Source organism: Uloborus diversus, chromosome 4, assembly GCF_026930045.1.
Source record: "Uloborus diversus isolate 005 chromosome 4, Udiv.v.3.1, whole genome shotgun sequence".
Classification (NCBI taxonomy): Eukaryota; Metazoa; Arthropoda; class Arachnida; order Araneae; family Uloboridae; genus Uloborus; species Uloborus diversus.
The window spans coordinates 54955462-55027550 of record NC_072734.1 but is presented as its reverse complement, the minus strand read 5'-3'; the positions used below and the strand labels follow the sequence as shown (position 1 = coordinate 55027550).

At 32.6% G+C, this 72089-nt stretch overlaps 1 protein-coding gene across 1 annotated transcript; it reads right to left on the bottom strand.

Annotated features, from left to right (window-relative positions):
* Window positions 1–34548: 34548 nt before the first annotated feature.
* LOC129220156 (meiotic recombination protein DMC1/LIM15 homolog) lies at window positions 34549–67704 on the bottom strand. Its single transcript, XM_054854510.1, has 13 exons — window positions 67645–67704; window positions 61683–61727; window positions 61389–61439; window positions 59213–59308; window positions 55964–56046; window positions 55740–55834; window positions 45449–45521; window positions 41856–41947; window positions 40194–40267; window positions 38633–38747; window positions 38499–38559; window positions 37440–37556; window positions 34549–34634 (listed from the first exon to the last, which is right to left on the bottom strand). Exons 1-13 carry the CDS (start codon window positions 67702–67704, stop codon window positions 34565–34567), a joined length of 1032 nt encoding a protein of 343 aa, XP_054710485.1. The 3' UTR covers window positions 34549–34564.
* Between the last annotated feature and the right edge of the window lie 4385 nt (window positions 67705–72089).

Here is a 72089-nt window from a genome sequence, read left to right as displayed (position 1 = left end):
TTTTGCTTCTTGATGCTTATTGAGTGTGGATCAACACCTAGAGTTAATAAGAAACCACAATCAAGATGCAAAACACGCTACTTTACCATAGCAGACATAGGAAGAAAGCATCGTTTAATCTAAGGCCCCAATATGTAAGGGCTCTAGTTTAATCCTAAGGTGGCCGATGTGTCGCTACATTATTCTACAACTCGGGGCTTTAGTACAGATTCACTTAAAAGTTGCTTCGTTTCAATATTTAAGGTGCTTAAAACCCCTTCAATTAAGAAGATACTCTTTCAAACCTCCTTAACTTGTAGTAGCAACTGAAGTCTTGGCGTGATATTCAGGGACACTGGTTTAGTGCCTACTATTCCCATCTAATTTCAGTTAAAACCTCGGAGGGAGTTTTCCAGCGAGGGAGTTTTCCAGCCGAGATTTGCCAGCCGAAACGAAGATTATTGGTGTTTTCTCGATAACAGATGTCACGTTTACAATTTCCGTGCTGAATCGGTAATTTTGTTCGTATTGACAGTAAATTAGCGGGTTAAGTTTTTTACGTCTCTAAAATTAGATTGCGTTTTAACCAAAGTTGCCACAGACATGAAGATAACAAAGCTCATTCCTTCTTCTTTCTGTAGCGAGCTTTTGTTTTTCATGAATTTAGAACAAAACCGCAATGTTTTATATGCATCCAAGAAACTTTTCATTCCAACCGGTGCTGTTCGCAAACACTACAGCGGGGTCATTCTACGTAAAATCAACACAATTTTTGGCAAAATTTTACCTCACCCTCTCAAATTTTGAGGAAATTTGGTACATAGGTAGTGTTTATATAGACATAGGAAAATGTAATTATTTAAAAAAAAAAAAAATACGAAACGGTTTTGAAGATACAGAGCTGTAAAAGTATCAAAAATGGGTCAAAACACGTGAATGACCCAATTTTCAAAATGACCTAGAATCTTTTTTAATTCAGATAGAGAGCTGAAACAAGTGCCATTTAACAGCCTTTTTAATGACCTTTCAAATTATATACAACATATGGTTAGGTCTGAAAATAATTAATTTTAATTATATTTAAATTAAAATTTAAAATTTAAATTTCTCAAAATGCGCCGCTTTAATTTTCTTCAACATTTTTTTTTTTTTTTTTTTTGAAAAATGTTTACACATTGCTGAAATGGCTGTAGAAGTTTTAAGATGAATCACAATGGGTTCATGTTGAAATATTTCATTGAATATAGCATTGTTGGATATAAAACACTACCATCACATAATACAGCATGTTTTAAGTAGAGGAAGACATTTATCCAAGGCATGAAATTAATTATATTTGAGTCAAATAGTGTCAAGTAACTGATTGCAAGAGTGTTTCCTTGTTTTGAGTTATTCTAGGTGTTTAGGTGTTTGTGGAAGGGGTTGGGAGGAGTTTTTTATTACACTAGTAAACAAGGTTTCTGTTCCTCAATAAGTAAATGGTGACTATTATATTTTAGATGGTGTTGAAAAAGAATATAATAATAAAAATATTCCATCACCCCACATTTTTGAAAAATCCGAAATCTTTAAAATCTTAATTTAATGACATTTATTCAACACATGTACAATATTTTTGCCATTTATCATTTTATATGAACAATTACAAAGCTTAAAACCAATACAAAACACAAAAAATATAGATTGTTTAAAAAGTTGTAGAAGAATGAAAGATTTTTTAACAAAAAATGATGATATGTGTAAAAAAATTCTTAAATTTCATACTTTATGTAGCTGTATAAATGTCAACTGCGGATACTCTCCCTATAGGCCATATCACAAACTTCTCTACTAAGATTCCAACAGTAATCTCAAGCATATTAGGAGTGCTTTCCATGCTCGTCGCTCACAGCTCCCATACTTTCAGGGGGGAATTTAAGTGAGATGTCAAAAAAGAAAAAAAAATCAATGACGTTGAACATCCTAATTTTCTGTAACTTTTTAACAAGTCTTTAATTACTTTATTTCCTAAGCATTGTGTCACAGCATTTAAACAATCAGGCCTACTGTTTTTTCCTAAATCATTTTTTACTTCCTTTTACAAAAAAGGAAGTATTGTATACGCGAAAAAAATTTCACTCAAAAATCGGCCTTAATTTCCATTTTGCTCACCCCCAAATAAATGTTGAGTTTTTTTTTCGACCCGTTCACACGTACATTTGTACCTAAGAACGTATAGACGCCCAAAATATCCAGTTTGAAGTTTTCCGAGTTAATTACAACGAGTTTTCACGTGACGTCTGTATGTACGTATGTATGTGCGTATGTATGTATGTCGCATAACTCAAGAACGGTATGTCCTAGAAAGTTGAAATTTGGTACGTAGACTCCTAGTGTAGTCTAGTTGTGCACCTCCTTTTTTGGTTGCATTCGGGTGTTTCTAAAGGGGTCTTTTGCACCTTTTTTGGGGGAATTCGTTGTTAATTTCGATGCAAACTCAAGTGGCGTTATAATTTGGCGGACACTTGGCGATAAATCCAGTCTTTCGGTCACCAAGTTTTGTCGCCAACTTGGCGACAAATTTGGCGGGTTTTTTTTTTTTTTAATCTGGTTTTAATGCGACCATTGTTGGTGATATTTAGAGAGTTAGAGAGAGAATCACATTAAAATTGCAGTAATAAGGAAATAACATTAAATTGGTGTAAAAGGAAGTTATGTGATGCACACATCAGCTCATTTTAATATCAATTAGAGGAACGTTTTGATTTTTGTTTTCAAGTGCACTATATTATTTGCGCTCTCGCCAATTCTTTTTGATGTAATGTTCATGTTTTGCCCTGCTTTCCCACTTGCACAGAAAATAGCAGTATTTTGTACAATCGAGTTGCAGACTAATGAGAAGGGCAATTACTTTAAAAGTGTACATGTGTTCCAATTATGATGAGAGTAGTCGATTTCATGAAGCAATATCTTCATATTTTTGTGAGATTCTTTCAATATCCAAAAATAAGCTATGGAAACTGATGACAGGGCATTTCCACACGCCGAGACAGAATTTCAACTACCGTGATCTTGCGTGAAACTGAAATGATATGGAACGCCTAGCGTCATCGGCTCAAGGTCACAAACATAAAACTTATCAAAGTGAATTCGTTTTCTACTCTCTCGTTGGTACATATGTACTCTATTGCTGTAATGAGTAAAAAAATGAGTCTACGGATCAAATACAGCTAAAAGAAAAATGTTGTAAACTTATAACTGCTATAAGATAGCCTATATACTCCAAAAAGTATAAATTAAATTTCTTAAAATTGGAAGGTGGTAGAAAATTTTTGCAAACATGTTCTTTTTCAGCATCTTGAAATCTATAAGAAACACCCAAAGTACATTGAGGAACAGAAAATTCGTTAACATTTGTTTTTCAGTGTTATTATCATTATTATTATTATTTGTAAAAATTATTTATTTAGTTGTTTGCAAAATTTTAATAAATATTTTAAGCCTGCTGAATAGTACTGATAAATGTGGATAAAAGTTCCAAAATAGAATCACTTAATATTTTAAATTTATTTGTAATAGATTTTTAAGATGAATAACGAAATAAAACTAGTGGAACAAATATCTTATTCTATGAAATGTGTTTCTTTTGCAATTTCTTTTTATTTGATGAATTTTATGGTTTTTTAATTGATACTTACTCTAAAAGGGGAGTGGGTGGGAGCGGGGGAGGTAATTGAATAAAATTGAGTTATGTGAATGATAGTTTGCTGCATTAAAGAAATATTTTTAGTTAACTGCTTAGCAATCATTAAGACATACTCAAGACTGAAAAAGAGTAATGAAAAGTTTAATCAGATTAAAAATTTTGTTACCATATCTTGCTAAATTTTTACTAGGCATTATTAAGTAAGAGTGACTATTGTACGAATGTGGACATTTTTTGTACACGAAAAATCTTGATCAAAAAATGAGCATCTCTAAATATATTTTGTAAAGAATAAAATCTCTTTGTTTCAAGCTCAGCATTCAATCTGATTAGCTCTGAATCACATATGTCTTTCATTGAAACTGACCGAGGAGATAGTGAATATGCTGAGTTTCGGTTATATTATAATGATGGAAAGGAAATTGAAATTTTAGTTTTAATCTCTAATTAATTGTATATACCCAAAATTAATGTATTTTGTAATATTAAAAATTGTCTAGATATATCAAGTGTTTATCAAAGTTACGCATGATGTAAATATTATGTTAAATTCAAAAATTGAGTAATTGAAGATACTTTACTGTGCAGTGTTTTAACCTAATTTAAAATGAAGATAACAGGGTAAGAGATCAAAAGAAATTAAAATATGTTTCCTACTGGATGACAAAGAAAGGCTGTAAAATTCAATATAAAATACCAAAATTCATGAATTTTCCAAAAAATAACTGTCTTTTTTCTAAAAAGATAATGAAATTTGCCAGCCAGCTAAAGATACTAAAGGTGCTAAAGATCTGGATCAAAATTTTACTCCTAAAAGAACTCTGAAACTACTCCTAAGAGTTCTGAAACTGTTGAAATATTTAATGCATCAAAAAAAAATTTTGGGAGATTCCCCAATTGATAAAAGCAAAGAAGAAAATTCAGATCAAATACGTAACGTCAAAAGAGATCAGTTCTGCATTGAAATGCAAACCTTTTACAAGCGTAAAATCCCTTCGGAAAGCGAGACTGAAACAAATGGAGAAACACTTAAGATTCTAAAAATTTGATTTTCTAATTTACTCCTGGTATTAAAAAGTAATAAGGCCTGAGTCACGTAATATGAAAAATTATGTGATATTTCAAAGTTCCTATTTATGCGATGAGGAAATTGGGATCTAAAAGATAAAGGTATCCTATCCCACAATCTTATGAATAGTCTTCCAATTAAAGTTGCAGGAAACTGAAAGACCTTTTATGAATGGGATGAAATAAGCTGAATATTACCAGGAGTAAAAGATTTTATAAGCCATACAAATAATAGGGAAAAGTAAAAACATCCCAAAGAATGATTCTCTGCTATTAGAGTTTAAAACAAAATAAACAGCAAACAATTCTATTTTAAGGTCAATTTCATTAAATTTGATGGATTTAAGCCTAAACCTTGCATACCAACACGTCAGAGTGGAACTCATATGTGGTAGGTAATGCACCACCCACAAAAATATGAAGATAGTGATCGAGAATTTGATTATCTAATACCAGTAGCTTAAAAACATGCAGTAATTCTTCTTTCAAACTTGCACCCCAATTTATCAAAAGTATAAAACAAATTTAAAAAAAACACTAAATTTTATAAAAACAACCCCCCCCCCCCCCCCCCCTCCTTTACAAACACACATAAGAACGGCAAACGAGGAAACATTTTTGCAATCAGTTACTTGACACAATCCAACTCAATTAGAATTTCACATGCCTTGGATAAATGTCTTCCTTCTACTTAAAACATGTTGTATTCTGTGACGATAGTGTTTTAGATCCAACAATGCTTTTTTCAATGAAATATCTTAACATGAACCCATTGTGATCCCACCTTGAATATTCTACCGCTATTTCTTTAATAAATAAACATTTTTCAAAAAAATTTCAAAAAAAAATTAAAGTGGCGCATTTTGAGAAATTTAAAATTTAAATTTAGATTAAAATTTAATTAAATAAATTCTTTTTAGACCTAATCATGTTTCATATCATTGGAAAGGTCATTAAAATGGCTGTCAATTGGCACTTGTTTCCACTTTTCATCTTAATTAGAAATGATTCTGGGTCATTTTGGAAAAATTTTGTGTATTGTCAAGTGGCACGTTTCTTGGCTTGGTTCTGCTTTCAATTCCCGTTAAATAGGATATGGAAAAATCGTTTCCTTTTGGAGTTACGAACAAACCTCCATGAAGGTCTGTCACTTTCTTTATTGTCACGTGCAAGATCTTTGCATTTCCCTTGGCGTAATCATTCATTGGTTGCAGTTCCTGTTTCGAAATTTTCTTTCATTTTTCTTGTTTTCTTATGTTATGTAGAAAAACTTTGAACATTTCTAAATTTTATGTTTTTTCTGACCCGCGAGATTTTTCTCAATATGAGGTGTGGCCTTTGGCTAAAATAAGGTTGAGCACCCTTATTTTAGAGTGACATTGTTATACCAAGCACACTAAGAGCATTCTTTCTCCCTGCTGCACTGATTCATTTTGCTTCACCTTCACTGGCTACTTGCAAGTAATTTTCCATGAAAAACGTGGTCAGACAGTATTTTTTTAAAAAACGTGTAAGAAAATTCAAAATCGATAGCTTTTTAATGAGGCTGCGCCACTATCAAGGCACGGATGTCAGTGATAGCGAATAATTCAAGACACTGCCACTTTATTTCTGCCACTTTATTGATGTTCAGTCATTTGTTTCTCTTCTTTTCAGGTGGGCTACGACCCCTCTTACGTACCTCTGCACCAACCTATTCCGAGAAGGGAGTCTGGCTTTCATGGTTATCTTCACGAGTCATCTTTTTATTGGATTAGTCATCATGCTCACTTTGATCAGCCTGCGAATGATCAGTGTCTCCAAGGTACTTTCTCTATTCTCTCTTTTTTCAGGTCTATGAAAGAATGGAAAAAAGTATTGTTAGACGCCACTGAAGACAATCCTCTGAATTGTCTAACAATTTATAGAACAAGAACCTAAGTACTTTTTCGAATAGTTTTAAGGGTTGAATAATAATCTTTCTCGTAAAACTACTTTCCGGACTTGTAGACCGAGGTCCATCCAGGATGATTTTAGCAAACGTTTCTCCTGACATGTTTCAGGTCTCTTCAAGCCATAAATGAATTCGATGGAGATGTACCATATGGAACTAAATCTTAATCCTTACTGGATATGCCACTAATGTCAGATCAGGTGTTCATGCCTGATTGGCATAACTTCTTAAGTCTTAAAAGGACATTGCTTGGCAAGGCAATAACATCAAATGCGAAATTGGTGTCTAATTCAATGAGTATTAAGATCCATATGATGAAGCATATAGGATTAAGATCAAGTTCCATACATGGTATATATCGATATATATATATATATATATATATATATATATATATATATATATATATATATATATATATCTGTCAACCGCATTACTGCTCTGAAGAACCACGAGACGTGGGAGACAAAACGTCAAGCAAAAACATCATGGAGGGAGACAGGAAGTATATCATACAAGTCTGAAAAGATATTATTGATGCCGGCCTTGAAAATCTTGATTTTTACGACAGTTTTTTTAAGCTTAAATAAAGATTCTATAATGAAAATTTAACTGAAACTGAACATCTTGCTAAACTACAATAAGTAGTCTTAATTTGGAAAAAGGCAAACAAAACTTCATTGTTAGAGATTTACTAAGAAAGCTATAGAAGATGGCTGGTTTTGAAATAGGTCTGTCTATTACCACTAAGAGAAAGAAGTTGTATTACATCTCTGGCAAAGGATTTGTTGATGTACTGGTATATCTTACCTACATTGCCCAGACAAAATGAAAATATTGAGCTGTTGTGACAGATAGATTGATAAACGAATATGTCCAAAGTGAAATTAATGTATTTACAGCACTGAATAAAGTATTTTGAGACGCATCTACTCGTCAACTTAGGATCGAATTATGAAGTGTGAGATAGTGCAAGGAGTGGTGCATTGACACCTCGTGCGATGACGACAATATGCGTCCGCCGTAATAGACTGCTGCTTTGGATATTAAACTAACAGACAGGATTACTCTGTTTCAACGGACGTCATAGCTCAATCAAAAAATCACGACACTTTAGCAGAAAGTAAATTTTAATTATATAATGAAAAAAGGCCCATGAGTCAACATGAAGTCGTGTTGGCTGATTTGCGCAGAGTTACGCGGAACGTTCACGATACATTTTTCGTTTGTGTCCCAATAGTTGTGAATGCACCGTTACCCTCCTCTCGTTTAAGGCACTGGACAGTCAACTTTTATGAACCGGGACGAGGGAACACTGGTCTCTAGAGCATCGAACTCGGGATCGAAGGGTTCGAGGTTCGATGATCCATTTAAAAGAAACCATGGAATACATGCGGTGAACGTGTTAGTTATATCTGTGAATTCCAAATTTCTGTGGTGGGTAACTAAAGTTACTATGGAACGTTTCATTCCAAACTGTACTGATGATTGGTGTCACCAGCTCTCGATAGTTATGTCAGTTATCTACGTTCTTTGTTAGAGATTAGGGTGATGGTAGATGGTCACCCACTTTTGCCCCTTTATCAAGTAGTCATCATTTCGGCTACTTGAAAAGGTTAATAAATGCCAAAAAAACAAGTGTCGCAAAGCTGTCGCTCGATTGAAGAGCACCCCAATATGAAGTTACAGGAGGTCACTGTAACCTCCCAAAGAATCTATATTCGACACACTTTGTCTGACTATTCGACAAACTTGGAGACATAATATTGTAATATTGTAATTTTTTAATCACCAGAATGTCTCTTTTCATTAGATGTACCTATGCGTGCATTCTCGTATTTTATCATTCGGCAAAATTTGAAGTTCGATTCGGCAAATTGAGAATTTTCGCTCTCCCAAAAATGTACGCTTGGGGTGGCCCTGGCTCGATTATCTACGTTTTCCAGTATTCCGAGGATTAATTATCTCGTATAATCGAGAACTCTTCTCGTATTCCTTAGGACGTGTCAGCCACTCTGTACCTGGTGCAGCGGCTCTCCCTGGCATTCCCCCAGTACTGCCTCGTGGGGGGTTTGACGGACCTCAACGAGAACCAGATCCGGTCAGAAATTTTTGCTCAGTTCGGACAGGACGTCTACTCCTCTCCCTTCTCCTGGTCCACCCTGGGTCCCCACTACACAGCTCTTTTCGTGCAAGGCTGCCTTTTCTTCATCTTCACCCTACTCATCGACACCGCGAGACCCGTCGAATGGACCAAAAGGTGAGACAGTTTTCAATGTAGTAAAATTCTGCTGGTCGTAATCAGAAATTCTTGCGGACATGTTCATTCACAAACAATACAGAGTGTAGGGTATTTCATACTGATTGGACAAAAGGAATTGCTCAGTACAAATTTTGTAATTGAGACAGTCAGAAGCAAAGAGATGTAAGCAGACATTTTCAAATTTTAAGTAAAACGCGTTTAAAGTTCCCCTCCTAGGTATGCTTTTATTTAAAGGTTTTCTAAATTATGCTGTCTAGGTGTCTAGCAGCATCTACCAGGATTACTATTACTACCTCTTGCCCCAAGACAGGAGAGAGATTCACCTACCATTTGTACTGGTTGTATCCAAATTTTTAATTTTGGCACTTACATCCCTTTGGATGTAAGTGCCGAATTGACTATTGATCTATTTACCGAAGCAAATTGATTCTGAAGCTACAATCATACACGTTTTATCTAGTAACAGCGAAAACTTTTATGGTTGTGAAGCTGGGATCGCTGTTGATCGGAATAACGCAGCCCACGTAGGAGATAGGGCGGAAAGTGTTTTGAAATACGCGAAAATATCATCGTTTATCGTTGTCCAAAGATATTTTCGCATGAAATTTGTTAAAAATCCTGAAAGCTGGGACAAACTTGCCATAGCAATGCTGGCCACGGAGTTCCCCAGATCTTATCTCTTGTGATTTTCGTTTTTCCTATGGAATTTTGTTAAAGGCAAAGTACTTATGTATCTCATTCGCTAGGACTTGCTACTGTAAATCCTGTGGAAATGGCGTTGACACTCTAAAGCAGCTAATAATTGAACTGCTTGAATCATTAACGTCGCGTATTCTATCCTAAGTGAACTAGAGATCACCCCAAGTAGAAACTGGAATTCCGCAGAAAAAAATATCATGTGACCGGAAAGCCACAAATAGAGCATCTATAAAAAGTTGGATAACTAGTTTCACTTAAGTTTGATTTATCAAAACAAAGAAGTTGTAACGTTCACAGGTATGCTTCCATTTTGTCCCATTCAATGTAAAACATCCTGTATATTCTATAGCTGCGTAGCCAGAAAAAAAAAAACTTCAGAGGAAATATAGTTTTATTCCTTTTCAATGTTCAGAAAAGAAAATTTCTAATTTTCGCAGGGATATATCTCCCCTCCCCCTGCCTCCTTACCCCAGGCAACATCGCCATTATATATATGTATTCGAAACGCGATACATCAGAAGTCATTAGGTATAGATATGCGCACCTTAAAAAATTCAGTTAATGAAAAAGCTTTAATTAGATCAATTTTCATGTTTTTAATCTTTCGTTTTAGTTTTCATCTATTTTTTATCGGATTCAGCAGAAGTTTTGTAGCCGACCAAGTTATAGATGACAATCAACAATTCAGCTATCATATTCATTAATTACCCACTTGTAGCTTTATATTTTAATTTTAAGCAACATTTTCACATAAATGTGATGCGTTAGAGACGAAAAAAACGAATTCGTCTAAAAAATTTTACACCACTCAAAAGCCCGATTTTTCTTTAAAAAATAAAATTCTTGCCGAGTTTCTAAGTTAATAATAGCAGGAATAACAATTGATTTTAGGAAGCACAAATTGATTTCTGTATAAAATCTAGGTGAGACATCAATTATTGTAAATAGTGGACATTAATTGATTGACACTTCTTGATTAAAGCAATGTTTGAAAAACATCCATGCGCTGCATTCTGACAAAAAAAGAAGGTGTTTCTTGAGGAATAGAACATTTTTAATTTTTCAGTGGTCTCAAAATTAAAACAAAGCACCTTTAATTTTTCGGGAGGCGGAGAGAAGGCACGATGCAGCCGAATAAGCAATATAATGAGGTATTACTGTATATGTGTAAAACTTGGAATAAGGAAAAATGATATGTTCTTACTTTAAAGTCCTTAGAAAATTGGATTTTTATTGACCATTTTTTATATTGTTACAGATTGTTTCACAAAAAGCGGCCCATTACGAGAGCAATAGTAAATGACTCATCGAATTGCTTGTTGCAAATACGTGACGTTTCAAAGGTAACGATTCTTTTTTCTACAGTTTAGGTTCAGTTTTAATCACCAGAATGTTCTAATTATAATTAATTCAATAGGTGTACAATACCAAAGCTGGGAAAAAGTACGCGGTCGATAACTTGTCTCTCAGTGTACCAGAAGGAGAGGTTAGTACTGCATTACAATTTTTATCTCTTTAAGAAATAAAATGTCTTTATGAAATAGTTTCAGTTAGCAAGTGAAAAGACTTCTTACTCGCTGTGAACAAACAAACTGCTCTTGCCAGAAGAATAATGCCGTTGTTCGAGTATTTCTCTGAACAAGTATCTTTAGAGATTTATACTTCTTTTCGTATGAACTTTTAAAACCTGCCCTTTTGAAATAATTATAAGTAAAAATTAATTAAGATTTCTCATAAAATGAATATTTTGAAGTGATATCTGTGCTAATAAAAGTTTTTTTTTTTTCTGTAGTGCTTCGGCCTTGTGGGAGCAAATGGCGCAGGAAAAACCACTCTATTCCGTCTTCTAATAGGAGAACTCCTACCGACTTCTGGAACTATCATCAGCGTGGGATTGAGGTGAGTTTGATTTTCTTTCTTTTTAATCAAAACAACATTTTTAAACCATTGAAATTGTTTCTTTTGAACCTTACCCATCTTTAAGACCTTACATCTCGATAACGGAAGCACGAGGGCAAATTATTTATTCGTCAAAAATGTCTCAACATGCTCTTTCGGTCTTTCGGTTGCTACTTATTGATTTTTTTTAACACTATTCGTATGGTAAGTAATTAGAAGTGGAACGATGTTAACTCTCATTTTTCTAAGTTATCCTAAATGACTATACCAACTGTGTCAACAATTAAAATTCTACTGAACAATAATCTCGTTCCAGATCGAATGCTCGGCAGAAGCACCGATTCTTTGGATATTGTCCCCAGAAGGATGCACTGGATGAACTTTTGACCCCCAGGCAGCATTTGGAAATCTATGCTGGTCTCAGGGGCATACCATCCTCAAGCGTGCATCAGGTACTACAGTATTTTACATTAACATTTAAATAGCAATATAAACTATCTCAAGCCAAATTGAAATAGTATAACATCGAGTTTAACATGAGTTTTTGGTTCATTAACTGTCAAGTTAAAGCAAAATTAAATTTCAAAATAAACAGTCCAAATCAAAATCAATTTAGCCTGAATTATTTTTTACTTAGAAACACTGTATTTCGTATATGGCAGATCAAAAGCAATTAACACATTGTGTACCTGTAATATATGAATAGGTATTCTATGATGAAAAACATATGAAAATGTTCAGAAACTATTCAATCTATGAACCTTTATAACCGATAAGAAGTTTACGAAAAATTGTAACAGATGGCGGGAGTATTACCAATGTACAGGGTGAGCCAAATAAGACCTACCAATTTTAAACTTGAATGATTTTTTTTTTCAGTGGAAATTTTTCATAAAATCATACAGTACACAAAATCCGTTAAAATTATCGACTTTTTCTATTCTTGTCAACGATCAATATCGCCAGCATATTATTCGAAATCAGCTCCCGCAACCTTTGGTACGTGGTTAGAGGGTTGGTCGATCGTTTTCAGAGGTCGACTTTTCTGGAAAACGTGCTCATCGAAATATTCGCACTGAAGACAACTTGGAAGCAGTGTTGCAAATGATAAGTTACAACAGATGATCGGTGACAAGAATAGAAAAAGTCGATGTCGGACCCCGATTTAACAAACCTCCATTTAACGAATTTCGCGAATTTTTCTTTTGCCCCTGACTACAATGAAGGCAAAAACCCCCATTTACCTAATATTAAGCCCCGAATTAACAAATTATTTTAACAGCCGAAAAAAAATTTTTTTGTTAATTTGTGTAAGGAAATATTGGAGTTTTTTTCCAAATGTTTTATCAATATTGTCCAAAGTAGAAAAAGACTCTTCTTGGAATCAGCAATTTTTGACGGGCGAGAGGGCAACCAACGAAGCAGGCTGCAAATGATCAAGTATTTTCTTCTCTCCATAAAGTCGTGAGAGAACTATTTCGAGTCAAGTATCAAGGAAATTGTTAAACATCTATTACTCAGTAGTTTAAAATTTCAAATTAACTAGTGTGTAATAAGTCGTGGAATACTGAATAAAAAGTGTATACTTTCTTTTTTAATTATGGATATTTTTGCGCAGTTGCTTATTACGGGTTTTAGGTAAGGTAAGCACAATTAACCGAAAAAAAAAAAATTACACCCCGATATTACGAATAACTCCGTTCTAACGTATAACAGTTTCGGTCCCCATGAATTCGTTTATTTGGGGTCCGACTGTAGTTTTAATGCGTTGTTGTGTACAGTATGATTCCATTATAAATTTTCAAGAATTCAATTATAACCTGCAAAAAGAAAAATAATAATAATTTTATTAGAAAACTAGCCGCCTGCGGCGACCAGCTGGTCCGCCTTTTTACGCCATTCGCCTTTTTGCGCCAGGGTTGCCGCCTTCGGCGGCTGCTTAGACAATTTAGCGACGGTATTGTTCAATATTTTTCTCTTTTTCTCAATATTATCATTCGCCTTTTTACGCCAATGTTGTCGCCTTCGGCGGCTGCTTAAACAAATTTCGTGGCGGTATCAATCATTCTATATCTATCTATATCATTAGTAGTTTGAATAAAATATTTTCTAGATCTATCTCCATTTCCGTCGTTTGGAATATTTTTAAAGGAGGGAGAGAGGAGACACAAACGACGTACTCTTCATGCAAATTTTGTCGAAAAATAACAAAAAGCACTTCAACTTTTATGTGAAAGCATTGTTTTTCAAAATCATGGTGTGTGTGGGGGGGGGGCACTGACACCCCGTTGAAATTCCTTAAATGACGGGCATGCCTCTTTCTTGCTGCCATCTACTATATCGACCTCTATATTTGTCTATCTATCTATCAATCTATACGATATGTACATATCTACCTCCTGACAGTACAATCTTTTTTCATTAATTCGAAAACAAAACTATCAATATATACGATATGTGCATATCTACGTCCTGACAGTACAATCTTTTTTTATTTATATAAGTATTAATTCGAAAACAAAAACATTTTTGTCCACTCAACCTCGATCTATCTCTGTATCTACCTAATCTAACCGCCAATCCGTAACAAAAACAAAGATCATGCAAAAAATCGCGGGCTTTATTTATTTAATCAAAATAGCCCGCAAAAAAAAAAAAAAAAAAAAGGCTCTTTTTTCCCCGTAGTGTTCAAAATGTAGCGCTTGCAAAAAAAAAAAAAAAGGTGAAGAGAAGGCAAACGATTTCAGTTGGATCACGTGATGAGGTAAGCTCGGTACTCAGCCGGCAAGCGAGCAGCTCGCGTTGTGTTCTGCCATTAAAAAAATTGTAAAAAAAAAACTATTGCGTATTTTTAAAAACTTTTTTCTTCTGAATTGAGCAGAATGTTTTTACTATTACCAACTAAAATTTTAGAATTGAGGGTTCAATATTTTTTGCAGGATGGGTCTCGAAAAAAATTAAACCCAGAAAAAAATGCAAAATAAAGGTTTTTTCAAAAATTTATAAAAAATACAAAAATTGCTCTATCTTCAAAATTTTTTCATTCATCATATTTAAAATTAAATTTCCTATACTATAATACAAAAAATATTTGTGTGGTGGGATTGGTTCGGGGTCTGTGAGGTAAAAAGTACTAAAAAGTGCAAAAAAACACATACAACATTAAATAACTTTTTTCTAATAAAATTATCAAAAATCGAAGCCCGAGGTGCACATTTTCGGCAAAAACTGCACCTGTGCACCAAATTTCATCTTTCTAGGCCTTACCGTTTTCCCAGGATGCGCGCCACAAACACACACACACATACACACACACACACACACACACACACACACACACACACACACACACACACACACACACACACACACACACACACACAAAGTTATTCGTTTCGAACATTGGTAGATCTTACTTGAGACTTGACCTAGAGATCCTGTATACGGAGAGATTGGACAACGGCGCGCCGCTAACGGACTAAACATTCTGACCGCCATGTTTACTCCGAATGCTGTCAGCTCGAAATGTTGTGCTATGTGAATTTCTAGCTTTCCCACGTAATATAGGACATGAAATCTTCAAAGAATAGACTGATTTTTCTTCTCATCGTATTTTCATTAAACGGAGTGAGTTCAAAGTCTGGCAATCCGGCGCCAATCGTTTCGTATCGTCAAAGCGCTTACAAAGAACATTTTTCTTCTGAAAAATTTGTTCATAAAGATAGAAAACAAACAGATATTTGTGATCTGCACATTTCCCTTCATGATATCATAACTAGCTTATAATTTTTTCGCTACAATGTGCAGTGATATTTGGGGTAGAAGGTGCATTACGGTCTACGGGGAGTGAGCAACTTTGGACATAAGATGGCCGCCGTTCCGAAGTTGTCCATTCTCTCCGTATTTAGGATCTCTAACTTGACCCATCCTGTAAATTGCACAATAAAAGCCTGGTGATGCTTATGCTCGTGAACAATTATTGACAAAACAAGAAAGCCATGAGGATTCTCGTGACAAGTCTACAATGTGTAAAATTAAGCAATCTTGAGTTTGTTGATTGCTTTTTGTTGCTTTAGAGATCAAAAATAAACAGTTGATTATTTGAAGAAAAAGAAATAACATAAGATTGCTTTTTCCTTTATTTTCGCAACATTTTCAGGTAGTTGAGGCGTCCTTGAAAAGCCTAGAGCTGATGCCTCATGCGGATCGCCAGGTGCGCACCTTGAGTGGAGGCACAAAAAGAAAGCTTTGCACAGCCATCGCCACTTTGGGTGATCCCTCCTTGATTCTCCTGGTAAGTAGAAGGTTAAGCAATGGTCTAATCTACAGGAAAGTTTTCCAAACTAACTCGCATTGTTGAAAGACAATTTATAACAAATCCTTTCATTTCTGTCGCATTGGAAGTTTTCTTAGATAACACCAGTCTACAAAAAAACCTTTTTTTTTTTTGTTACATGAAGAAAAATACCTGATTTTAGTGTAAAATCATACGCTGAATTCAAATATACAAACTGTTCTTCTCCATCGCCCACGGATTTTTTGTAATACCAGACTGAAGTTTGAAAGAAATGCGCATATTCACAAGCATGATTAATACAAAAATGATGAACAAAAACTTAGCTATTGTACATTTCTTTCTGCATTTGCATAAAAAACATTCCTCTTAAGTGGGGGGGACACTAATCAGCAAGAATATACACTCATTCACTTGAACAATGGTGAGGGGGGGGAGTCTCCAAAGATACGTTTATTTAGCTGTGCACTAATAAAATACATAGAAATTCTGGTTTTAAGTGTTCAAATGCAGCACCAGTGTTACCAAGTCTCTACAAAGTTTTTAAAGGCCTAATTTAATATAAAAAGTCTGTAGAGTAACAGGTCCAGTCTTTTATTTTCTTTAAATTCTTCTTGTCGTTGCTTTCCCATTTGCAGAGGGGAAAACAGCATTATGTTTTTTTAAAAAAAAGCAGTTCATAAAATTTATTTAATACATTTTTTATCCAGAAATAATTGTCCTATGATATGTGTTGTACAAAACTTTTACCTAAAAAAACTTACAAATCTCTATTTGTTCCCTTCATTTTGACTGAATATGCTAGTGACACCGAGGGCAATGTGTTCCAATCATGCAATAGTATAGCCTTTAAACTAGTTTCGAAAGAGTTAATACCATGTCTCATCTGTTTGATATTAAAATACGAACACATCCATTATAGAGTCAATACTAATTACTACAGTATACTAAAGCATTTTCCTTAGAGTAAAAACCTGTAGTTCTTTAAGTTAGCATTCAATTGTAAAAACACAAAAAATGATTCAATTCAGTTAGCGTGTTTCACGAAAGTGAGTGTCATTAAGACTGACCACCATATTCACACTGAAGTTTTAGCAAACCTGACTATCTCCACATTTTTAGTCTTACTGACAAGATTTTAATTGTTAATTATAAGTTTTTATCACTACGTGATGTAGGAAAACACGGGACAAAATCACTTAAAACCTGTGATTACACAAAAACTGTGGGTGATGAAAAAATTCTGATTGGATATTTGGAATCAGCGTCAGAAATTGCTTAGAAACACTATAAAGGTTTCATGTAACAAAATCTTTATTTACAGTGTAATTAAATCTTTGTAAAAGAAGTAGCGCAAAATACTTTTTTTTAGAAAAAAATTTAGGGTCGTCTAGAAATGTAAAATTTTCAAAACTTCAACGGGGGACGCAGCATGATCCGGAAAAAATGCGAGGGCCATGAGGCCTCCCTTTGTCTATCATTTTAAAATTAAAAGTTTGAGAAAAGAGCCCCAATTCAGATTAGCTTCTAAAAATAAACATTTTTCGTCTCGATCTTAACTTTTGCCGGTGAGTTTATTTATGCGGGGGTTTTATTTGTCGCGAAAAATCGATTACTTTCCAAATCTAATTTGTAGCAAAACGCTAGCAAGAAACTCAGTTTCTTGGAGTCCTTGCAAATTAAGTAGCGATAGTGTTTTTACATTATAACGACACTTCCTACTTCGATTGACATAGTAGTACCGAGAGGACTTTCATTCAATACATTTTTTATTGATTCAATTTCCAGGACGAGCCTACCTCAGGCATGGACCCTGGTACGAGGCGACTAGTTTGGAGGACCATAGCCATGGCCACCGAAGCTGGGAGGTCGGTCATCCTCACGTCGCACAGGTGAGACAAATATTCAGAAATCATACTTTTTTGGTGTAAACTTAGTTTTTCCTTCATTTAACTAAGAATTTGTCTTTTAAGAATGTTCATAAGGGTTGCCCAATGAAAAGTGGACAAGTTGAATAAAAATAATACTTTTAATGTAAATCAAAAGAAATTGCCTTGGGCGCTGAAACACAGGTCCCAGCGTTGCGGCAGCAGGTCCATGCCTTTGCTGTAGAAAGATCTGGGCTGATTCCGGAGGAAGTTCTGTCCGAATGTAAGCGTTTCCCCTATAATGACCTCTTAAGTGGCCCAAAGATGTGGAAGTCGCAGGGTAACAAACTATGAGTACTATGGGGAGACATATCCGGACTATGGGGAGGATGGTGCTCCAAAACTTCCCAAAGGAATTTGTTTATGGTATCTGTTAGGGTATTTTTTTAGGGCATGGTACCGCAGATGTTTGTGGATGATAGTATGAACCGTTCCTTTACCCAGGCTGAGTTCGTCACTGATTTCACGGGTCTTAATTTTTCGATTAGCTCGGATCATTTCATTAACGAAGGCAATGGAATCATTGGTGATCGTGATGTTTGCGAGGCGCGGTCTCGGCAGATCCGATGTCGTTTGCCGTCCTTCTCGAAAACTATTACACCAGCCGTTCGAACTAAACAGTGGTTCACCGATAGATGTCCGCATTACGCTCACCTTCCGCAACCAGAGACCGTACCGGTACCCGGTACTACATCGCGTTGTTCCGATCTGGACGCATCCATGGATAGCACGACTTTCCTTTTGTACAATTTCCTCTACTGCAAAATGGTTTCACCGCTAAACGGCATCTGAGATGCATACCTCATACCAGCCTTTATACAGGGTTTTCCGTTTTAACCTGCAAGACCTTTATTTTCGCAACCGTTAGTCCTAGATGTATTGTATACTTCCAATTGCGAAAATGTTCAAAATCAGATGCTGTGTTAAGATACTGAAAGTTTGAAGCAAAAATGAAAATGAGTCAAAAAATACGAAATTTAACTTTTTATACGGGCCCCAAATCCCCTAACTTATATTTAGGAAAATAATTTCTCTATATCTAGGACTAACGGTTGCAAAAATAAAGGTCTTGCAGGTTAAAACGGAACACCCTGTATACTTAAGCCGTATCGCTGTAATCGGATCATTCATTCTGACGTTATCGTACTTGTCAACTTTTCATTTGGCAAACCCTTGTATTAACCGAGTTAAAATGTTTTATTATAAAGTAGACACCATCCTCCATCAAAAAGAGCGGAGTTTAAAAAAAATGGAATTGCGTAATACAGATATATAAAACGTGATGTTGACGACAATTTTTAGTTTGTAATTTTCCTTGCTTTACCCTGCTTTTAAATGTTATTTAAAAAAAAAAGTCAAATATATTTAAATTTTTTATGCGTACTGGCCCAGGAGAGTCATTTTATTTAGGTGCGTCCCCCGGGTAAAAAAAAGGTTGAGCATCACTACCCTAAATGGTTTATACAAATCAGTAAACGTTATTGTAATTCATGTCTTTTTGTAGAGTCAAATATGTGAAGTTTTCCTAAAAAATGTGTTTTTTAGAAACCCACGTTTGCAGCCATAAGCTTCAATGAAAGGTATGTCGCCTCTCGATGTTATGAAACATTTCTTTAAAGTGCATTTGTATTGGGTAAACCGCGAACAAGCATAGTTGAATCAGTGTTTTACTGTACGTAACTCCCAATTTTAAATCAAAAAAGTCTAAAACATAATACAGTCAACTCGTAATAACTCAAATATTCCTTTATTTCAAAGTTTTCATTGGGTCCTAAATTCTTGACACAACTGTGGAAACTTCCCGCAGCACGAAGTACCGATAATTCCTAGGTTTTAACCGGTCCTTTGGGACTTCAAGTTATTGAGAATTGACTGCATATTAACAATCAATTTCAATGTATTTTTTATGTGACAACAGCATCGAAGACTGTGATGTGCTGTGTTCAAGATTAGGCATTATGGTGAATGGACGAATTGCATGTTTGGGAACTCCTGTCAAACTAAAAGCAGCGTAAGTTATAGTTATTCACTTTTTTAATTACTTATATTTGAAGTTATAGCTGAAGTAATTTATTAATGATACATTATAATAATGGGTTTTAAGTTAATTTAAGTTTAAATTTTTGGAAAGGCAATAAGAATGAAATGGAACCTAAAAATAAATGAGCATCATGATGATTTAATGATTATGTAAAAAAAAACATATGCTTAATTTTGAAATTCAAGTTTCAAATGTATGATACGGCTTGGATTCATCGATAGTGCCACATAAAACTATTGATTATTTTACACTAATCGAGTTATAGTTATAGATGTAGTAATAACTGGATACACAACGAGAGGCACCCAAATAGACGGGTAAGCGTCAGAAAAGCGCATGCGCGCAAACAACTTTTGCCGAGGATGCAATCAGCGTTGCATCTACTGGCGTGGATGGGCTACACACGTTTGCCTGTTTAATTCAAGATTCGCGAGTTCAATAGCGGCCAGTAGCTGCTGCTACAGAGTTGTGTATCTAGTTATACTAGATCCATGGTTCAGCCAAGTTCAGCTATGAACTTGACAATGCTTACCTTTTTGGGGTAAATCTGAAAAAGAGACGGATTATTGACTCGGACTTGAGTTTGAATACCTTCGCACACAACTCCCTAACAATAACCCTTCCCAATTACCCCAAAAAGAAGTTAACATTGTCAAGGTCTTGAACCAACTTATCAGAGCCACAGTATACTGTTGATAGTTTGACATCACTACTGAAAACAACTTCCTTTTGTTCTTTTTTCCTCGCAGATTAGGCACTGGTTATACGATATCATTTAGAATTCCAGAGGGACATGAAGATGGATACTCAATCGTAAAGTTTTTACAAAAATCAATGCCTAAACTACACCTTCAGGTAAAAGTTATTTTACTTCTGATGTATAAAAATGTTGCAGTTTTTGAAAAATTGGGTTACAAAAGTAGTACGTCAATTTTGCTCAAACATTTGTTAACGTTTTTCACTTTAAGCGTTAAGTATTTTCTTATTGTTGATATTTTTCACGAGTAACGTCTATTTGAGTATTTCGTGTCGTATATTTATGCCAAGATTGCTCAAAGCCAAGTACGACATGGACGCTGTCGATTCTACCATACGACTTTCAGTTGACACCTTCGTTCAATTCTCCCACTTCAGAAAAAGGGAAATTTCAGGGTCCGAAATTATGTCGAGGAATAACAGAACAGGCTACCTGACAACGGGATTGTCTCGTCGAAAACGGAACTCAGTAAACAGGCTTCGGTGGGAAATAGTATTTCAGCCATAATACGTTTCGCGAAAGAGAAAGACTAGATGTATTAAAAGAAATACGCCATTTGGTGGCGCATTTGGCGTGGATAATAACAAATCAGAGTCAAGCAGACACCTAATGATGCATGAAATGCACTGCCAGCTCAGTCAATTCCAGCCGAGGACTGCAGTTTTTTGCTTATTAGCACTCATCAGCCCGGCATAGGAAGTGACTGAGCTAGAGGCGGAAAACCTCTTAAGGAAGCCAAGAGTGCCAAACAAACCGGTAGTTAATACATAATTAGCACTGACCAGACGAGTGACCGATGCAATGGTTCGGTTCAACTCGAAGATTGAAGGCAAGGCTGGTATATTCAGTAAGTTACCGCCCTACAGTCAGGGTTAAGGCAGAAATACATGAAATACACCGAAAAGCTCAGTCAATTCCAGCCGACGACTGCAATGGTGATTTACTATTTTTTATGGCAGAGAAAATCCCCAAAAGTGGCAAAACTTCTGGAAATCTATTTGTTTTCTTTTGGTTTATCTTTTCGCTGAACAGAGTATATATTATCGTGAAAGACCTAAATAGAAGAATATCGACTTTTACCAGAGTTATTTGGTTTTTCGCTAATATCTTTGACATGAGAATGTTGATATTCACCGGCTAATATCGACACTAAGAAGATTTTAGACTTCCACGGTAACCTAATATGTTCTTCAGCAATCTATAATTCAATGACGCATATGTCTAGAATTGGACTACATATTGATCGGCTCAATATCAATTTAGAAAATTTGTTCAGCTATGCACAATTTCAGAGTTTAAAATTTTAAATGTTCATTATTCGGTAGGTTCGGAGCGGCCGCCGCATTGAGATAGCGCTGCCCGATGAATCTGAGTCATTGTCAAACTTGCTGTGCCACCTCGAAGAATGTGCCCTCAAGTTTGGGATTGAAGATCTTGCCATTGATCCCACAACATTAGATCAGGTGAGAAAACTTTTAGTTAAATATACTACCGATTAATTTGCAATAACTAGCCCATCAATTTTCTCTCATAAAAGATTAATAAACTTAGAAATCATGTATTCGATAAACTTTTATTTTAAGCTTTTCTACCCAAATTATTTCTCTTGAAATAACTTTACGGGTTTAATCTATTATTATCTACTAAAAAGCAATATTAATTTAAACTATTATAAAAAGACTGATTTTTACAACAAAGAAATTTTTCTGAAAATGTTTGTGGGAACACGCCAGTGTTCATTTTACCTCTGAATGTTGTTCAACAAGCAAGATTTCTTTTTAACCTTACAATAGTACTCCCACAAATTGCGTTAATGTTTAACATTTCCTCAATCTAGTTAATGAATTCTTTTTATTTTGTATGCTTTAAAGGTGTTCGTAAATTTCGTGAGACAACAGTCCGACTCAATAGAAAGAACTAATGGTGAGCTTCCTCAGAAAGTGTCATTGCCAATGAATGGAAATCCTGAAGCATGTTGTACAAAACTATGAAAATGAAGCGTTAGGTAAGTCTTAACCTAAAAATGTTTAATCCTCCTTTAAAAACATTATTAAAGACACTTAAATCCAGTTGGGGGAAGGGGGACTTGAATTTAGTTGCGAGTCTCGTGATTTTTTCTTGAAGATGTAGTTGATTAAATCTGACCAGGAAATTATACAATAGTGTAAATATGAAAAAAAAAACCTAAATAAGTAGCAATAGAAAAAGCATTGCAAAATACGTTTCTCAGAGCGAAAATTATTTGTCCTTGTGTCCAAGAAATGGCAATATGATGTTTTAAAGTCTGCCAAAATTTTAAGAAACGTCGCCAAATTTATAGCCAGTTATAGTGAGAAATGGAATACACATTTCACACTCTTTGCAGATGGATTCTTCCCTCTGGCTGACTGAAATTTCGTGGTACCTTCCATTTCCTCTGCTAAGTCTTTAAATTTGGGGAATTTACTTAAATTTCGGCAGACTTTAAGCTCATATTTTGTAAAAAGTGGAAAGAGAGGAAACAACTTGTCTCAGTTTGCTCTTTCGATAGCTTGCTATTTAATTTGTTTTCATTACTGCACTATGCGTGTGGTTCCCTGATAAAAAACACAGAACAACCTGTAATGAAGCGTCCCATTTCCATACAATTTGGCTCACCCTCAAGCCAAACTTCACATCGACTCAGACTTAAACTAAACAGTTGTTCACTGCATAAGGAACAGTTAACAGTGCAGCTTAAAAACAATATTTTGTATAATAAAAGGTATAATATGTAAATAGTATGAATGAGTGTTCATTTTATATGTTTAACTGACACATCAGAATGCTAGGAATGTAAGTAGTGAAAGTAGTATTAATAATATAATCATTAAACGTTGATAAAAGAAAGATATATATAATTAACTGTAGAATATTTCAACTGAAGACTCAAAATGCAAGTTGCTTCATATTTTTATTAAAAAACATCGTTTTACACTTTCAAGGTTAACAATAAATTACTTTATTATTAAAAATGAATAGGAATAAAGTGAACCTACGCTTCAATAATCATAAATTATCTGAATATCATAAAAGAATTTTGATTTACATCAGGAATTCTCAAACTTTTCCGATTCGTGGCACCCTTTGAAGCACTAGAAGTGAAGCTCTATAATACGCACCCGCGGCACCTTATTCTATCTCTATAATACTAAGTATTATAGAGATAGAATATGCATAGATAGCATATGCACTGAATGGTCAAATTATTATGAACATTTCACCGTTATACACAAATCAGCAATTAGTTTTATTATTGGTAATGGTGATGATGGCTCCACCATCATCACCATTACCTCAGCTGTGGGTACGATACGCAGCAGAGAAGCAATTCCATTATTAAGGTGTTCGGAATGGGGTTTCCACTAGCGTACACGATTGCCATCAATGCCCAAATTGAATCTGGATTCGTCGCTAAAGACGATCTAGATCTATTTGGTTGTAGTCCAATCCCGTCGAACAAAACATTACTTAAAACGGAGGCGATAGTTTGAAAGTCAAAATCTTGCTTTTGGTTTCTGTGGCACACCGCACTTGCAGCTGGGGTGATACTGTTGGGTGTATGGCATGATGCATGGTAATCGCAAATATTTACCCACAATATCATGACAGCCTAACGGTACGTTTGTGCCATGCTCCAGTCACATGCGTTGGCACTCATGGCAGGGCTCTCAGGGTCAAAGGAGTCTTTTTTTTTCTAGGGGAAAAGGCTCGATCACACACCATAGGCGGATTTAGGCCGAAATATTTGGGGGTGCAACAATAACAGGGATCTGGGGAGGGGGGTATTCCCGGAATAACAAGGCAGTGGCGAAATCAAAAAATAATTTTAGGGCGGGACACACAAGTCTAAAAAACGCAATGTAAACCAAATTTCGTAAGATTAGGTGACGGGACATTCTTAACATTTCAAACTGCAAAAAAAGTCTTAAACGAAAATCGATATTAGAAGTAGAAGCAATGGGTGGATCCAGCTACTGGTTTGGAATGGGATTCACATCCCAGAAAAAATTTGAAATAGTAGTTTGGAAAACGCAGTTTTACAGTTCTTGGTGATATTTTAGGGGCAAGAAAGGTACGCGTGGCTCCAAGGCTATTTTTAGAAATTTTAGTCTTATAATTGTGATTATAATCCATATTTATAGTTTGGGTTAGGAATGAGGCTCATAGACTACTCTCCAATCGATTTTTTGAAAAGCAGATAGAAATACGTACCCCCTCCTCTCCCCCACGCTACATCTTTAACTTTTCATAATTGAAGTTGAAAAAATACTATGGAGGACAATTTTTGGTGCTGTTACCGGATGGGGTGTTCTGGAGCATCCCCTGAAAAATTTTCGAAATTGAAAGTCCTAAAAATGAAGTTCTTCTGCAATACTTCATGGTATTAAAAAAAAGGATTCTCAGACTTAAATATTTCGAAATAATAGTTTTCAAAACCAAAATATTAACACTCTTTGATGATTGTATTAGAGAAAGGGGATCGGAGGCCCTTGTTCGAATATTTTCTAAACTTAAAAATCTTAAACACAGGAATGCAAGACCATATTTGGTAACGTTAGGGACACTGTAGTTTTTCAAAACTGAAGCTCCAAAAACGCAATTTTCGATGTATTTTGATGATTAGAAGATCTTTCTTGGAAATTTTGTGAAAGTGAAGTTCAAGAAACGAAATTTGAGGTACTCTGTAATAACTTTGGAAAAGAAAAATTTTGAGGATTAATAGAAAAAATGAAAATGAAGTAGAAAAATTGAAAAAAAAAAGGGGGGGATATGAAAGAAAGAGGATTGTGCGAGGAGGGGGGAGGAGGCATACAATTCGCCGCCAATAATCTGAAGCTGTTGAAAAACTTGAATGTTAATATTTCTATTTGAAAGAAATTAAGATTTTTTCCCAACATTCTTTTTTTTTTCGTAAAATAACTGCGTTTTCATAAAATGAGAACTTTTCATCTCTTCAATAATAAAGAATATTTTTTTAAAAACATCTACTCGGCATTTTGTGGGGAGGGTCACCAGTCTTATTCCCCTCCCCCTATATACACCACTGCCAGGGTTGGCAAGTTTCTGTTGAGGCGGTTAAAACCACTGGTAGAAACCGGTTAAAACCGGCATGGCAAAAAACACTTTCTGCCACATTTGCGGCAGAAACTGGCAAAAACTCACGAAATGAAAAAAAAATTAAATTATTGACATGCAATATGAAGTGCATGGAAAAAATAATTATTAAGCAAAGCACAATTTAATTATGATATTACCACAATTAAAATCAAATGTTACATTATTTGGACCCTGCAGTTGCTTCTTAGAAAAGGTGGTTTCTAAAATCTAAACAGTTTCTCAATCTAATATGTACAAATGAGAAACTTTAGAATATTCCTGCAACAGAAGAGCCAGCAGGCAATGCATGAAGGAACAAGCAATGTTCGTGAAACTTTCATCTCTGTATTTTTTTTTTTTTTTTTTTTTTTTTTTTTTTTTGACTGGGCCACCATGTAGTAACTGGGGTAGTGGGAGAAATTCGACTGGAAAAATAAGTTCTGAGAAATAGGGCCAATTTGTTTTGCAAAGCTGTGACATTAGGTACAAAATCTATGTTAATATTGGCAAGTAAAATTCTGGCACTTTCTTCTTGAAACACGTGATAATTTCAATCACAAACAATTTATATGAAGTATATAAGAGAGCAAATAAAATGATATAAATGAATGTATATGAGCAAATTAAAATCAGAAATGCCTTTTAATTCTGTATGTCACTCCTCTTTCCTGAGCACCTATACGATTTTTCGTCCTTTGTTAGATTAATCCAAACATTACGAGCATCTGCAATTGAAAAGTTCCCTTCTCGAACTTAATCAAGGGCATTAGAATAGGATTTTATTTTTTTAAATGATGAAATGAATTTTAATTTTTTTAGTTTACTTAAACGAATATCATTTAGCAATCACTTAAGTAATTAAAGATGCTTTTAAGTTTTTGCCAGTTTCTGCCAGTTTTTACCGGTTATAACCAGTTTCTGCCACTGGCACGGCAAAAACTAGTTTCTGCCGGCAGAAAGTCAACCCTGACCACTGCAGGAAAATGTCCGGGGGGAGTCCTTCAAAAGTTTTTGAAACTTTACCTTAAAAAATGTTGGTTTTCGGTTGATTTAGGTGTAGGTTTTATTGATAAAGTTTCTTGTAATAGTCATCCTTTTTTTTTTTTCAACTTTATTAGCCTAAGTTGATTCAAAATAGAAGAATTGGTATTGATATACGAATAAATACCCAATTACAGAACATGCAATTACTCTATACAATAACACAGCACTGAACAATAAATTGTTTGAGAAGTTTCTTTATTTGCATGAAATTATTTATTAGGTTTTTTTTTTTTTTTTCTTTTTTCAAAATGGATAAAATTACTTAATTCTTAACATGAGCACAGTTATGTTTTTCTTCCACTAGCGATGTGTGGTGATACACTGGATTCAAGTAAATTTACTAGTATAGCAGCTATGATTTTTCCCCCAACTGCGTTTCTGAGTGAAATATACTAAACTATTTTTTTTTCAAAACTCAACCAAAAATTTTGGGGGTGCGGCGCATTCCCTGGCACCCCCGTAATCCGCCTATGTCCCACACAGCAAGGATATAATAGGATTTTCGCTTATTCCTTATCTCTTTCTCTGGCCTGCTCAATCCTTTGATTTGTCACAGCTCGAGCACATCTGAGATTGCTTAGGACGATAAGTTGAACACCTTACAAGTTTGATTGAATTAGTGACATGCTTACAGTAATTGTAACAGTACAGTAACAAGATGACGTAGGACATAGTACGAGACTGTTATGCCTCACTGCTAAAAATAAAAACTTATTCTGCCAACTGACCATCACTCAAGGGCAGCTCCAGCTTCTCTTTTTGAAGGAGGTCATTGCCGGAAAAGGGAGGGGCAAATTGTTTGAAATATTAGTCCTAAAATGCAACTTTGGCCATTCGGCTCGGGGGGGGGGAGAGGGTTTCAAGACTGCTATATTACCCCAAGAGGCGTGCACAAGAGGGGGGGAAGGGACACTTGTTGGCCGGGCCGCATATAAGCTACCTTTACTCCTGTTCGGGCACAGGAAAATTTCAGGCCCTCTCATTGGCTTATTCGAGTGTCAATCAAAGCTTCAAAGCTGTGAGGCCTGTAATGTTGCTAGTAGTCTTTCATAGTGTGTTTCTTGTTTGTAATCTGCTAAATACGAATAAGCATTTGCAAATGTGTTCTTTAATTGAATGTTGCTGACAAAAACAACATTCTTATTTCCAATCAATTTCATCCTTTGCAAAACAAATGAAAGCTGCCTTTGAGAAACTATGCTTCGAAATAAAAAATAGGTGGCGCCATCTTTAAACAAAAAAGTCATGTTTTACGATAATGTTTTAATTTAAATTGAAATTATTTTTTACATAATTCCCACGGTAAATTATTTTGTTACTTAAAAAGCGAATTCCGCAATTTTTCATATTCTTAATGATATTTAATGCAATTTAAACAGCTGTTCATAAAGAAATTATTACCATTTAAGTTAATAACAAATACGTATTGTGAATAATTTTATACATGCTAATTTCTAATATAATTTGCTCTTGTGCCAGTAAATAAATTGTTTATTGTTTAGCTTTTCTTTCTCGTTACTATATCTATTGCTTCACATTGTATCTGGCTGATATATCATGTACATCTGTTTTACAATATTTACTTTATTTTTATGTGAGTTGAATATGAATAAATTATGATTAGTTCCCTGTTGGTTTTCAAGTACATGTGACTGGACTAGAAAGCCATAGTATTATTAAAATAATAATTCTTTCACATCATATGAAGAGAAATTACATTTTCATAAAACAGTTGCGAACCAAAGAAGTTTCGTAACACTAACACACACACCCTTTTATTAATGAAAAGGGAAAAATCAAGGGAAAAAATGCAAATTATGAAAGTGTGTTCACCCTAATTTTCAACTTCTCAAGTTCTACGAGAAACAGTTGTAAAAACAGCTTGTTTTAAAGACAACTTAAAACTGATACAAAAAAAGAAATATTTTCACAAGATGTTAAATTCAAATTTTTTTAATACTTTAAAATTTTTTCAATGAATGTATGATATTCAATGCATTTGAATAATTACATTCAAATGGTTTCAGAACTATTCATAAAACCACGAAGGTCTTATTTCAACGATAGAAGGTCGAAGGTTTTTGCTACTTTTTCTGAAAATATTTAGCAGCTGCTGATCTCTTCATGGGCCCAGTCTAAAAAATTTTGTTGCATTTATTACAATGCATTAAAACACATACATTGATTTCAAAATTTTCAAAATTTTCTCAAAAATTGTTGAATTTTCAAGTTTTAGAATTTTGTGAAACTTTTTTTCCCCCAAATATATTTATGTTAAATAGTAAATAAAACTGCACGAAATTCTCTTGAATTGCATCATCAACTGTGTGTGATTTCTTTTTTTTTTTTTTTTTTTTCAAAATAATAAATGAATTTAAGGTGTCAAAGGGTGCGATTTCTGAAAGTTTGACTTGAAAGTGATTTGACTTGAAGTAACATATATATATAATTTTACATTAAGAAACATTGCTTTTTAATGTTATTTTCAATTATTTCATTCAAGGGTTTAAATTACCTATTCCTTTTTACATAACTTTAAATATTATGAAGGTTATTAAAAGATAATTAATTCACTGTTTAATTCAAAAAACTTACATTGAGAATTAGTTGACAAATGAGTTTAATTAAACTCCAATAGAACCTTCTTCAAAAGCGCTATTTTTTGCTGAAAGATAATGCTATTTATTCATTTAATTATATATTTTACATTTTTTTTTAAATTTTTTTTTTTCATTTATTTATTTATTTAAAAGCAGAGCATTATTGTATTTTATGCGTAATGAAATTAGTATGTGACAAGAAGGATATGTTTGCCAGACTCACTCAATATTCAATTGGAAGTCTTATTCTCGGATGCTAACTCATATTCAATAGAAATTAGCTAGAAATCAACTGGCACTAGAGAAAATTATTAGAAATTATTATGTATTAAATTATTCACTAGAAGTATTTATTATTAATTTAAATGGTAATCATTTTTTTAAGAAGAGCTGTTTAAATTGCATTAAATATCATTAAGAATATGAAAAATTGTAGAATTCGCTTTTCCCATCAACAAAATAATTTACCATGAGAATTATTTTAACAATAACTTCATTTTAAATTAAAACGATGTCGTAAAACATGCATTTATTGCTTAAAGATGGCGCCACCTATTTTTATTTCAAAGCATAGTTTCCCAAAAGCAGATTTCATTTGTTTTGCAAAGGATAAAATTGATTGGAAATAATAATGCTATTTTCGTCAGCAACATTCAATTAAATATCTCATTTGCAAATGCTTATTCCTATTTAGCAGATTACAAACAAGAAACACACTGCGAAAGACGACCATCAACATTGCAGTGGCGTCACAGCTTTGAAGCTTTGATTGACACTCGAATAAGCAAATGAGAGGGCCTGAAATTTTCCTATGCCCGAGCAGGAGTAAATTTAGCTTATATGCGGCCGGGCAAAAGCCTGAAGGGTGTTCAATATTTTTAAAACTGGGGGTGAAATATAGGGGTAAACAATATGGAGGGGGTCGGAAAAGTCATTTGTGACGTGCTCCAAAATTTCTGTACACGCCCCTGATCACCCCCCCCCATGGATTCATGCCTGTCAACATTATGAATTTCTCATCATTTCATTTTAAAAACAAAGGACTACGGTGAAATGTCTCTGATTTTTTGATCTGCCAACTAAAAGATCAAATTCTATTTCTATAAGTGAAGGAAGTGGAAGTTTTTCAGGTTATAAGCTAGAACTTAAATAAGATTTTTTTGCCTTGGCTCACTTTTTTAAATATATCTTTTCTGAACAAATATGTCTAAACCAGCAGTATTAAAGAATTAGAACCATTTTCTTTTCATTCTAGGAAGAAGAAATTAATGAAGTTTACAAAGAAGAAAAGAGAATCATTCCCTTAAGCTCAAACAACAAAAGAATGCTTTTTCTAGTTCACATTAAAAATTTAGTTTCAATAGCTAAAAAATGATAACTGGGTATCATTTTCAAAAAACAGTTCCTATTTATTATGGAAGATATTTTTGATATAATTAAATATATGAATCAGAGCCGTATGCAAGGAGGCAGTTCTAGGGTTCAACTCCCCTTTGAAATTTTTCTAAGCTATTACAAGACAAAATAAACATAAAAGTTGTAATTGTTTTCAATTTCATTTGAAAAATGAAATTATTGAAACCGAAAAATTGTGCAAGCTTTTGCTGTATCTGTATCTTCTTATCGTGAAATGTCATTTGTTTCATCAATCATCTGAAAAATTACGCAGCATTTACTTCTTTTAGCATTTTCCTTATTGGAATTTTCACAAACATAAATTAAATAATTTTGTAATTAATAAACTTTTATATTCTACAGTTTTCTTTTTTGAGATAACTGAATCGTCAAAAAAAATTCTAAAGTTTAACAAAGCACAAGGTTTTTCATTGTTGACACTCTCGTAACTCACCCTCATTCATCATTTTTTCCAAAATAAGATACAATTCCTGAATTCCACCAAAGTATATTTGTTTCCATATTCATTAACTACGTACACCATCTACTACATTTGCTTATGTTATTGCCCATAAAGCAGAAATATCTCCCATCCATATCCATCTTTTAAAAAATCAAAAAAAGTAAAACGCAATAAAATGTCCAAATGAAACTAATTTCGATTGATAATATAGAATTCAACAGAACTGTGTTTGGTAAAACCCTCCCTGAACCAAAGTCTGGTTATGTCCGTGATATGAACAGCAATAAAATGACTAGCACTAACAACTGTTGAACAGCAACAGCCAAAGATTTAAAGTTAAAACTTTAATCAAGTAATAATAATTATTATTATTATAATAATTTCAATACCTTACTGAATTTATGAAATACATTATTTAAAACAATGCTGAAATCAATCTGATTATGAAATTACTGCCAACATGAATGAATATATTGTGTATAATCCATGTCTGAGTGGGTAAAATTTTTCCTGAAAGTGAAAATATCTGTCAGTATTTTTAAATTGTTTGTGTAATGTGTTTGTAAAAACTGTAAATAAATTGTTGTTTATTTGAAAATTAAAAAAGTGTTTTCAATAATTTAATTCATATGTAAAAGTCAAATGCAAACAGTACAAAAAATAAGTAAAATGCCTACACCCCTTATGGCCAGGATGCATCCCCCCCAAGGGCAAGAGCCCCTCCCAAACAAAAAAAATGCCCCTCAAAACAACTCTCTTAACAAATTCAATGGTGCAGTCTGTGCCATTACCCCAAAGGCGGATTTAGATACCCATTTAAAGGCGGATACAGATTACCATTTTAGGGGGGAGGGTCATACTAAAGAATGTTCCTCCCCTAAAGAATGAACCCACGCTTTTGGGGACAAAAAATCTCTGAAAGTGCTTGGGTGTCAATAAAAGTCACGAAATCGTCCAAGACTAAGGCCTTTAATAGGCATAAACGTTACAAATTAATTTCATAAGCATTGAAAAGTGATATTTCAAATATTTGATTCCAAAAATAATTATTGAATTGAAAAGACAACTGAAATTGTTTCAATTTATTCATTCAGTGTTTGAACACAATGTGGATGGATACTGCTGTATACAGTTTAGTGGGAGGGGTGTTCTTAACACCCCCCCCCCTTTTATCCATCTCTGGGGAGGTTGGGCAATCAGTGTAGATGCAAAAGAATGTGCCCTAAGCCTGATGAACTCATAAATCTTAATCACATTTAAATGAAATATTACTTTTAACTGTTGGTAATTTGATTTTGATAGATTAATCATTTGTAAAGCAAAAGAAAACTGCAAAGACTTGGAATACGTTTTTTCTTGTTGAATTGCATGAACTTTATGAAGAATTCCATATAATTCAGTTCAATTTTTAAAGTATCTTTTTTTTTTTTTTTTTTTTTTTTGCCTCAGTAATCTTACGAAATGCATCCAAAGAGTCCATGTTCGTCATATAGATCATGCAATGTAGCAAGAATATAACATACTTGGGTCTTTGTAGGGTAATTTGTGCAACCCTAATACGTCTGTTACAGTGGGATCGCTCCTGTGTAGGCATTAGTGAATACTTAATAATTAGTAGAAATGAAAAGAACATGGTTCCTGCGGTAGCAGAATTTTTTCATCAGTCTGCTATGCAAATAGAAAGTAAAAGATAGTATGCAAAATAAACCAACATGAAATAAATTGTAAAATATAAATCGACACTGAGAAATGCTTAAAAATAAAATGCTAATATAAGTGCATGCTACCTGCGGATTATATCCCAGAAAATACAAATCTTCCTCAGCTGAAATTTAAGATTTTTTTTTAATACAAATTTTAGGTTTTTTCTCCACATGTAAAAAATAGTCTGCAGATTTTCTCAGGGATATCGTCAGCACCAGGCTAAACTAACGAATCTGAAAAATCGCACATCTCGGTTTTTAAATTCAATAGTTTACTGTAGTACTCAAAAACGTCTACCTACTGGTTATAATTACTTCAAACGATAGTTTTACACTTAAAGTTGTCTGTAAAATTGAAATGTTGAAAATAACTAAACATGTCAGGTGGAAAAAAAATTATTGTTTTGGCTCTCCTGAAAAGTGCCAATTTTCACATCTGTTAGTTTAGCATGGTGAAAACGATATGTGATGGCTCCTCGCTGCCTGCATTAAAACAGATCAGCACCAACCTGACATGGCAAATAACAAATCGAAGTCACAGAGTACAAGTTAAAAAATTACCTTTTTCAGTTGAAATAAATTTATAAGAAGTGAAAGATAGTCAGTGCCCACAAACATTTTTTTAAATCTTCGCTTTTTAAATCTTTATGTGCACAATCAATACATGCATGTATTCACACAGAATACTTCGTTAAAGGCCGCAGTGAAAGGAAACAAGTCAAACAAACAGCAAGGAGTAAAAAAGAGTCAGAAAGAGATATACAGGTAAGGCGTTATCTGAAATTGTGGGGAGCTGAGCATGGTAGGTGCTTATGCGCCTAGCTTTTTCTTTATTACTATTATTTTAATCATTTATTTATTAATTTTCACAAGTTATTAACAGGTTATTTTGTAAACGAGCAAACTTATTACCTCTTCACTATGACATTGAAGACTAAAATATACTGAAACTGACTCATGATTGGTTCAATTAATGCACATTATTATATCAAATGAGAGAATGTAAAAAAAATTTGGTTATGCACTTAAATCATTACAAGATCAAAAGTATTTTTGATTGTTAATGGCACGGAGAAATGTAAGAAAAAAAATTATTACTAATATTTTAATGTAGCACATCTTACACATAATTTTATTAATTTATTCATTATTACAAAGAAAATATACACACGAAAAAATTTATTTGAAACTTTATTACAAAGTATACTTATATTACTTTGAAAAACTTGTGTCCTTAACTGTTGACCACTTTTGTCAAATTTATAACTGAAAAACGAAACAAAATTACAAAATTCTTCAATAAGAACTGATTTGAATTTCTTCATCAAAGCCTTTGTAGATTTGCTCTATCCTTCACAAAAGGAATTATTATTATTTTTTTAAGGTTTTTTTTTTTTTTTTTTTTTAATAGGGGTTTTACAATAATCTCAAATGAAGTTATGAAAACAAAACAAACATTAAAAAGATTTGTTGTTATTAAAAAGAAACAATCTATGTATTTTATCATTTATTTTTGTTTTTAAAGCATTTACATTATGAATCATAAAATTATTAAAACTTAATAAAACATAAAATGACAGAATGTTTTTCATTTTTAAAATAATGAACACAAAATGTTCCAAATAAGGACAGAAAATTGCAAGCTTAAGTTATGAAAACAATTTGTAAAACACCTAAAAGATCTTCAATTAATTGTTATTCTTTGGCATCAGCTATACCACCTTCAGTAATTGAAAATGTAGCTTCATTTTCGGGCATATCAGGACTGCAAAAGAAGTTTCAAAAAATATTGTTTACAATTTCTTAACTATCAAATTTTATCAAAAATGTAATGATTTTTTGTTTTTGAATTTTATTTAGTTATTGCTTTTTTATTTATTTATTTATATTTTTTTTCAAAATCTAAAATGTTTTAGTGTAGTTAATGGTCATGCTCAAAAGAGCAACTGGCTAACCCAGTTGGTTAATTTCGTACAGTGGCATACTGGAACGCCGGGATACCGGGAAAATTCCCGGTGCCTTGCTGCGCCGATGGGTTAGTCTTTTTTTTGTAAAGTATTTTGTACCCGATATTACGCCGCCAGGTACCATAAGATTTATTGTATGAAATAAACAAATAAGACGACATGACATCATAAAACTAAGTAATATCCTTTTTTTAAATCAGTTGCCTCCATTCATCATTTTATTTGAAATCGTCAATGTAAAATGCTTTTCTCATTCCCATCCAAATGTACCTCCTTCACCCAAAGAATGAAATAATGGTGGAGTTTTCCCCTTCCTTTTTCAAAATAAAATTGCCATCATAGGAATTTCTCTTTTTAAATTTGAAGTATAAATTTGCGAATCGTAAAAACAATAAAGTAACCATTCAGCGCCGTCTTGAACTCAGTTGAAACTATAAAAATATTTTTAACAAACTAGTTCATATCATGTACAATATGATATCTCATATCACAAAGCATTTTAATATTTCAACATTAAAACACGTTTTTTTTGGGGGGGGGGGGGGACATGTCTAAAAACCCATAAGGATGAATAAAACTGAATGTTTAGATTTCAGTATTATGTTTTAGAGTGTTAAGATTTTTAGTTTTAGATAAGTGCATTAAACTTTCAGCGATCAGCCTCTGCAAGAATGGGGTTGAATTTCAAATCTTACAATCAAATTTAAATCTTCACTTCCTACATGAAAATTTCAATAATGTAACCACCCATTATTGTAACTCTGAACCTTTGAAAACAGAGAAAATTAGATTAGTGCTTATCTGTTAATGTGAAAAATTCCAAAATACGCTGAAGATCCTGCTGTCATCTATGATGTCCTAAGAAAATAAATTTCTGTTTACAAAATTAAAGCTGAAATTTATAGTGCCCAAGGTGGGCCATGTCCCAAGGTGCTCCACCCTCCCCTACCAATATACCGAATACCAGTATTTCAAACTATTTTGTAAACCAGTATTTGCTTAAAGTAAAATACCGTATTTTCAGTTTTAGCTGAAAGTAATAAATAGTTTTTAATTAAAGAGTTTTCAATTTAACTTATTAGACATTTACTGTTATTTTGAATTTGCATTTCTTTTTCGATGAGGCAGTACCAAAATCAATCCATTGATGTAAACAGTTGACTTGAAAATTACCAATAATAGAATATCAATAAATATAACTGGCAGAAAAAATACGAAATGATGTTTCCATCACTAGATGGTGTGATGAATCGCATTTTCGTGCTTTTAAGTGTTTACTCCATGTGTTTACTTCTTACACTTTCTTGATCATCTGCTTAACCTTTTGTAAATGTTATTTTCAAGAATAGTTACAAATGTTCATAATTTATTCCAACAATCAATTGCAGCAACATTTTATGACATATTTTTAAAATATTTGTATCTACTGTACTGAATTTCGAGGAAAAAAAAAATTCTTGCTAATATAGCAAATGGTAATTTGTTGTCCTTGATATTGGTGAGCTGTAATGTCTTGCTACTTAACCATATACTTGGCAATATAATATTTAGCAATTCTATACTACCTTGAAAATTTGCATACAGAAAAGCCATAGTTGTCTGAAAATATTTTCAGATATCATGTAATTGCAGTGTTTTGAAAAGAAAACAAATAAGAAAAACAAGATCATGTTTGATTAAATTCATTGCAAATTTCAAATCGAAGGGTTAATAAAAACAAAAAGTAAACACAAACCTATTCTGATCAAGGTAACACCATTGAAAATAATATTAATATTGGAAAAGGATTATCATTCAAAAAAAAAATCATAACTAGCTATAAAGAAATAAATTTTTAAAAAAAAATACACAGTACAAAAGAAACAAAAGCAAAAACAAAAAAGAGGTATCCAAAAGAAGCAAGTAAGGTACCAAATTATTAAGAGATTAAGGACTTTGAAGCAAATAGAGGAGATGTACTTCACACTTTAAACAGTACCACCGATCAGAGCGACTTCAGATAGAGTTCCAGGCTTAGTGACAAAATGGGTCAGGCTAAATGAGTTCTAGGCTTGGTAACAATTTAATAGATGTATTTTGTTTCTAACTATTATTGATGTTTTATTATAACAGTTGTTCCTTCATTTTACATTTGTTAACAATAAATTTTCATAATTAATGCATTTTTTGTACAAAATTATGAAATATGGCATAGAAAAACCATGTTTTTTTTTTTTTTTTTTTTTGAAAAATTTAGAATACTGGTATTAATACCAGTATTCCAGCATAATGTTTTGAAAGTACCGAATACGAGTATCGCATTTTTGGTCCAGTATTGCAATCCCTACTTGCAATCATGTAAAAATATTACAACTGTAAAATTTATATTCATTTACAACATCATTATGATCATGTTAGGGTTACTCTAGAATCCTCTTGAAGTTCTTTACTAAATCATATGTTCAACAAAATTTTTTAACCATATGTTTTCAATTGACTCAAGAAAATTATTAACTATGAACATGTTCATGGTTGGAGAGGGTATGAAACACTTGAAAAAGACAATATCAATTGGCTTGAAATAATTTCTATTATTTAAAACAGAATCACAATAAAATCCTCACCTGTCATAGATTTTTGCAATTCGCAATTCACCTTTTCCCTTGCGCAATGCAACACGAGTTGTAGAAGCATGAGCCAAAATATGACCTCCAATTGGCTTTTTTGGATCAGCTTGAAAACTATTCAATGAAAACAAATAGAGTATCATTCTTAAAACATGCTGATTACATTAATATAATAAAAGTATAAAAAACAGTTTTACCAATGAAATTACTAAAAATGATTTGAAATGAATAGCTATGTAAAATTTCTGGAAATTTTGAGGACGTGGAAAAAAAATCCTTCCTGGTTTTTTCTCCAAAAATTGGAAAAATTGTTTTTTTACAAATTAAAATGTAGGTAGTTTCTTAGTAGCTATATTTCCTTTGAAAACATAAGGTGTTAAGTATTCAAAAATATGTGCAATCCCTTGTCTTTTTCTTCATAAGAGAAACATAAATACACTTTTTTTTAAATTAGTCTTTCTCTTTCCTAACAGCCAGTAGCTTTCCGTGTTCTAAACACCAAAAATAATTCAAGTTAGTCAAACCATGATTAATTTGAGTTGGTTGTGTTTTTTGAGCCACGTTCTTGCAGATTTTGAGCCATGTTTTTGCAGATGTTTTGCAGAGATACTCCGGAAGATCCAGAACCTCTTCCAATTCACTGGCTCCTTCAGATAATAGATACATGCATCAAGAAGCGTGATGGAGCTCCATCCTGTTATAAAATAACAGTAACTTTCACACGGTTTTCAGTGCTACTTGCTATATCATCAAAAAATAATAATTCGGGGCAGTGGTGTTCCCATAGGCTCTCCATTGGTTCTCCATATATGCCGCATGCTCTCAAACATTTTTTAGACATGTAGCGTATATCCTCAAACTTCAAAAATTTTCATATTATGACATATTATGTATATGATCACATGCACATATCGTATGTAATGAATTACTGGGAGAATACCCTCAGAAAAATTGATGGGAATATCACTGATTTGAGGTACTCATACTTCCAGAGATTATATATTTATAAATAATGAAATCATAAATTGAATAAGACGTTCTGATATTAATTCATACCTCATAGCAGCTCCGGGATCAGATGTCATTTGATTAGTGATGAAAACTGCAACATTATATTCTAAAATACAAATGCACATTTCAATCCAGGAGGAAAATGAGACAAAAGAATTCAAGAAATAAAGCCTGCATACCTTCAGACAGTTTTTGTAATTTTGAAAGCATCTGGGCAAGCTTTTGCTGTCTGTCAGCAAGTTCACCCCTGCCACTGTAATCCACACGAAATAAAGCCATGATGGAATCAATGACCTATTTAATATAGAAAAATCATTATGAACTCTTATTAATAAATAAATGTTATGCATTAGATAGAAAACACTAAAACATTCAGTACATACACAAAACGCTATACAGTCAAACCATTATAGTGAACCATCTGGGTTTAAAGCAATAAGTCGACTATATCCAAATTCTATGAAAAAATATTTTTAGCACATTGCCGCCTCAGAGAGTCAGTAAGATATCTAACCCCAAGAATAACAGTAAGATATCCTACTGTTGATTTGAAGTGATGACATGCGGAAATAGGGAGGAAATATGGAAATGAGGAATAGGAGTGGTCGGTAAGACATCTAACCCAAGGAATAACAATAGGATATCCTACTCTTAATTTGAGGCAGTGACATGTGGAAATAGAGTTCTATCCTGCTGAATAATGAACCATTTTAGCAGAGCCTCTTCCACATTTCCATTTATCATATTTTCTTGGAAGAATCCAGATTTTTTTCATGGACAGCAGGAATCGCCCTGCAATTTTTTGAAATGTTTGATACTGTAGATAACAAGGATAATTCCTTGCACAGCGCTGACTTATAGGGTGCCACTTTCAATACATTTAATAATTTTAACCATATCTACAATCAAAAATGTTTTCCGTTTCACAGAATTTGATATTTTACAAGAAAATTTAACAGCTCTTGAAAAATAAAAAATCTGCCTATCTCAAATCGATCATAATAATAACGAGGAGAGCCACTGTAAAAACAGGCAAATTCTTGGACTCTTTTGAAGAGGTAATTTATCAAGAATATAGAGTGTTAGAGAACAGCAAATTCTTAAGGAAGAAGATGAATACATTGATTGATTACTTATTTTGTACTGGGGATGAGCATAAAAGAACAATTTGACACAGTGATAAGAAAACCATCAATTGCAGTTACAACAACTCCTACACAAGTTAAATGTTGCATGATTGAAATGGAAATAGTTGTAAATGAACTTTGAGTTCACTATAAATGAACTGTTTCTTGGCTATTCACTGTAAGCATATAAAATAGCATTAGAGAAAGGGGAATTTCTATAGCTCACTAAAATAATGCATGCACCCTTTTAAGAAAGAACTCCAGTTACAACAACTCCTACAAGTTAAATGTTGTACTACTGAAAAGAGAAATAGATGTAAATGAACTTTGAGTTCACTATAAACGAACTCCTGCTTCTTTGCTGTTCACTAAAGCGTATAAAATACCATTAGAGAAATGGTAGTTTGTATAGCTCACTAAAATAATGCATGTACCCTTTTAAGAAGGAAATTGCTTACTCCCTGAAAAAAGTGATTAAAAAAACTCTTTATTTATAATTTCAATGCCCCCCCCCCCCACTTTCCCCCACCCAAAAAACTTAATAGAAATAAAATATAGATAAGTTATATAATTTTATATAAATTATAATAGTTCAAAATTGCATTTTAATTACCAATAATTTGTATACACCTGCCTCTTCATGAAATTTTGCTGAAACTAAATCCAAAACTTCCATTTGATGTTCACCTAAAAGTGAAACAGTTGTAAAAACCATACATAAAAAGGAAGGAAATTATTTTAAATAAGACTCATACAAATATTTTTGAGAAAATTATTTTAAATACTAAGCTTTCTTAAATGAAGTTCTTTGTTTTAGCTAATAGTAAATAAAGATTTAAGCCAACAAAAAAATATTTAGCTGAAATACCAAGATTAAATACATTTTTGCTACTTTTACCTTTTTGAGCTTCGAATATTTAAAAAAATTAATTTATTAAATGTTATGAGGTGCAACATATCAAAGATAACAATAAAAAAACATGTATACATTTCAAAAACAACTAAAAACAACATTAAAAAAACCAATGGTAAAACCGATAAAATGCCAGAATGAGACAAGTAAAAATGTTTCAATTTAATTTGCAATGAAAGATAAACTTAGGTTTGCTAATACAATGCTTAATACTACTATTTAAAAAGCAATAATTTTCCTTACATTGAGCTCTAGAATAATTTGGAAAATAAATTATGCATCAATCAACAGCAGATGTAGCATTTCTTTCTTTCTTCTGAATTTTCTTTTACTTACAACAATAAAAGTTGCACAGCAAAAGTAAGACTTGTCTAGCAAGTTTTAAACAGTTTTTTTTTCCAAGATTACAAAAAAAAGTCTAGTTGTTAAAAAAACTTTTTTCGTACAAATGTGATGGAGCAATAAAGGAATGGTAAGTTTGATCAAAACTTTTTATCTGCATCAGGGTGAAAGAAAGTAGGAAATTCATCAGATATTGGTAGATGATGAAGGACAACCTACTTGTCCCTAGTCGTCTTTCTCTAATTCATCTAGAGACTTTCTTTATAGACCATCATTGCTTTATTTCGAGTTCAAATTTTGTTTTGATGATCTATTTCAGAATTAGAAACTTCTTCATGTGAATGTAACATGTACATCTCCTAGTTTGCAGATGCAGCATTATCAAATTGTAAAACCATCAATCATGGGAAAACATTCATAGTAGAATCTCGAAAATCCAAGGTATTTGGGGTTTATACAGGTTCGAAAAGCTGAAAATTTGGATTACCCAGAAAATTCTCAGCGGTTAACATTTTACAGTATTATTTTACACTATTTAATAAAGTAAGTTCAAGCACCTTTTATTTCCTTGTACAATGTACAATGAACAGGAAATATTGTCCACACAAATTTGCATGCTCAAAAAAAAAAAAAGTTATGACCATGCCTCTGGTCTATGCATAGGCTTTTTTATTCATTGAATCTCTAATTTTGTCATTTATTGAATCTTTCATTTACCATTTGTTGATAGCAAATGTTTTCTAGATTCTAAGTTATCTTAAAATTACATTACTGAAATATTTGATGGTAATAATTCAAATGTCATCAAAGAATTATTTCAAAATTCTTATTTTTAAGATACTTGAAATAGTGGAGAAAATATAATTCAGTTTTTAAAAATGGCATTTTATAGGTCCCTTGTTTTTGGATTTGTATATCGCGAGTCTGACAGTAAGATATGATACATGCATGGTTGGAAATAACTTGCAAAAGAGAATTATATTGAATTCAATATAAAATACATAAATATTTAATACTTACTTGTAAATGCTCTGACATATAGAACATTGGACAAAACAGCTTCATGATCCAAATTGAATCGATCAGCAATGCTTTTCAATCGATCAGGGCGACTTAACAAATTAAGAAAATTTTATCTTTTAGTATGAAATGAGGTACCAACAATCAACAAATAATTAAACTATCAACAAAAAAATCTGTACCTTTTTTTAATTCCTATTTTGTATGGTCACCTACTCAACCAATAAATTATAATAAAGAATGACTCTTAACATAAGTTCGTTAAATAACTTAACATACTTATTTTAATTACTGCTCAATAATGAAAAAATAAAAATAGTCACGCAGCATGTACTTGTTGTTAATAAGTGACAATGTGTTCCTCTAAGTAAATGCAGATGTCATACCTTTATGTTTTTGAAATAACATTAGTTTTCATTGCAAAATGAAAAATTAGGGAGCCTTTCACATAAATGTCTTTACATGGATTTCCTGTGTTTAATGGAGAGTTTGCGTTTTTCAAAAAGCTAAGTAGATTTTTCAAATTAAGAATGCATAAAAATTTTGTGCTGTATATGAAAGAAATGGAAGAAAGATATGAAATATTCTCTCACTTCCAACACCCTTTTTTTCCATTTAATTTGTTATATTGCAGGAATTTTTTCTTCCATTATTTTCTCCAATAATACAAAAGGAAAAAAAAACTTTTGCAGAGAATTTTTTGATTCCTGAAAAAAATTCAGGTGTACATCAAAGTTTGGGAGAAGATATGAAAAATTAGAGTTTTATGAGCCAATCAGGAGAGTTGGCAGCTATGTAATGCTAAAAAAACAAAAGTAAAAAACTTTTAATGCACCTCATACATCCATCCTCCCAACCTACTGCAATTTATAACCCTACTCTACCACTCACATTCTCTGAATGTAATCTTGACAATAGACGGCAAATTTTATATAGCATGTATAAAATATTTGGCATGAATCATAAAGAGCATCTAATATGCATTTCAATGTTGATGTATTTGATTTCATAATCACTTGAATACTTTTGTACTGTTCTTTGCAGCAAGTCAGTCACTGAAAGTACTCAAAGGGCACTGTGCAGATCTTTATTAATATAATTGAAGCTGTCTATCTCGAATTTCACAGGACAGAAGAAAAGTACGAGAAATAGAGGTTTTGAGATACAGAGACTTTGGTAAAAGTTATTAAAATAAGTTATTGGAACAAAGTCAAAGAGTTAAAAGATTGTGTTGTATTCATATTGCAAATAATTTTACAGTATGACATGTTGTGATAACACATTTTACTAATTTCAATAGTTATTTAGACGAGAAGTTTAAGGATGAAAATTATCTCTCAATGATTGTCTTAAAAATGTTGAGATTTTTATTTTTTCAATCGAAAAAATAAAAACAATCAAAACAATTTTAGCATTAGAATAGAAGGACCTAACTCCAGAGAACAGAACAAAATAACTGTTCTCAATGAGTCAAAAGTAAAACTTGGAAAGCTTTTTTACAATTCAACATTGTCCCTTCAAGGGTATGGAATTCAGGGTTTGAAAATATCATATTTTCGAAAATATCGAAAATATCCGATATTTTCATACATATCGGATATTTTGATATATATCCGATATTTTCAGTTAGCACAAGTTAGTCTTCCAAATAGTATATCCATCCTCAAATCACTCTTAATTTTCTTATATAGTTATTATACTATGAAGACTTAAAATTAAGGTTTCTTTCATTATTTATATCTAATATTTCATTTTACATTGTTATCAATTTTTATGGAGATAATTTGGCATCAGCTGTTTTACTCATTTTTCTTGTTAGCTACTTATACACAGTTATGATTCAGAAATAAAAAAATACTCATTAGTCGGTGCACAGTCACAAGATATTTTCTTTTTTTTCTGAACAACTTTCATATTTATTTATAAGCACTTTTAATTTGAATTAAAAGCATTACATTACTAATAATTTTATGAATATAAAATACAAGTAAAAAGGAAATATTACCATATTAATTTGTTATATTAATGATAATACATCATAAAAATATAGTACATAACGTTTTGGTAATTTTTAATTATAAATGAACAATATTACTACAATTAATATAATTTTTAAATTGAAAATACCGTAGTTGAAAAAATAAATATCGAAAATATCAAAATATGATATTTTCAAAATAAATATCCGATATATATCAATCCGATATATATCAGATATATGATATATATTGACTGATATGTATCGGCAAACCCTGATGGAATTGCTCGAAAATTTGCTCACTTTACATGCACTTAAAGGGCATGTGCAGACCTATATTAATACAGTCAAACCTGTCTATCTTGAAACCAGGGAAAACAGTATGTTTACAATTATGTTGTAAGATTCCGTGCTGTTGTGCCGTGGTATGAGTGTTGTTACTCCAAATGTTTCGGCCGCATCTGCGACGGCCAACTTCATGGTTAGCGTGGTTGAAGCATCCAAGGAAGCGACTTTCTAGCAACTGATTCAGATATTAAAGTGCTGTCACTATTTATGTGGGAAGAGCTAGCTCTCCCTTCGTTCAGGGCCAGGATTGGCTGATGAACGTTTGTCCTTGTTTCTGGTTGGCTGAAACTTGAGCTCTCTTCATTCTGGTTGGGGATTGGCTGCTGGGCGTCCATCGCTGTTTATGGTTGGCTAGAAGTATCTCTCCGGATAATACGTCTAAGGAATGGAAGGATAAGTTAAAGAAGGTTAAAACGTTTGGAGTAACAACACTCAGACCACGGCACAACAGCCCAGAATCTTACAACATTATTGACACCGGCCATGAAAGCCTTCATTCTTACATTGTATGTATACAGTTTTTTTTGGTTTACGTGTCTCACAATGTGTGGAAGAATATATCGCTCATTTGGAAGAAGAGTGCCCCAATACGAAGAAAAGAAATTTTACAGGAGAAGCGTTTGAAGTTGAACTCTTCAGGTAAAATTAGCATTACGAAAGGTAAGTTTGCTGTGCTCTCTAGTGGTTAATATTAGAACAAAAAATCTGTAATTATTTTCCAAAGAAGATAACGTCCTTTGAAAACCTTTAAGCAAAAAAAAAGAAAATTATAAATTTCGTATTGTGTCACTTTTTCCAAACGAGTGATATGACTGCAGATATTAGAAAAATTGTTTTTTTTTCCCTCAAATTCTATCGTGGATAAAGATTGTGCTGGGGATCAAATGTGAAAAAGACAGATGGGATTCGAGATATAGAGAATCTTTTGAAAACTCATTCGAGATAGACTTGGGGAAAAAACCATGAAATTTTACTATAAATACAGGGAAGTTCAAAAATTTCTACACAAAGAGGTTTTTCAGATAGGCAGGTTTGAGACATACAGGTTTGACTGTATACCTTATCTTAGCCTTCATGAACTATTTTATACTCAAATGCTTAACTCTAAAGGAAAAATTATTCTTTAAAACATGCACAATGTTTCCCAACTTCTTACATGTGTAAAGTGTATGATTATGGATTAAAATCAAGCACAAAATATATCCTGTACTAAAATTTTAGCGAAACTGGCATGTAAAATATTTGGACTAAACTAAAAAAAGGATACAATGTATTTTCTGTGTCCACAAACATGACTTTCCCCCCAGAATAGTTTCTTTCACCAGGCATTTGACAAGTAACTGCAACGAATATAATACAGGGTGTTTATCAACCCATGCACTGATAAGTAAAATTTGTTTTTAAAAACATATTTCAGACTTATTCATAGTTCTTTTTCATTTTGATCTTAATCTCAGACACTCAGCAAGTTTTTTTTTCCCACTGGTACAATATATAGTAAAAGACATATAGGTGGGTTAACATCAAAAACTGAAAATGGTGTCCTTGAAAGAAAAAATTTCCAGGGATTCTCCAGATTCATTGGTTTTAACACACACTGCCTTTTCTAATATGATAGCTTATATCCCTATATGGATTGTTATAAACAACCCCTCACTCACCAGAAGGTAAACTCTGGCTATGCTAGTGCTTGGCACTAAGTTGAAAATCATTTAAATCTTTTCAGAATTAAAGGTGCACACACAGAAGCGCATTGTTGTGAAAGACACTATAAAAAATAAAGATAAAAATTTTTTAAAAATTATGTTTTTAACTGAAGGGTTTTTTTTTAAATCAATTTTCTTTATCAGTGCAAAACTCTATGAACACCCTGTAGATCATAATAAATGCAAATAAGTTTTCATTTTAAAAAAACTACATCTAATACAGTTATGACTTCTAGGTAACAACATATTTTTGACAACTTCCATTACAATAATCTTACCATACACATCTAAAATGAAGTAAAACTTAGTTGTCTCAGGTTTAAAAGTTTGGTATAAAACAAGGACGTATTCAGCTCAACATGGAAACGGGGGGGGTGACAGCCCCAGGGGATCCCGTATTGGAGATCACGAGAGGTCACTGTGACCTAGCAAAATTTTCTTTATTTAACAAATTTTGTCAGACGATTCGACAAAACTATCATCATTCAGCAAAGGTTGAAGTTGGAAAAATTATCATAATTCAGTGAAACTTTGAGTTCCATTTGGCAAATTGAGAATTTCTGCAGTCCCAAAAATTTAAGTTCGGGGCGCCCTTGGGCAGGTCCATCATTTGGACAATTAGAGGACATGCTTATTGCAACACTCCCTCCCTCTAAGATTTTTAAAGTTATGCAATTCTAAAATGATAGCACTACTAGCTTAACTAAACACTAATAACTTTCCCTTTTCAATGAGCTCCCAAGAAAGATATATACACTTTCATACTCAGAGACAAAGTTACTACAGCTGAACTCATAGATAAATTTAGAAATTGAAACAAATGTCAACTTTTTGTTTTTCGTTCTGGTTTTTTTTTTTTTTTTTTTTTTTTCTTCTTTTTTTTTTGGAAGGAGGGTAGCTGCCTTCCTTTGCCTCCTTTTGGATACGCACAGGGCCGTCGCCAGGTGCATTCGTTTGGGGGGGGGGTGTTGAAACTGATTTTGCCGACTGACTCCTAACATTTTGCCGACCCGACAGATACATACGTACACATTATATATACGTACACACACACACACACACACACACACATACATACATATATATATATATATATATATATATATATATATATATATAAATTCAGGGTCTCTGACCAGAATTCGTTACATATTGCAGTCTGGAACATGCAATTGTAGACGTGCTTCAGTGCTACTAAGGGGATGCATTAATTTCGATTAAAGGCAAGATAGACTGCTGTCCTCCGAAAAATTTCTGAAATTGGCATACTAAAAACATGATTTTAGGCTTTGGTTTATATAAGAAGCAAGAGGACCGTGGATTCATTCTCATCTTTTTTTCACTGGAGTCAATATGCTTTTTTCTAGAAAAGGTGGTTTTCGGGAGTTCTTCCTTAGAAATTTCTAAAAACAAAGATTTTATGCCATCTTTATTGACGCGAAGGAAAGAATAGGGGGTTCGGGGGCCCTCCCCAAAGGTTTTTCGAAATTAAAGTTTTAAAAACACAGTTTTAGGCTATTTAAGGATACTTTTGGGGAAAGGGTAGGCAGTGACGGATCTACTTTTTTTTTCCGAGGCGGGGCAAATATCGAAACTGCCGCCTTTATCCATCTTTCAAGTTTTAAAATTGAGTTTCAACGAAAAAAACATAAAAATAGTGTGATTTTGCCGCCTCCTAAAAGTCGCCACCCTTGGCAACCCCCGTCTCCTCCTCCCCTTACATCCGGCACTGAGGGTAGGTATTTACAGATGTCCAGTGGACAGTGGCAGATTAGCTAGAGAAAACGGCAGTGAGGAATTACAAGGAATTTTGGAGGAGACATTCTGGGGAAATGCGAAAAAAAGAAAAAGAAAACGTACTTTATCCATATAAAATTTAACACATAAGAACATTTTCTACTCAAAAAGTTTTGTATTATAATGGTGAATTAATTGTGTTGTACATAATTTTTTTTTTGGGGGGGGGGGACCCTCATGGTAATCATTCGTTTTGGTATCTCTGAGTACATTGATTCTGATTGAACATTTCCATGGCGCACAAATAGGGATTTTAAGTATACAAATCAGAGAAATTATTTTGTGTGGGAGAAATAGTTTGCAAAATGAGTTATATCATGCTAGTAATGTTAAGCTAGAAAAAGTGGTGTTCGGAGATTTCTGCCCCTGAAGATTCTAAAAATGAAACTTTAGACAGTCTTTGACGATGTTTGGGGGAGTTTAGGCTCAGGAAATTTTTCGAAACTGAAACAGGTGATAGTAAGTCATGTTTGGTTCCGCTGGGGCTCAGGGTCACTCCCTAGGCGATTTCGTGAAATTAAAGTTCCAGAAAGGCAATCATAGACCACTATTGGTGATATTAAGGAAAGGAGAGGGGAATGACATTTTTTATTGTTGTGGGAAAAGAGTGGATTTCATAGACTCTCCCCGGAAATTTTCTGCGAATGATGTTCGAAAAATGTATTTTTACACGATCTGCAATGATGTTTGGGGGCTGCCCCCCAGAAAAATTTTAAGGACTTAAGTCTTGAAAAAAAAAATTCTCTAGACAACTTTGATGGATTTGGGTAGCTGGGTAGCCAGGGGAGGGGCCCAGGGAGAAGGACCGAGGGCATTACGCTTCTAAGAGAGCCTATAACCTTAAAGTAAGACAAAACAACGTTAGAAGAAGCACAAATTTGTAAATTACAGCAGACACGTGTTTCGGCGTTACAGGAAATGCCTTTTTCAATGCAGAAAATAATGAGCTTATGGATGAAAAGACATCCGACAAAAGCTTTGTGTCTGCTGTAATTTACAAATTTGTGCTTCTTCTAACGTTGTTTTGTCTTACTTTACTATTCAGCACAAGGGTATTTATTTATCTTAGCCTATAACCTTGTTTTTTCGGCTTTTAATTTCGGAAGATTTTCAGGGGCGAGCCCCCGATTCCCAAGCAGTTCCGTAATGTTTTCAAAAATGGTTTTCGGGTCTTAAGTTTTAAACATTTTTAGGTAAGACCTTCCACTCCTGCCCCTCATCCAACTTAGCAAACCATAGTGTTTACAATGTTCTTAGCAGGTCAACTCCCAAACACCATATTCAGAAATACTGAAGGAGAAAACATGTCAGCATTTCTATCCTCTAGTTAAGAATATAGCTCATGCATAAGTTTTGAGGTTATTTATCACTTTTTAAAATAACCAGACTTAACAAATAGGAGTGTATTGGTGTTTTAAACAACTATTAATTAATAATTAGCAGATATAAATAATTAGCATTATCTATAATGAGATCAATTTAGCAATTCAATGAAAAATAATTAATGTGATAATCTCCTTGAGGTAAGAACCTAAGAACCTGGACCTCTTCCGAAATAGAATCTTTGATACACCACACGATTTAAGAAAGGAGTATCAACTAGTGTTTCCCCAAGCGTTATTTGAATTGTAGTTCTAAACATATAGTTTTAAACGTTAAACGACTATTGGTGATGTTAGGAGAAGGTGATACAAAGTGATTTCGATCGAAATTTTTTTGAAAATTGAGATCTTTAAAGTGCCATTGTAGGCCATTTGTGGTAAACGAGGTTCAGACGCTCTCTCTTTCGACAACTTTCTGAAATTGAATGCCAAAAAACGAAGTTTCAGACGATCTTCGTTGATTTCATAGGACCCTCCTGCAGTAAGTTTCTAAAAACGCAACTTAGATTACATTTCATTACCATAAGATAAAAGGAAATGGTTAGGTTCTGCGATTCCTCCGTCCTCCCTCCTAAGCTACTTCCCTAAATCATTTTATTTATTAAAAGAAAAAAAGGTAGGAGATCCTCCTCCAGATTTTCTTTTTAAAAAAAATTTTAGCTGTTTTAATTTTTCACGACGAAATTTTCAATTTTCCTTTTAATGATTTTAATTGTTTAAAGTACAAAATTATGCAACCTTAAAAAAATCTGTTAACATTTTGAACTTACAGACTAAGATAATTTAAAGCTTTTATATTTTAACTTGAGGAAGGGTTAAACGTTTAACATTTTGAATACAGGTGGTATTTTTTAGAGATACCTAATAAGATACCTTTTTTTACTTTTTTTAAATATCAGAAATCCTGAATCTCTTGATAACGTTCATTTTACTTTAATTTTTTATAACTCATTTTTTAAACACTCATTAGAGTTATTGGTGCGACTTTTCTAGACAAGATTTTGAATCTTTTCCTCTATTTGAAACATATTTACCTTATTTTTGCACGGGTGTACCTTAGGAAGCTATCATGTTTATTTACCTATCGTTTTTTTTTTTTAATTGAAACTTGTTATGCAATTCTATAACGCTCTTGCTTTTCTTTTTCTCTATTGGTTGAAAAAATGTTTGAAACGTATTTTAGCTGTCTTTGGTTTGGTAAATGGTAATTTTAATGATGTTGTACATGTTTGAATGTTCCTAAATAATATTTTTAAATTGCATTTTTTTCTGAAATTTTAGAGCTAAAAAAAAAAAAAACATTCATTTGCCCTCCCCCCCCCCCCTTCTTTTTCTTTTCTTTTTTGAAACTTTTCACAAAAAATTTTTCATCCCAGCAACTTACTTAGAACTCTTATTTTTCAATATTTAACGGAAGATATATATATATTTATGTAAATGGGGAAAGATTAAAATAATGCTTTGAAAATATTAGTTAAAATAATCATACCTTTTCTGCTGCATTTCAATAAGCTTTTTTTTTTTCTCTCAAATTCAAGTAAAATGCTTTTTCAGATTTTTCCTTACTTGCCACAATGAGAATTATTGTTCATTCATCATGAGAATAAAGTTCAAAAACTTTAACTAGTCTTTTTTTTTTCTTTTGAAATTCATAATGAATAAAATAGCTATGCAGGATAGTCACTCAAATCTTCTGCCAAACTCGGGAGCCGGACAAACTCAATGCACTTGTATCTCTTCAAGGCTCCAACGCCAATAACCTTCTTTTTCCTTCTTCAGGCAGAAAGTTCACACAGCAGGGGCCAGCAGACCGTCCTAAGCACACAACTACAGTTGATCCAACTCTTCTCTAATTTTCCCTCGAGCTCCTAGTTCCAGATTCCAGAGAAAGGTTTTTAACAGAAAAGACCCCTGAAGGTCTGACGTTTCTACTGTCACCCCTACACGCGATTACGCCACGCCATCTCCGCGACGGCATTTCTGAGTGTTACAATTGGCGGACAAATGTCTTGCTTTAGTTACACAATAAACTTGTGTGGTCGACAAATAGGCATAACCCCTGCGAGTAGAATACTATTTCGGTTTTTACCCGTAAGCCTAGAAAAAGGGGAAACGGTGCTGAATGTGTATTCAGAAGTTCGTTTCAAAATCAAACACTTAAAAATACATACCAATGGGACTTTGTGTTGTAATAAAATCCTTCTCTCTATTTTATTTTTTTTTTATCATTTCGGCACCCTATGCATTTCTCCACTTTGCTGTGAATTTTTTATTGATGATTCAATTTTATAAATGTGTCCACTGTGCACTATCCAAAGCTATCATGTTTCTTAATGTAGTTGTGTTTTTAAACTGAGACTTTCCGTGGGTTTCTATACAGTTTATTGAATAACTATTTTTGAAAAAAATATTTGAATCTTACATCTCAGCTGCTCACAGGTAATCTTAATGTGTGATACAGCTTCGCAGATATTTCTAAATAATATTTTAAGATTGAATTATCTTTTTAAAATTTACAATATAAACACTCACTAGAACTCTCATGATTTGCATTGTAAATTTGTTAAAATGAGAAAATGTAAAAGTGCACTTTCATTTATCCAAATGCACTTCCATTTAACTTTTATCAAAGATATAGTGAACTTTGAATTCACTCTAAAAGTAAAAATTGCTGATTGTAGCTGAAATTGCCGACTGAGTACAGGAAGGCGGCGCCCATTGGGAGCAGGGGCGGCGCCCATATGGAGGTCCCAGTGGCCTCCATAAAAGTCCTTATTCGGCCAAATTTGTCTGATTATTCGGCAAGTTTTAAGACATTATTGCATTTTTTAAAATTCCTGAATGTCCCTTCTCATGTGTGCATTGCATATCCGTATTTTATCATTTGGAAAATTGAGGATTTTCCCCAAGAATTTAAGTTTGGGGTGTCCCTGGATATAGTGTCGGCAAAATAATACTTTGTTCAAGTAAATGTCGGTAAATTGAGAATACTGTGCAATTAGCAGTCGGCGAATTGATTATGTCTTTCAGGTGGGCTTTGAGATGAATAGTCGTCAGTACGCAAAATATACATGTTTTTTGGTTTTTCCTTTTTCAATAAAAGGTGAAAACGTGCACATGGTCAAACCACATACTACTTTACTCAAAGATTTAGAATACAGAATCAACTGAAAAAGAAAAAATGCCGACTCTAGCTGAATTTTCTGAGTGGACGCTTATTGTCTCGGCAAAATGAGCAGTCGCAAACTAAGCAATTGGCATAGTGTGAGCAATGTAAAACTGAATGTAAACGGAGACACCATTCATTATTTTCTCTTGCGCAAAATATGAAAAGGTTAGATGTATAACTTTGTATGAATATGATAACTTTTTTTTTAAATTTCTGTCAATTAAAACTTTGAAATTCCGAAACATTGAAAATGCCGACTTATGAACTGATTTTGCCGACAGGATGAAATCACTGGGAGGGTGAGACACCCCCTTCACCCTCCCTATGGCGACGGTTCTGGATACGCACATGGTACAAAACCAACAGAAATTAATCTCAAGGTATAAGAACTTTTGTGTGTATGAAACTTTTTAACAGGATAGATCTATTTTTGAAACCCCCCCCCAATATTCAATCTATTTTGTTTTCTTTATTAAGTACTAGTGGCACACGCACGGCTTTGCCCCCAGCAGAAAATTAAAAGGTCTTTTGGTTCGCCTGTATATTTACAAATAATGTACAATGAATTTCTCGCCAATTGGCTTGTCCATGTTACGGTTTCACGTAATGATAACTTTGTAATTTACTCATCCATCTTATGATATTTTTGCTCGGGAAAAGATTCTTAAAATTGGAAGAGAAAAAGAACAAAATCGAATTTTCGAAAAGTCGCTTCAAGGTGCACACCCCTATGCTACAAACTAATTCTGTGCCAAATTTCATGAAAATTGGCTGAACGATCTAGGTGCTAAGCGCATTACAGAGATCCTGACAGACAGAGATCTGGACAGAGAGATATCCAGACAGAGAGACTTTCAGCTTTATTATTAGTAAAGATGCTTATGTTGACTTTTAGGTGCTAAAATCCTAAAGAGATTTTCTTTTAATTTCAGTCATTTTTCTCAAAGATCTTTCTGTTAAGCTTATTTATTGAATTTTGGCAACAAAATTGCTAACTCACATTAAATTTTTGTCTAGTTCAGTACAAAGAAAAAAGTGTGCAAATAATGGCAATTTCTTCCAACAGCACATAAAACAATTTCAATAGGTTAGGCAACAAACAAAAAGTTTAAATTTGCAGGCTTGTGTAGTCGAAGGATTATAAAAAATATTATTAACATTTTTAACACATTATGAAAGGCTTATGCTTTCTGTATGTGCATTAAAGCAAAGCAATAATGTCTGCTTAAATGCTTAAATGTAAACATCAAGTTTAGTAAATAAAAACATATGAGAAGCAAAAATATGTAAATGGACTATTTCAAGTTTTGTGTAAATTTCATTTCCGCATTTAGATCCTAGGTAGGCTTTCATTTAAAAAAATTTCTAAACCACCCTGTAAAGCAGCACTTACTCACCAGGAAACATCACGAGTTCAGTAATCATGAAAAAAGTTAAAAATGGTCGCATTCGAAAGAGTATCTTTAGAAAAAAATTTGACCCAAATATTGTGTGCCCTCGTCCTTTTGTTTTTGAGATATGGGGGGTCAAAGTCTGTCGAAATCTTACGAAAATTCGCCAAATTTAAAGACTTGGCAAGAAATGGAAAATACCACGTGATTTCATCGCCTGCGTCTAGCAAGACTCTCATTTCCATTTCTGGTCATCTGCAAAGCGCGTAAACGATGTTTCGAATTAACCCTTTACTTGTGTGGGTAAAATTAAAAAGTAACTATGAAGCCTGTGAAATGGAAACTAGTGAGCTTTATCCAGAGGAGCTACAACTTTATAACGAAATTGAACGTAGGATTTAACTTTGTAATCGTGATAATAATGCGTTTCAGAATTTAAGTGCATTTCAAGTGTGTTTTACTTAAATAATTTAAGTTTGTACTCTTGTAATGAAATGTGTTGTAAGTAATTAATAATTATATACGAGAATTAATATGAATAAGTAAAAAAAAACATGCTTATTAAAGCTTATATATTGAAAATAAAATGGATAGTTTTTGATGCTGAAAGAACATGATCATGGATTGTAGTATCCCAGCTCTTATTTATTTTTTCAAAAGTTATTATCATTCATGAAGTTTTATTGTCTGACCACTGCTAGCGAAAATGTTTAATTTAAAATCGAAAAAAATAATAATTAAAAAAAAGAAAACAACGGATAGTAAATGTCAAAAATTTGCACAGCAAAACTAACGATGTCGGAAATTACTTCATAACAGATTCTTATCAAAAATTTTATAGTCGACGTTCATTACAACAACCCCTGTAGTTCGAAAAAGTCTGTCACTGCAACTGAAAGTCGCTATAACGTAAATGCACATCATATTGCATGTTATTTAGTCATTTTTAAAAATACTGAAGTCACTTTTACGAATTATGTTTCACGTTAAAAGGGAATTCAAATACGAGCAAAATAAAAATCAATACAGTTTTTTTTTATTTGACTTGTTAGAGGGTTTACACATAACTTGAAAACGAGACACATAACGAAAAACACACTGGAAATAACTGACAGAAATCGTTTCTTTTTTAATTTGAGAACATGGTTTGAAATCTTTAAAAATGTCGTTTTCTTCGTATTTAGATACTGTTGAAGACTTCAGATGTACAACTTTTCAAAAAAAAAAAAAAAAAACTTTAAAGTGTGTTTACCGTTTCTCTACGGTTATCATATTTTTTTCAAAACAGTTTCATCATCGAATAAACTCTTTCAGTGGAAATATTTCACCCGCAGAAGCATAAAAGTTTTAAACATCAGTTTTTTAACAGACAGTCTTAAGAATAACAAAAAATTCCATTGTTTTTACAATAAAATAAAACAAATATTTCTGGCTGTGGCGTTTTCCCCTATACAGTTGCACGTTAATATCCCGGAACACAAGCCCCTAAAAATTTCAATGCCGCAATCTGTGCCACGACACCCCGCGCCATGGTAGTCACCCCGAGTAAAGAATTAATGCGATATTTCTCACGCGCTTTGGTGGTGACCAAATATGGAAGCGAAATGTCTTGTCAGATGCAGATGTTGAATTTGCGCCGTACCTTCCATTTCTGAACAAAACTCGCTAAATTTGGCGACTTTACTAAAAATTTCGGCAATTTTTAAGACGTCATATTTCGATAACGTGGTCACGAGGGCACGTAGTTTCTGTGCCATAAACATGTTTTCCAATGCTCTTTCGAATGCCACCAATTTGGAATTTTTTTGAATTTCCTTGATCGTGATGTTTCCTGGTCAGGGGTGCCCACCAAGGGGAGGGGTCATGGCGCAGACTGCACCATTGAAATTTTTAGGGCAGTTGTTTTGAGGATTATTTTTTTCTTTTTAGGGGGGCTCTTGCTTTGAGGGGTCCTCATGATTTTTAGGGGGTGAGCTCTTGCTTGAACAGGGGGTGCCCACCCCTGACTTACTAGAGCTACCAGCACAAAAAAAAAGAGCAGTTTATGAGAAGTTGGTCATAGAACTGAAAATTGATACAAAATATGGTTTTAGATTAAAATAAATTAACAAACCACATAAAGTATGAGAGAGCTGTGTTTTCCCGGTTCTAAATTCACCAAATACTTCTGTAATGGCCATGCTTTCAATACCACCACCCAACAGCTTACTGTTAAAGAAAAATAATCAAAATGCATATAGTGGAATCAGTTGGCTATTTAATTAATAAGCACTTGATAAAGGTTTTCAAAAGGTGAACAATAGAAAAGTATCATAATGCATTGCAAATTGAACTTACTTAAGTTCTTCACTCCCGGTACCAATTCTAAAAACAAATTTTCGCTTTTCACATAGATCTAAAGCTGTCATGAATATGTTACTCTGAAAATAAATTACAAAAGCAGTCAATTTCATGAACATCAAAACACATATGATTGTTGCACATACCAAAATTGTTGCTTTTATATAAATTGTTGACACACGAATGCATGAGTGTGCATACGCATATCTAATCTATAATAAAAAATCACTCAAACACTGACAGAACTGATAAATTCTGCAAATTGATTTCAACTTTAAAACTAATGTTAACTGCAGCTAAACTCAAGACAAGTTAAACAAAATATACAAGTACAACTCAGGCTCTGCATCAAAAGATATCAATAAAAAGTCAGTTTAAGTTTAACACATTAACACATTTAAAAATGAATGAGAAGATACATAAAACACAGAAAACCTTCAACAGCGTTCTTGCTCCAGAACAACAAATTCCAATACTTTTGAATCTAGTTTGCTCTTCACTGACACTGAAGCAACATTTAGTGCCTACATACAAGTGCTGATGCTCACAGTCAAATCTAGAGTGCCCACCTAGGAGGGGTAGGATCGTGGCACAGACTGCCCAAGAGATTTTTAGGAAGACTGTTTAAGGTGCAATTTTTCTTTTCTGGGGAAAATTCCCAAATTTGGGGGTCTGTGTGGTATTTGGGGGCTGCATCCTTGCTATTGGGGGGATGGGCAGGACACCCCTGGTTAAATATCCTACATATATGTAGGAGATCAGGATAAAATTAATTACAAAATCTAATTGTGTATCAGAGATGAAACAAATCTCTTCTTTATAGCACAAAAATGGAGTTGTGTGACAAAAACAAAAGCAAAACTAAGTTAAGGAAACAGTTTCTAAGTATATATTTATCAATGAGAAAATTAGAGAATAAAAACTAAACAGTGCTGATTAGAAAACTTCATCATTTGACATTTACATTTACAAAATGCAACAAAAAATAAATAAATAACAAAGGAGAAAATAAAATGTTAATGAAAACAGGAATGAAAATTTCATTAAAAAAATCAAGCCAAAAGTTTCAAAATGTGAATGCTTTTGCAAAGTCATTGTCAGAAGCAAATAAGCACTTAAGCATATTTTTGCTTCAATTAAAAATTCAATAAGTGATGGAGCTCGAACACAGCTAAGAAAAAATTGGACTGCTTCCAGACATTAGAAAAAAAAAGTAGGGAAAATCATTTAGTAGAGAATGAAAATTTTTCCAAAGCTTCCTGAAAGTCATGGTCATGGGCAGAAGAATATTTACAAATACTCCTAGGAAAAGAAAAATCAAAGCAATGGCCTGAAGTTTAACAATGCAGTGCAAACTGCAAGTGAAGTCATACCTTTTTTGTAACCTTTGCTCAGTGTTTGAGTTCATGTTTACACAGATAATATTTGCAAGAAATGTTGTATCGGGCTTAATGTTTCAGCATGTTCTCCCAATCGAAAATTATCAGAAAATTTTGAGCTTCATAAAAATGTAGGATGCAGAAACAGTTTTACTAAATTGTAATTCACTATAATCAAATCCAATATAGGTACATGTGAAATTCAATTTTTTAATGAAAATGTCTTCCTTTTTCCACATAACGCAGCATGCTTTGAACACAAAAAGACATTTTTTTTCCAAAAACTAACGAATTGATTCTAATATTGATAGTATTAACCACATGATCATAACATAAAGAATGACCATTTTAAAATACAAGTGTACTGAGATGGTTGAAACAGACAGGATTATTTCAATTGAAGGGTTGGGACAGAAATGTGACAAGTCACAAGGAGTGACTTTTCGATCAAAATTTTGTTTCTCATAACTAAAATTGAAATAAGCATGACGATGGATTATGTCATTTGAAGAAAAACATATCTGGTTTTAGTATTTCAGAATATAGAATGTATAAGGCCTTTGAAAAATTTACATCATGTGGCAGATCACATTCTTGCCCCGAGCCCTTCAATTGCATTATATCATTAATAATATCTTTAACATCTTTATGGTTAAAATATACATTATTCTAAATATCTGTCTAAACAAAATAACATACTAAATGTGATCAATGAAAATGCCTTAAGATAACAGATTTACCAAACAATAATACCATTACTTTTCTTTTGGCATGGCTCACCATTTTTTTTTTTTTTAAAGTACAAAAAATTTGTACATTTTTTCAGATTAGCAACATAACATTGAGAGCAATCAAAACAATAAAATAGCATATAGATAAAAGAGACAATTTTCTTCTTCAAAAGCACAAAAGCCTTTTGCAGGCCAAGGCTGACTCACCGATCCTTCTTTAGTTCAAGGACGATGGTTTGGTAGACCAGCCCTGGTTGGCAGAAATACTTTACCGATCCCCAGAGACTTTTGGGCGTTCACGTTAAAACAAAATGTTCCTTACTAGAATATCCTATAAAATAACATCCTATATGACATCTTTTACATGAATTTTGAGATTGGACTCATAAAGGTGTGTAAAAAAAAATTCATGGACCGAGAAGGGGTTCCTTTAATAAAAAAAACTTTAAGCTTTAAAATTTTAGCTACACAAGCTCATTCCAAAATCTTTATTGTAATTGACTTCAAATTAAAGTTAAGATAAGTGATTGATTATATCGTGATTATTCCATACATGCAATTGAGCCATTGAAAAAATCCCAGAAAATTATGAAAACTAATCACAAAATTAACGTAAAGGAATCATACAATATGTTTTACTTTTATTTATTGATTTTGTGTTTATTTATTCAATTTGTTTAATCATTTCATTAAGTATTTACTTTATTTATTCATTATATTATTTTATTTATTTAATTATTTCTTCAAGTATTTATTTATTCACTATAATATGTTATTTATTTATTTACTCTAATTTGAGGATTAGAATTTTTTTAACACAAACAGGTAAGGATCTCTAAAGACCAGTCAAATTTTTCTGCAGACTGGTGCCAGTCAGCTGGACCAGAGGTTGAGAATTGCTGATATACTTGCAAAATATAGTGCATAATATTTTAATAACATTCTATACATTAATATTTATGTATGTAATGTTTTAGAAAACATAAAGTACATAAATGAACTCACTTAAAATGACTAATATAGAATGCTGTTATACATTTTTCTTATTAATACATATTTTTGAGTGGATCCTCAAAAAAATAAATAAATAGTGCTTTCTATTAAAATATATCTATATATATGAAATGCACACTTACATCAAGCTTAGAAAGAGCTTCTCTTATTTTGTCTACTTTGTTTTCTGATAAACCTTTAATGTTATTAAGCTTCTTTTTCGTGGTCATTTGAAGGCCCTATGAAAAATAAAGTTAACTTGTTACATTTTAGCTAAAAGTTGCTTTAATGATCAATTCATGAAAAAAAACCATGTACATATAAATGGGCATGTTCATTTATCTAAAATGTTCATATATTTAGTAGGAACACAGACTTTGAAAAGGAAATACAATTTGTATTCTTTTATGAAATGTTAGTAGATGCTCTAGTTTGAATATCACATGTTGCCATTCAGTAAAATGTCCAAATCTATAAAAATAAAACAGAGAATATATGTGTATGTATGTATGTATATATGTGTGTATGTTCCCTTTTCAAATCCAGTTTAAGTTGGATCTCGACCAAATTTGGCACAGAGGTGCTTGGGCACCCGAGAAGGAATATAAAGGGGATTTTAAATGATAAAAAAGTACCTAACCATTCAGATTTTAATTTTAGAAAAGGAAAATCGCATTAAATGGCTCTTTCTACCTGAAATAATTATCCAATTAATTCATATTTAGAGTCATTTGAAAGCAAGTGAAAAATACCTCTTTGGAAGATTTTTTTTTTTCTCTGGAATTCAAACCACTAAATCCTTAAAACCACCAACAGAAAATTTAAAGGAAATTTTAAGTAAAGGAAAATCAATTTTAAATCGGAAGTTTATCATCAGCCGCTAGCTCAGTTTTAATTAGTGTGAATAAAATCATTGAAAAGAAAAATCTGTTTCTATTTTTTTCTCGACTGTGAACAAATAAAATTATTGCTTTTGCTTTGAGGGTTTTACTGTATTTGGGAGATTTAAAAAAATTTCTTTGGTTATTTTTAAACAATCTATCGGGAAATTTTTAGGCTTTTCTTCTTTTTTTTTTTTTTTTTTTTGGTCCAAGCCTGATTGTTGAACATCCGTCACTTGACATAAATTTTATTTTGAGGTACACCGTGCAAAGGCAGGTGACACAGCTAGTTAGTGGTCTAAAATACTATGAGAACAAATTTAAGCTTTGCTGTAACTAAAAAATAGGGTTGAAAGTTTTCCACAGAAAAAAAGAGACAAAAATTGGAAGGAAAGGGTTGCAGAGATTCACAGATTGACAAACTTGTAACCTTACCAATAATAAAGATAATACTCACAGAAAATGCTAGTAAATCAGTTTTAAACTTGTACATAGCAGTAGTAATCTGATTGAAAAAAAAATAGGTCTTTTTCATTACTATGCATTATTAAATGTAGAATGTTTTATGGTTCTGTAGACTGGAGAATCCCGGTTGGTTGTTAGTCTATAATGAAGGAAATTTTATTACTTAAACTGTAAAGATTTTTAAATATTTACAAATGTTTAAGGATATTTGGCTGCACATTGCTTCTTATTTTTTGTTAAAGACCAATGCTGTCAAAAGATTTTTTTTTTGTCAGTCATAAATGATGCTTGAACTTCAAAATATGATTTTTTTAATTCTAATTAATAATATAATTTGAAATGTGATTTTTTAAAGCATTTCTTTCGTTATTTGAACAAGTGTTAAAAGCTAGAGAACATATTTTAAAGTTTTTTTTTTTTTTTGAAAAAACCAAGAACTTAAAACAGAGTAAGTTGCACATTCAGTGACGTAAAAATTAAAATAAAAGGTTACATTGAATGCAAATAGTTTAGTGCACACATGTACTAAATGACATTTTGCTGATTTTTCACTTGAGTATTTTTAGAGTTTAGTGCAGCAAAAAATGCAAATCTGTAATTCATGAATTGTGAAATTTATGCTCTGCATAAAAGGAATATCAGTAGTGATTTTTAGTTATTTGTGAGATAGTGCACTTCTAATTCACTCATTTTAGTCCTCCCCCTCCCTGCCCAAATAAGACACTTAATCATTGATAAATAAAGTTTAACTTGCCAGTTCATTTCACATAGTTTCATTGCTATACAAAGAATAAGGATATCATTACTCTTAATACAGCTATTAACTTAATACAGCAATTTACAATTTATTTTCTAACCTGTTCCTTAAATATACTGATTCTCACATTATCTGTTAACATTCAGAAAACATATAACATCAATTTTCAAAAGTTATGTGTAAGCGTAAAAATAAATATAAAGACTTTAATTATACCTTAATTGTAAATATTCCAGAAGTTTTCAACTTCTTGATGTCAGCAACGTTCTGCAAAAAAATAAAACAATTTTATAAGCTTGCCTTAACATAACAATTAACTCAAAAGCTGAAAGACAGCAATACTGCATGATCGTTAATATAAATAGGCTTATTTAAATAATCTGCAGCTTAGTTATTGATTTCAAAAGAATTAAAATAACTGTAAAAATATAAATTTAATGTCCTGTTTAAAAAGAAAGATTAAAATATTAAAAACCATCAAAGTAGAATAAAATGTAACAGAGAACTCACTATGCCATGATTTTGAAGAATATCAACGTCTTGAAAGAGTGATTCCTGAAAAAATAATAATTCAAAATAATTTATGCATCTAAATATAATCAAACTGTAACTGAATTGCAGACAACATTCCAATATATACTATTAGGGTGGATAAAAGTAAAAAATAATTCCATGTTTTTATAAGTCACACACCCTGTTAGTTTTTCTTTTGAATTCGTAAGTATCTTGTACAAATTATGTTAAAAATATCAATAATAACTCATGCGCTGCAAACTGAGTGAAGAATGAAATAAAATGGCCAAATTAATAAATTTTTGCACTATAACAGTTATATAATCTATTTAAAAAGTTTAAAACAAATGTTATGCTGTAAAAATAACTAAATTGTGAACTAGAGCTGCTTAGCCACAAAATAAGTTTTCATTGCAAGGGGGCTCAAGAGGTACTTAGGGTCTGAGTACCGCACACTAGGCCTGGGAGTCTGGCCCCTCTTTCTAAGGGGCCCCAATTACTTAAAGAATTATGCATAGCATTACAACAATTCAAAAAATGCATGTATTTTTCGAACAATAGTTAAATAATAATGACTTGTTAACAGGAAAAAACTTTCTTAAAGGAGAATTTTTAGTCATTCTGAATTTACCATGTCAAAATTAAGAAAGGCCCCTAAGGACATTCATTAATGCATAAGTACATGATAAATGATTTATTTAGTTCTGTGATAGATAAAGGGCCCCTAAACTTCTAAATCAACCACTGTATTCTGCTACAGAGCCTTCAGGGGGTCTCCTAATCATTGTGGGACTAGAATCTCACTTTTAGTAATTTAGGCCCTACTGGCACCCCCCCCCCCTACTCATTGACCCTCACCAACCCCCGGGAACTGCAATTTGTTTCTTTAAATATTTCAGCTGTATTAACTTTCTATTCGAAAGGAACTGTATCATCAAATACTTAATTTACTAATTTTTCAGCAAGACAACACAATGGTTCACCAAATTTTTGTGTTTTTGCTTGGGAAATTTTCTCTTACTTCCTAAAAATTTAAAGACCCTTTAAGAACATCAAATTCTGGGATGGTACTTTGAGAGGGTAAAATGGAGTCCTGTACAATGCTTTTCCTTTTGTGTATATTTTAGAATTAATATACAAATAACCTTCGTTCCTTGCTATTCTTTTCAATCAAATGAATTTGATTTTAAAAAAATCAATAAATAAATAAATAGCGTTCACCATCCACATTGGATGGTGAACAGCACCAGATAAAAGAAAAAACAATTTCTTGCTTTGAAAGAAACTTATGTTTATACTTAGCCACACAGAAACAAAAGTGTCATAGCTGCAGTGTTAGAAAAAATAATTTAAATCTAGGTGTTAGAAAGGGGCCCAGATCAGCATTTTCTAGACATAAAAAATGAAATATCTAGGTATTTTGAATAAATCAAAGTTTTTAAAAAATTCTATTGAGTAGAAAAAAAAGGATAGCACGAGGCAAATATCTATTTTAAAAGTTCTCTTTCAAAAATATAAGGAAAACAACATTTCAGCCAAAATTGACTAATTTAAAAATTAAAGATGGACAAATTTATAGCATCAGATGACAATCATATTTTTTTTTTTTTTTTTTTTGCATTATTTGGATCAGAATCCTATAGCCTCATTAGTGTGAAGTATAAAAGGCAATAAACTAAAACAGAAAGGAGCAAATAAGTTCCAAAGTTTTTAGGTGACAATTTTAGTTTCCATTTTTAGAAATCTGGCCTCAAAATTAAATTTTCCATTGCAAAATATGGCAAACATTGTTTAGCTGCAGCAGTGTAGTCAAGAGGCAACACAGGGCAGTAAAACATAGAGAGCAGTCTATAATTTCTACACTAACATGTTTCCACTTTTATAAATTACTAGCATTCCCGTACCCGGCATTGCTCGGGTAATGGAATTAACAGGGGTTAACAGTGCTTGGTGCACCTAGTTTCGAAAATCCAGTGTAATAATTACTTGTTACCTATAATTTTTTCTACTTTTGGGAGGATCCCGGGGCCCCTGGACTCCTTATATATATGCCCTTGTCATTAACCGATCTTTAACTGTTATTAACGATCCTTTTAAAGTATTGATTATCTTTGCAAACACAGGCCATCCACATTTTTTTGTTATACCTATGTTTAAGCAAGAACTTCTTTGTATACAATATTTTTAGTTTTTTTTTTCTGGTGCTAAAATTATTAAGCTGTTTGATGTAAAGCCCTGGATCTTTCTCTTAAGTGGCGACACACTTTGATCCATGAACTGCGCGTCGCTTTCGACTGCGATTGGAGGCGAGCAGTCACGTGGGTTCAGTCCGCCATTTTGTGTCGTTGCCTGTGTGATTTCACTGTGCGGAATACTAGATATTTTCTCTTTGCTATTCATATTTTTCATTAAACACTATCTTTAACGTGAAGATGCCTTGGTGTAGTGCATTAAGATGTTCTAACAATTCAAAATTACTATATCGAAATGCATTAAAAGATTATTTATGTATTTTAAATGTTTTTATCAATTACTGCTGTGCAATTTCAGATACTTTTTGAAACTCTTGTTGAAATTGCAATATTTTTACTTTTCATGAAACTGTCTGATGGTTTGTTAATTTTCATGGGATAATAAGGACATTCACTAAAATCATCATAAATAGTTCCTTCGTATATTGTAAAGCTCAACTATGTAACAGCACCTAATAAATTGCTAACAGAAGTAAAATATTTGCCCTGTTTTTAAAACTGATTTTTATGAGATTAAGATAACAAAGCCGACAAAATTTAAATATACTAATTATTTTATTTATTTTTAATGTAAATTTTCTATTGTTTAGTTAGTTTCAAAATGTCTCAATAACTGTAGCAAAATTATTTTAAGAACACATCATTTTGCTTTTAATTGTGCCATAGCAATGAGTTTCAGTGTGTTGCCAAGTTAATTATTGATCTATTTTGCGCATGAAAACTAAGATATTAAAAGTATGAAATTATTCATTACAAAATTAAGCTTCTTTGAAATTATAGTAACAGGTAACTCAAGCCAAGTTATATAATTATGTGAAGAATTTTTTTTTTTTTTTTTGCCCGTAAAATATCTGTTTTCGTTTAATTTTTACTTTGATGTGCAAACCTTTTTAATAATTGATATATATATATATATATATGATTTATCCCAGTATCTGTTAATTTATAAATTCATTATTGCTATTTATAACAGTTCGTCACAGATGTAATCTGCACTCTTCTATTTGAATTCCTATTGGTATCAAATAATTCAATTATTATTTCGTTTTATATTGATTTAAAACTGGTTGAAATATTTCATTATCAGTTTGAATTTTTAAGAACTAGTAGTATCCTAAAAAATCTGGTTTAAATGAAAAGCATTTTTTAATGTAAAATCGTCATGAGAAACATGAAAGTGTTGGTTAAATGAATGTAAAAAAAAAAAAAAAACATGAAAGAGTTCTGCTTAGTTAAGACAAAAAGAAATTTTGCAATTTTTTAGAAATGAAAAATTTTTTATAAGAAAACTGCACACATTAGTAATATAAATATACTGCTTTACATGAATAAGTTCAAACTGTTGCCCAAGTTACAAACAATTTATGACATGGTTAATTTAGCTCACTACCGTTCTACTCAGTAGTGGATTTAAGGGGGGGGCAGTAGCCCCGTGCTCCCCCCCCCCCCAAAAGGCTGAATTTATTTAACTGTTTTATTCACTATTTTTTTATATAGTTAGTTAAACAGAACAACACAAAACACATATAGAGCATATTTTGAAGAATATCATTTTTATTAGCTAAAGAAGTCATACTAGAGTCCTAGAGCGGCAGAATGCATTTATACGCATTTATACCAACATAATATATAATTTATATTATATATTATGTTGGTTTTCAATTCAAGGGAACGTAATATCGCGATTCGTCCATTAATTTTTCTTTAATGGAATCAATAACTAACATTCTTCAAAAAAAGTGTAGGCGTGTCTAAAAGAATTATTTTTAACCAGGAAGCTATTTTTTGCGAAATAGCTTTTTCTTTTTCAGCTTATAAAAAATGCAAAATGAAAGAATCACATCGTAGTTTCTTGAGAAAACCATGATATTAATGGAGGCGGCATGTAATATGAATATGTTATCTCAACTGTATAATGGCTTCAAGAACAATCAGCAACTGCTTTGAAATCCACACAGAAATTGTTCTGAATTTTTCAATAAAACTAATATGTTTAATAGCTATGATTTTCTTAATTAAATAATATTTTACAGTTAAAATACTATAAAATAATTTTAAAAACTCAAATGAGGTATGGGTATATTTTTTTTATTGAATAACCTTGCCCTCTTGCTATAATCATTACGACATTGTTCCTGAAACTAAAACCGCTCATTGCATAGTATTTCGGTAACATTATATTTGGTTTAGTATTTAATTGGCTTGAAACGTTGAAGATGTTTTACGTCCACATTCAAAGTACATTGGTACATAATATGTATGTACTTAGTAGTGGATAATTAGTTTAAGGTATCCGAAGAAAAAAATTTAAAAAAAAGACATTTTAAAATAAAGTAATGAAAACTTTGTTATGAAATATCGTATGTGGCAGGGGGGAGGAGGAGGTGCTATTCAATTTCCCGGGTCCCCTCCGAGAGATTTTTCTGTATCCACCCCTGGTTCTACTGCACCAACTTTCTAATAATAAAACGCATATTTAAAACACTTCAAGTAATTTGTAACTCAGAAAGTCTATATGGGGGAAAAAAAGAAATTACTCTTAAAAATTGTCGAAAATTTCTTCAAGACACCTTTTTACTAATATTCGGTTTAATAATAAAAAAAATATTTTACTAAGGTAAAAATTCCACATTTTTGTATGTATATTGTCAGTTGCGTAAGTTACGATTAAAAATCTGTAAACATTTGTTCATAAAAAGATACTTTTCAATGAGCGAAACTCTGTATTTTTCTACTGTTGAGGTAGGGAGAAAGTTGCGGAACGACACAAAATGGCGGATGCCGGAGCGTGTCGTCACTTAAGAGACGGATCGAGGGCTTTAGTTTGATGAACTGACTTTGGAGCAAGCTACATAAAATTGGCCGTGGTGTTGAAAAAAAGTCTTCTCTTAAATCGATCCCTGCTACTTTTAATGTCTGTTCTTGTGACTTATTAATGGTTATTGCAAAGCAAACTTTAACAGGAAACTGCACTCTTCTAAATTCAAAAGGATAGTCCGCCTGTGATGATGTTCTTAAAAACTTTGTTTCTAGTTTTGAAAAAACGAAAGCAAAAGACAGAAACATTATGATTTGACTTGAGAAAAGCCTCGAAGAATCACGTGAGAAACAAAAACAATATCAAATTTATAGTTCGCTACGACCAAAAGTTGAGATGAAGTACTGAATAATGATTTGAATGGAGGAAAGCCTCTGAAAATAAGGGATTTAAATTTCAATTGCAGGTTTTAATTTCACAGATATTAAGGGGTTTTAATTAATTTCTCCTGAACTAATTGATATTTCTAAAAATCCTTTCTTAGTGGATACTTTTGTAATCATGTGGACATGCCTACCAAATTTCAAGTCTGAGGCTTCAGCGGAATTGGCTGTGTGTTGATATATATATATATATATATATATATATATATATATATATATATATATATATATATATATATATATATATATATATATACACATATATATGTTTTCTCAGGACATTGATTTTTATACATTGAGATTATTGAGATTATGCAAACATCCCTCCCTCCTTTTCTATTTCATGAACTTATTGCTTGTATCTATAAGCCATACTCTACTACCCTTTTTCCCCAAAAGACTAACAACAATTGCTTAGCTGACACCTTGTATAATCAAATTCAACATCAGAGAATTATTAAAATGCATCAAACGTTTATTTTATTTATGATATCTTTTGTTCTTACATCCTCATCCAAAAGCAGATCTTCATCATCCTCAAGGGTTTGTTCTTTACGTGCCATCATAAAAAGCCAAAGAAACCTGAATTCAAAACAAAAATATTTAAGTAAAAAGAAGTAAGATATGAGAAGTTCTACTACACTCTAATGTCAATACTAATTAGTCATATCTTCATGCAATCTGTTTCTCTTAGTGCCGTCTTCAGTATTCTAGTGCACACTATGAAGTGCCGAATGGTACAATGAATGGTATAATTTGGAATGGTAACTTCTCTTTTTTTTGAAAAAAAAAAAAAACTTTCAAAAGTTTAGAAAACATTACCAGTCTCATCTTTTACTATTTTGTTTTGGTAGTTAATAGCAATTTTAATAGTGCACTTAAAATGATTTTTGATTGATAATTTAAAAAAATACTTAATTAAAATTGGAACTGTTCCCTTTTTAAAAGGGACACATGAAATCAAAAATTGATGCAATCTTTTCAGAACACAAGATTTAATTCTGATTGATATGTCCCCATCCAACTCAGTCTTTTCTTGACCATACAAAAAGACTAAAATTAACTTTCCCTCCTTAAACTTTTCCCATGTCAATCTGATTTTTTTTTTCATTGTCTTGCCACTGTGAACTGCCTGCAAACCAGCAAGTTAAAAAGTTAAAAAAGAATGTTGTTCTTTAAAACGTTTATCAGAGAGAGAAGCCTATTTTGTACTTTATGTTTTCAGAAATTATTACCTTGAGAATATGGGATGAAATGCAAGAAGGATTTATGACACCATCCACTTGGTTTTGGTCGCTACTTTGTCAGAATTTTTACTATAGGCAGGGCTCATAGCAAGTGGGAAAAAATATATAGGAGTTTAAAAGGAAAAATATAGGAGTTTAATAGCAAAATATATAGGAGTTTAAGAGGAAAAATATAGGAGTTTAAGAGGAAAAATATAGGAGTTTAAAAGGAAAAATATAGGAGTTTTGTAGAAAAATATATAGGAATTTCGAAAAAGTATAGCATCTAATATGTTTGGAACACTATAAAAAAAGAGAGCGCCAGTATCAATATGATTCTATTTTGCACGAGTCACAGATGTGAGAGCAAATGAATTTTTGTACCTACCGTTGCTAAAATGAATCATGTTTGTTTAAGACAATTTTAATTCAATTAAGAAAAATTGTGCGTGCGTGTGTGTTTTTCTTTTTCTTTTAAACATGGAATTCTACATACAATTTCAGAGAACTTAATTAAATTTTTGGTCAAACAAGAAATCATTAGAAGTATACCTCGCACACAAAATATCCATTCTCTGATTATTTTAAGAATTTAATCACAAAACAGTATGAAAAAGCAATTACAAAATTTAGATTTTAACTCACATGCTTCGAAAAATGCATCTCTCATTGATTGCTAAAACTAGGTAATAATTAATGTAGACATTCTTTTTTCAATGTCATCAATCTACCCATAGTCCTCGGTATTGGTACCTCATCATTTCAATGCTAACACTAACGATGAAAAGTCCCGTCGACTCCATGTTTCAAGACAATCGTTACAAAAAGGGTGCAACATTCTGCCTCCCATTTGTTTCACTATTTAAAAAAAAACTTATTTTACTTAACAAAATCAAAGAAACTAGTATGTTGTGGCCATCACGAAACTTTCTTCTATATCTTTCTCATAATTCTGATCCCTCCCCATGCCTAACTCACCCATGGAGCAATATTCCCAACGAAAACAAAATTACACATGCCAAAACTTGATGACCATCCCAATTCCTGATTTATCTCAAAAGCAAAGCAAAGAATGAAAATTGAAAATTATTTTTAAAGCCTTGCTGAAAATAACTACAAACATTTATCTGTTAACAGACACAAGATGGCAACAGTTAAAAATTTTAAATCATTGAGATAATATTTCGGATCATTTCCATGCAATTAAAAGCACGAGCTGAACGCAGACGACAGTCTGTTACGATTTATCTTTCTTATTGTTGCAATTAAAAAGCTATTTTTATTCACACAAATAAAAAAAAATCAGCCCCCACCCCTGGAGCGATTGGCGCCAAAATTAAACAAACGCCTGTTTACATATGGATTCATATTTATTCCAAATTTCATCCAGAACGTAGCATTACTTCTTGAGATATGGCACTCACAATGGAAAAAAAAGAACGTTCGACTGCGCCACCCCCTTTTTAGCTGTTGACACCAAAATAGAATCATTTCTTATACCCTCTAAGGGCTACTTGTCGATAAATTTTTGTTTGATTACGTTCATTATTTATTGAGATACAGCAGTCACAATTGACGGCAAAAAACGTTCTATAGCTCAACCCCCGTTTGAGCTATTGACACCAAAATTGAATCAGGATCTGTACCTGTTAGGGACAACATATGGACCAAATTTTGTCTGATTCCGCCAGTTACTTCCTGGGGAATAGCAATCGAGCAAAACTCAAAAAATGTCCCATTGCTCTACCCCCCTTGGAGGAATTCGTGTCAAAAACCAATGGGCACAAGTTCACATAGGGGCACATATGTGTACCAAATTTCGTTCGATTTCATGCGGTAGTTTTTGCGGTAGAGCGGCCACAAAAAACTGGTCCTACACAGACATGACACACATACACACAGACAGACAGACAGTTTCCAAAATTAGTCGAAATGGACTCAGCACACCTCAAAACGTTCGAATCCGTCAAAATTCGAAATTCGAAAATTTGCACGAATTCAATATTTTCTTCTATATATTAGATATAGAAGAAAGTAAAAAGACTGTTCTAATGCATCACGTTCATCAGAGAGAGAGAAAAATGGTCAGTCTCATAAGCTTGATTCATTTAAGCGGTATGTTTGATTCAAATATTCTGCAATTTTTTAATGTTAAAACAGGATTTCGTTTCTTTTTTGACGAATTGATTAATTAAAGTGGCCAATTCAATTACCCGTCACTCACTCTAATGATATTATCCATATCTTACAGTTAATGTGTGTATCTATATGTATATACAGATGTATCAAGTTTGAATTTGACCTAATCTGCCAAACGAAAGGGGTGTTAGAAGAGCCCAAGTGGAGCATAGAACTATCCATCATCCTCTGCAATTTGTATCCGTAACAGAGTAGATGGAAAAAACGAGCAAATAAAAACAAATTTCTGGGATGAGGACCGATTTCTGAAATTTTTGGAAAATCTACACACAAAATGCAAAAATATAGGAATGTTTCTCTATGATTACAGATTTGAAAACAGCAGACGAAATCCTACAAAATGACACTTATTTCATCGAGATAGTTACATTTTTTAGTGAGCTACAAGCTTTGAAACATTTGAAGTACTCAAAGTTGAATTGGTACCAAAATGTGTACACGGCATTTTAAAAAAACAATCGTTTGAGCTACAATCGGTCATTTGAACTACATGTAAGATTATATGTGACAAAATCAAAAGCTTTCAAAATCTTTACAGCAGCACACTTAAAGTTAACAAGTTATACTATTAAACTTACAAAGTTAACTCATTAAAAGAAAAAGAAATAATTGAAAACAAGTTAAAAGTGTCAAGTGAAGCCATCTATATTTTGTATGTATCATAAAAATAATCAAATAGAAGTGTAAAACATATGCCAACCTTAAAGATGTAAGGGTGCAAAGTGCAGAGGAGAAAGAAGAAAAAAAATAGATTAAAGGTTTCTGCATTTTTGGGTAGCATTTAACATCCAACAAAGAAAATATAGGAGTTAGTGAGAAAATATAGGAAATATAGGAGAATATCAGACAAATTGTGAAAATATAGGAAATATAGGAGATATAGGAGGACTATGAGCCATGTATAGGGGAGAGTGGTAATGAACGGGTCGATTTTTGGTTTTATTTTTGTAAGTTTTCTAATATTTTTTTTAGCTCAAAATTGCTTGCTCCTTAGTTACTTTACTTATTTGGTTGTATAAAAAAGTCATAAAACTTTGATTAGAATATGTCTATAAGGAATGATAATAGAAAATATAAACATAGAAATTTGGCTCATTCATTCTCACCCATGGGGCAAAATGGACCATTGAAGGTAATGAATGGGCCACTAAATGAATTCAATGAAAACATGTGGAGTTAATCTTTTGAAAAATTCTCATGAATAATAAAAACACAAGCAAAAAATGTTTGCTAATTTCACTACACTTACTTTTAATTTTTATTTATTTATTTATTTATTTTCTTTTTGATAATTAAAATTTTAATTGCTTCTAAAATTCAATATTATTGCTTTAAAATTCAATATTATTAATAATAAATAAGAATAAATAAGAACCTAGATTTTTATATGGAGGAATTTTTTTAAATGTTTGATTTAAATATACACCATTCTACAAAAGCAAACAATAGGACCATAGAAAAAACCCTATAAAATCAACAAAGCAAAAGCACTCTTCCACTATAATTCATTCATTGAATACTGGATG

Excerpts from the sequence above, each read along its gene's own strand:
- LOC129220156 (XM_054854510.1), bottom strand. The coding sequence starts at position 67,704 with ATGATGGCACGTAAAGAACAAACCCTTGAGGATGATGAAGATCTGCTT. Across the intron at positions 56,047-59,212 it reads AAGCTCTTTCTAAGCTTGAT|AGTAACATATTCATGACAGC; the intron begins GTAAGTGTGCAT and ends ATTTATTTTCAG. Across the intron at positions 38,748-40,193 it reads CAGGTGTATACAAATTATTG|GTCATTGATTCCATCATGGC; the intron begins GTAATTAAAATG and ends TATATTAAATAG.